This window comes from Pseudopodoces humilis, chromosome 3 (genome assembly GCF_049639895.1).
Source record: "Pseudopodoces humilis isolate 2021_Gansu_Grassland_sample_001 chromosome 3, ASM4963989v1, whole genome shotgun sequence".
NCBI classification, from domain to species: Eukaryota; Metazoa; Chordata; class Aves; order Passeriformes; family Paridae; genus Pseudopodoces; species Pseudopodoces humilis.
In genome coordinates this window covers 23,054,469-23,126,557 of record NC_142202.1, presented here as the reverse complement: position 1 = coordinate 23,126,557, position 72,089 = coordinate 23,054,469, and the positions used below count along the sequence as shown (strand labels likewise).

At 43.8% G+C, this 72,089-nt stretch overlaps 1 protein-coding gene across 1 annotated transcript; it reads right to left on the bottom strand.

Moving 5' to 3' along the window:
* Positions 1–17,658: 17,658 nt before the first annotated feature.
* PKDCC (protein kinase domain containing, cytoplasmic) lies at positions 17,659–53,885 on the bottom strand. The gene is made up of 7 exons (XM_005523431.3): positions 52,929–53,885; positions 38,447–38,569; positions 35,150–35,421; positions 31,204–31,283; positions 30,278–30,385; positions 20,499–20,672; positions 17,659–18,914 (listed from the first exon to the last, which is right to left on the bottom strand). Exons 1-7 carry the CDS (start codon positions 53,595–53,597, stop codon positions 18,829–18,831), a joined length of 1,512 nt encoding a protein of 503 aa, XP_005523488.2. The 5' UTR covers positions 53,598–53,885; the 3' UTR covers positions 17,659–18,828.
* Between the last annotated feature and the right edge of the window lie 18,204 nt (positions 53,886–72,089).

Below are 72,089 nucleotides of genomic sequence, written 5' to 3'. Positions count from 1 at the left end.
AGCAAACCTTCACATAACTTTGACTGGGTTTGTCATTCTTCTCCACAGGCTTTCTCTGCATAGCATCTCCATTTAAATTAAGGCATCCAAAACTGAACTGTGGTGCAACAGGGAATGTATTATTTGTCATTTTCTATTAAATCATTATTACAGTGAGGTATTACTTTTGAAAAGTATTTCTCTAATCCGTCTCTTTGTTAGCTTATTTTGGAAAGGCATATTCATTAAGCTGTAATATTCTCAGTGATTCATATCTGGTTCCTCAGGGAACCATGTTATATTAAAGTCCATAACGATAAAGAGAATTTTATTATATTTTCTAACACACAGTACTTTTCAGCTGCCAGAATGCTGATAGATGGATAGAAGAATGAATGTTTTGGGCAAATACAAGTATTTTTAGGAGTGTCTAATAGTCCTCTTTAGTTGTTACTGATCCAGAATAATTTGTTAACAAATTGCATTAAAACTCTTTTTTCAAAGTAATTTAAATATTTGATATTTCAACAGTAATTCAAATTTCTCATTACTCTTCTAATTTAAAATTGGCTATTTGTGATGAATTCCAAACATCCTAAAGGCTGGCAACACAGCTTGCTATTTATTTTATTTCAAAACCTCTCACAAAGGGTCCTGTCAGAAGCCTGTTGAAATTCCACGTAAATTATGTTCGAAAGATACATTTCATCTCTTACTTCATGCACTTTTTGAATGGAATTCTTGAAAGATAGAGCAGCACAGTTTGCCCTTACAGAAGCTGTGTCAGTTGGTCCTTATCGTTCTATGCTTATCTTAATGTGTAATCTAGTCTTGAAGTAGATTCCATTTGAGGTCTTATCTTTCCCAACTAGAGCAGATTAAAGAGGAAAGTCTTTGTTCATTGAAGTGCTGTGACTTACTTGCTCTCAAATCCTTGGAATTCAGAGACAGACCTTGCAGTCTAGCAAAAGGTTTTATGCACTTGCTTAAGCCCAGCACAAACAATGTCCCTGCAGCCAGCAGCTCTTTCTCTCGCTTAAAACTACACATGTGACTAAACACCTTCCAAGCTGTGTTGAGAAAGTAAAAAACCTTGTGTGAAGAAAATAGCTGCAGAATGCAACTATCTCAGGCTATTAGCACTTTTTTCCCCTTTCAATGCAGTTTCCATAAATCATATGCAATGCTTGGATCATTCAGAGGCTTTCTCTTTCAAATACCCAGTTTCATTAGTTCTAACTTCCTCAAACACATTTTCTGTCATACCTAAGGAGCTGCCAAATGTTTCCAAAAGAAGCACATGATGAGAACACTTCTTGATGAGAAAAATTAAAAGAAAACATGTGCCTGACTTTTCCAAAGCCTGTTAGGAGTTCTGTCTAAATTTCTGTTTTCCTCTCATGTATGGCTTTCAAATGAACCTTACACCTAACACCAAATGGACAGAATTAGCCTTTTCCACATTTCTCCAGTGACTAGGGGAAATATGCCCCCCTCCACCCTACCTTCTGCTCTATCTCTTACTGTGAGGTTGTTTAGTTTCGCTGTGTTAGCATCCAATGCAAGTCATTTTTGCTGCGTGTAACTGGGTCTTTTAACTCTTGTAAAGCCTTTGAAGTTTCCTCTTTCTGCAAAGAGGTCAACACGGTCTTTCTTTTGCCCTTTCAAAAGGACCTTTCATTCATTCCTGTGTTTGGTCAAGTTGTTGTGGGTTCTGCTCTGGCCTGGCACCATGAGTCCCCTCTACACAAGCAATTGCTGCTTTCGTGGCTACTGCTGTTTGTAGTCCTTATTGCTTCTTTCATTTATCTTCGCTGACACACCAAAGGAAAGAGGGGGCTGAAAGGGGAGAATTTGGCTGTAAGCTAAATTGATTGCATGTTATATTTCATGGAAGTCTGGCAGGAAGAGTCGAGTGATCTCTAGAGTTTCGGGAATATTTTCGTTCCTATTGTGCAAATCAATCAAAGTGCACCCGGCCCCGGCTGCCCGCCCCCCCTGGCAGCCCGGAGCAGAGCTCGCTGCATTGTCAACAAAGGTTTGAATAGAACAAAAGTCTCCCAAGTGGACACTGCATTCACTTGATGGGGTCACATATTACCCAACATTTAATAAAACTCACATGAATTTGAAAAGGATTCCCAGATAGATCAATGACCAGAAAAGTAGTAAATTTAGCAGGTTGGAGGAATGTCCTAAAATCAAGGTGATGGTATTACACGTGACAGTAACTCTTCTGTTTGGATTTTTAGTATCATGGGTGCCTTGGGATTATTGGAAGGAATTCTTGCCAAATAAACATAGCCACCACCTTCCTGGGATGCTCCCACCCACCCTGCATCTGTCATGGAGGAATTTGTTTAAACTGGGATGCTTTTTCCCAAGCCTTCATCCATAACCCCAGCTGACCAGGCTGGTTTGGATGCAGCTTTACACACTTCCCTATGACACCAGCATAAACATGGCAGAGCCAGCAGAAATGGGGAGGCTCAGGCAACACCTAAGGAATTGCCCCGCTAAGTGCTTGGGCAAAGCTGTCTCCAGGAGACCGTGCTCCATCTCTTTGTGCCAGAGCAATGTCTTAACCCTCTCTAAAAAGCAGAACCACAATCCTGATGCTCTCATCCTGCCTTTTCCTTTAAAATCCAGGAGATCCCTGGCCATTCTGCTCACCTAGTATTCCACCAGGTCCTGAAAAAAAGGTGATCTTGGTAATCATGATTCCTGCTGCAGCAACACTTAAATGCTGGCACAACATGGGAGTTTTTAATTTCATGCTTGAAAGCAGAGTGAGAAATTATGACTCTGCATTCTCCCTAAGCAGAGGCACAGCCTTAGGCTATCTAAGGAACACAAGGCCATATGATGCGTCACTGTTCAAAAATTCAAAAGGAATCCAAGGGAGTATTTGGTGCTTGTTCCTCCGCCCTTATCTGGTTACCCACTAGCTTTGGCAATCCCTGTCACAAGTGAGAGCTGAGGGAATGCTGAGTCTGGAGTCATCACTCAGCCAACAAGTTAGTGCTTCTGCAAGATACACAGAACTTGCTGACTGCTGGCACCTTATTTTGGACACAAGTCAGACTAGAAAGGGAGAATGGGTGCAAGAGCTTGCAAAAACCTGTGGTTCTGGGCAGGCCTTCATTCTGCAAAAAAAACTTCAGTGCACCCAGTTTGGATTTTGTAACCCTATTTGCCAAAACCTCTTGCATTTCAGGGCCAAATTAATTACCCCTCTCTGCAGGAAGACACAAACCAGACCATTCATTTGGAGTGTTTGTTCTTTGGTAACTCAGTACAAATTTACATCCAATCAACATATTTTTGAGAGGAGGAATATGCAAGTAAAATTTTAAATCAATATGAATATGGAATATAAAGAATGTAAAAATCAGAAGAAAATCCCTGAAAAGGGGCATAGAGGGACATACTTTCAATAGAAGAATTATTTTCATACTGTTTCAATCTAAGTCTCTAAAGAACAAACATTTATTTTTAGAAAAATATACAGGATTAAATTTTCCAGCTGGCTGCCCAAATTCTTTGCACCAATGCCACGCTTCTTCAGCCAGAAGACCAACAGCGCACAAAATGTACATAGACTTTCCCTTTATACATTGTCATGCACAGTTACTCTGTAAAATAATTTCAGCTGGATGGTTCAGAAACCCAAATGTCAACTTCATTGGAAAGGCTGAGATTTTCAGAAGAGTTTAGGGATTGACTTTTGCTAAATATAGGTGACAGTTATTGTCTGGCTACAATAATCTCTTCAAAAAATTACAGCCCAAAAAATCCCATGTGATAGCTATCAGTTGAAGAATCTAGCAGAAAAATTGTATCCTTGCTGGAACTTTGCAGAGGCAGCCAGAAAACCACAGTTAAGGAACATTTAAAAACAGAACAAAACATTGCTCTGATGAAAGTGAGTACTCTGATGTCCAGCCAGTTTATTTCATAAATTTTTAAAACATAAAGCTCACACAGAACCACAGAGCAGCCCAGTTTGAAGCCACCTGATCCATCCCAGCTTGTACATTACCACTGTACAAGGAAAGATTATCTGGCATAATTCTGCATTTCAGCAAGGATGCTAACTGTTGAATCCATGCATGCTAAGATAAATACTGTTTCTAATCAAAAGTAAATAGTCTGCTTAAAGCCCACAGTTGTTTTCAAGCTCTCAGATTTATAGATAGAATAGGTATGTGGGATATACTTCTATTATTAACCTTAAGAGTTAATAGTTTTCTACCTTTCTACCTTTTCTACCTTAAGAGTTCAGTTTTCTACCCACACGATCAGTTATCAAACCAATTTTGTTGACTAGTACTGGATGGGCTGTTATGTACCAGAGCTCAAAAGAGAGGTATGCTGATAAAAGAAAATGTGTGTTTTAGACTCATCTGCTGTTGAAAACCCTCAGAGCATGAGGTGAATCCCCTCATGCTGCTGCCCACGCTGCATGCATTTGTTGTGGCCCCAAACACAGTCGACTTTCTGGGCTGCAAGTGCACATTGCTGGGTTGTGTTGAGCTTCATATCAACCAACACAATCAACAACCTTCTCCTCAGGGATTGTTCTTAATCCATTCTCTGCCCAGCCTCTATCTGTGCTTGGGATTGTTGCCCACCCAGGGGCAGGACCTTGCTGAACTTGATGTTGTTCTCATGGGCACACCTCTCAAGCCTGTCCAGGTCTTTCTCGATGGCACCCCTTTCCTCCAGCATGCTGACCACACCACAGATCTTGGTGGTGTTGGACAATCCAACCCCACTCTCCATGCTCCCAACAAGGATGTTAAACAAGATAAGCTACAACTAAAGAATTCCTGTTTCCACCAAATGCTATTCTGATTTGCATTGGTTTGTTCCTTGGTTGGCTTGGTAAAGGAGGTTGGTGAACAGTTTTAAATCTATTCTCACCACACACTGGCACATCCCACCAGGGGCAATAGCAACATGAGGGAGCACAGGAAGAGGGGGACAGAGACAGAAGAAGGCATGGGATGCACACATATCTTGGAGTGCAAAATCCCACAGGAAAAATTACCTGTAGCCTCAGTCAGGATTGCAAGAATCCTGTAAGACTTGGATGAAATTTGCGTCTTTTCTCATCGTGTGCATTTCAATCACAGCTCAATCCACTCTCTCAGATACACTTTTAACTTTTGACTGGAGCCACTGACAAGTGCATTTGGGCTGTGCTGCATAGAGACTGGTGAAAAGGCCTAGGGTTGATTTGGCTCTGCTTCAGCACTGAATCTGTGAACCAATACATCCAGAAGGTATCATTTAAAGTATAAGTTGAAATATGTTTCCTTAAGTTTTCCAGTAATCCGCTTTCTGCAGATATTTCAGATGGTCAAGTCTGATCATACAAACATTATGGAAAGCAAACACCAAACAGCTGTGAGCCAAATAAATCAATTTCAAATCCAGGGAGGACATTTGCAGAATTCAATAGGAACTATTATCCTTAGCTCCCAAGGAACAGCAATCTCAGTTCCTCTTGCTGAATGTGTGTTATTTGGTGCAGTTAACTAAGAAGATGATGGATCAAGGATTCGAGGCCCAAATCTGGGATGTACTGTAAGAGGTGAATAGTGAAGAATATTTCTATCTACTTAAGCTTAGGCTTAGCCTGCGGTGCAGTGCAGTCACGTGAAGCATTTGCTGTATGGGTGCTGTGCTGGATCTAGAATTGTTATACAATTATGAAATATCATACAATCATTTAAATGCGGGGAATTTCAACCAGACCTCCCCTGTTGGGTACTTCAAATATTTTCCCTTTCTTTTTTATTCTTTTTAACTTTATCAATTTATTTGTTTTCTCTTTGGCTTCTAGAATGTAATCAGCTGGAAAACCAGGCTCAGAGAAAACAGTATTGTGAGGCTTCCAGCCAGGTCCAGCAGTGCCCCAGGAAACACCAGGGCACTGTGACTTTGCCTGGTATCAGGAGGCACTCAGCACCTACATGGCTGGCCAGTGTAAATGAATGCTGGCAGCAAACCTGTACTCTGGGAGTAAAGGTGACATATAATTAGTCCATATGACTTCTGTTGATAATAATTGCAGGTAACTGGCTGCATTCTGCTAGTCCAAATGACTGTCACCCTGCGCCAAGGGCACATGTTATCTGCAAAGGTTTCATATTTCATTTCAAGCAAGGAGTTATCCATTAATAAAAACAGAAGTAGATTACACAAATGTGCTCTCTGCCAAGACTGCCTAGCAGAGCACATGCAGAGCTTTTTTGGCCGTGCCTCCCCGCTGAGCAGCACTGCCCCTGCATCTCCCTCTGCAGCACAGCCAGGCACGGGAGGGGCTTCCAGGGAATGCTAGAAACGCCTGAGTAATTCACTGTGGGGAAATGCAACAAGTAAATACTTGAACTGTGTTGTCCAGTCAAAAGGAAACAAGACCATCTTGCGGTGGGAGAAGGGGCATGAAAAGATGTTAATCGCATGAGCAGTAATCTCTTTGGCTGCTCAGTGTGCCACACTTGGGCTTTGTTTGCCTTTACTTATCTGGCTTACTTACCCCAATCCGTGTGATCTTGGAGGTGCTGGAGGGCCTCTTTAAGTGTGCACGAGATCAGCTACCGGAGAAGGGCAATGAAACCTTAAGGAGGAAAGGTGGTACCATTAAAAAAGTAGCCTTCAAGGCCACCTATCTTGACAAAAGGGCTCTGACAGGTAATAAATGCAGAAAATCATTGCGACAGCAATGAATTATGAAGGCTATTAAAACCCACAACCGAATTTACAGAATCAGTTTCCCCATATGTATTATAAAAATGCTTTTCCCCAGGAACTGGAGATATCCAAATTTGTATTGCAGATTAATTACAGCTTTATTTAGCAGAACTGCAGAGGGAGAGTTCAGTTCAGTCAAAACAGCATGGGTGTTAATAGTGTTAAACTTTCTGAATCTCATATACTGCCAGGAAATCATTAACATTACATTTAACAATTTCAGGTACTTCTGGTTTTGAACTCCAATTTTATTATTTATGGAATTTTGATTGCAGAAAAAACATACCCAGCACTTGTATTTAGATTCTGTTTACAAAGGAGCTCTGTCTTCTCCCTGGAACTTGCATAAGAACAGAAAAGTAGATTATGTGGTTTCTTAATAGTTCTTCACAAAGAGTCTTCTGTTTCTGACAAATGGTTTATGCAAATGCATTCTCTGAACTGCTTTAAGCTGTACTCATGGAAAAATGACATTTTGCAAGAGGGAACAATGAATATTCAATGCATCATTTCTTAGGTGAGCTGACGGACAGCTTGTATTCTGCAGCCAGTGCCATTCTCTAATTTTGAAATTTTGACAGAGGGCAGAGAAGTATCAACAGGCAGTGGGAAGTGAAAAGCACTGGCTCTCAGGCCTTCCATCAGAATTCCAATAAAGGCAATTCAGGACTTTAAATTACAGGCTAGAAGCAAATTTTCAGTTTCCCAAAGTTCAACAACCAGGCTGTTTTACAAAGGGCAATACAGAGAAAAAGAATCCATCTGCATCCTTGAAATCACGGCTACTGCTGGGCTGTGGAAGGGCAAGAGGATGACGGCTTCACAAAAGCCTCCCATAGATATTAATCCCTGGTGTGAATGGAAGAAAAAAAGGAGGCAATTTGGAATGTACAGGCTGCATCTTACAGGCCTTATTCATAAGAGCAGGCACGCTGAAGTCAAAAGCTTTGTTTGTATTTTGCTGGGACTTGCCTGAGAGCAAAGGAGCCTACGTTTTGCAGTCCTGTTCAGAAAGGATGGGCTGCAGGAGGAATTTGACCTTTCTATGACAAAACCAATTTAAGTCATCAATTCACATGCAACTCCAATTTACGTCATGAATTCACATACAACTGCAGTATAAAAATAATAGTGTTGCTTTGATAGAGATTAAGAAACCAAAAAGAGGAAGAAAGGCAAGTTGAAGAAGCTGGAATGTTAATGTCTTACACCTCCTTTGCCTCTCATGCACATCACATGTAAGAGGTAAGATTTTTGAGTTGAGTTCCACAAGTGAACACAACAGTTTAGGGAAAGTAGGCAGGCTTTGCTCTCTCCTCCTCATCTCTTTTCTGCACTCCTGCAGTTTTTCACAAGTCTTTTCTGGTTTGGAGATAACATGCAAGTTATTCTCAAGGGTTGCTTTCAAGAAAGAGTAAGGGTGTCTCATGTCATCCAATTCCTTTGTATTTAGTTCTTAGTAGTCTTCTACATTTACCAGAAAGCTGGATAAATACATCTGTGAAACTTAGACATTTAGAGATAAAGAATTGTTTAGAAAATCTTCACCCAGATTGAAAAGAGGATCAGATCTCTTATGTTCATTTACAGCACAGGTATTCAGCATATGAAGCAGGGTAACTAATGCCTTTGATTGCTGAGCTTCTTGAGCTTATCACATTAAGTGCAACTAGAGATTCGAAAGCAATTTCCTGCATATAAATGTCTTCTAGTTAGTACATTTAAATAACAGGTAACCTCAAAAGAGAAACTTTTGGACATGCTTTAAAACTTGGCCTTTCAAACAGCATTATTTTAAAAAACATATACTCAGTAGACATCTAATTTCCACACAATGATCTGAAGTTAATAGTCCAAATTCAGAGTTCAGTTACCTAACCATAATTCCTGAATTAGTTCAACCTATGAGCCATGCATTCAACAAGGTAATTGTGGACAAGAACTCAAAAACTGAGGTTGGAGATCCTGCACTACAGTGTTGGATCACACCGAATCTCAGTTGTTTTTACAAACTATGCCTAGAAAAATAAGAAACTCACTGCTTAGTCCAGGTCTATGCAATAGTGATATATGCCAAAAAGATTGCAGTATTGTACCCTCTTTTAGTTCCATTAGCCGAAGTGCTTTCAGAAACTTTCTGAACTAACTGTTGAGGAGAGAAATGAGTGATTCTGATCTGTGTGTAGAAATATCCACTGCTAGACATTAAAATTAACCTTCCAAGGTGGTGAAAAACCCTACCTTCTTTGGGGGGGGGGTGTGGTTGGCTAAACAAATGTTTTAAATGGCCTTGTGTGGACTGTACCTGCTAGTATCAAGATTCTAAGCTGAGCAGAGTTTCCAATTTCCCTTGGACAGCACTTCTGGCTGACAAACAAACAAATTTTGAAAGTGATTCACAGAGAAAAAAAAATGCTGAAAACACCAAAGACATGCTCCATTTGTAGATTTAATTAAGATACCGTACCAGTGCAAAAGCACTTAGTTGCAGAGCAACAATTTTCTGCTGCTGCATATGCACCAAGACTAAGCTGAAGAGCTTATTTTCAAAGCAGGAGGTACTGGTCCTGCCACAGCTGCCAAGAGAAGCGATATAACACTCTTACAGACAATGTCTGGAGATGGTTTAATAATTTAAGCTCGTAGACATCCTGATCGGCTGCCTGACAGAGAGGAGGAGGCTGTGAGAGGAAAGGTCAGGTCTGTACTTACTCTTCCCCTCGAGGTCAATTGCTGGACACCGTCAGACACCACAGCTGGGGTTACTGGCTGATTAGTCAGCCCCAGCAAGGCCATTTTGGAGCAGATGAAAGTTACCTGCATGACAGACTCTCAGTGTCACCACAGCTTTGGATCCCAAACTTCACGTGACCTTTCGAAATCCAGCTGCTGCTTAGTGCATGATGGTAAGGAATTGGAGTTTGTGTCATCTGCCCAGTTTGCTACCTGGCACTATTCAGGACAAGTCTACACACCCACATGTAATCCATGAGGCAAAGCTGGGCTGTTCTCACAGGGTGAAGCCATGGTCAAGAAGCTGCACTGTTCTCTCTGGGTCACAGCTGGAAAAGGGACAGAAATTAGAGAGAACAGAGTAGGTGGAGCACTGTGACAACTCCCTGGGGGACCGTGGTCCTCTGTGATCTATATGGAACCTAAGTGGGTAAGAAAAGCCTTTTGTGTAGGGCCAGAGGGAAAGTGGGATTTGGGATGCTGTATCCAGTGCTGATCACTCCCTCGCTGATGCATTCAGTTCAGGCTTTACACTGCAGAAGCTTTAGGCCAATTTACATATTTTTAGCAAGTAAAAGGCCAGCTAGGTTATTTTCAGCAAATAAAAATTAATCATCAGTTTGATTTGCAATTTTCAGGGGCTATTCCTTCTGACAAATAAATAAACAGGAATGAATGCATCTAAAACAGTAAATTAATGACCTCAGTTTGCCCAAATAATTGCATGCCAAAATGCAGCTAAAACATCTCCCATCTCTCCATCAGGCTGCTTTGTTTGTTATAGATAAAACCTTGATGCACACAAAGCCAGAAAACACCATGTCCCAGTAAATCTCCCACAGGCACAGATAGGTCCTAATATGTTTGCAAATCACATTCTGACATTGAGCCTATTGTGAAGAGAAAACGGTTTAAAACTTGACCAGAATCAATACTGAGACTGCAACAGAAACTGGAGTGTAAACACAGGCTCCTAATATTGTAACCTCAAAGTTTCTCTCAAATTCCTTCTTGGAAGTCATGCTTGCACTACTTAGAAAGATGCTAAAATACTTCTTATATAACTTCTCAGGAAAAGCTGTACGTGGGGAATAAACTACTGAGCTGGCATTAATTTAATTTTACTCTAGTGTTCTGCAATATGGCATATTTCACATCATCTCCACTGTGTAAGGTTCTTCTATCTATCAACTTGAAGAGACAAGTTTGACATTAAATTTATTTCTTGGATAAATTACTGGATGCTTCTGAAGTCTATACTGAAGCATGAAGTGATAGTGTCTGCTGAAGCCATCAGTTCTTATTGACAAGTCTGGTTAAATTATCAGGTTGTATGTAATTTTATTTGAGTGTAGGAAAATGAAGGTTATAGCCAAGAACTTGGTGGGGTTTTCTTTCCTGAGATGATGATTTATTCATTTTGGCTTCAATAGCTACAGTGTCAGGCGTATTTTATATTTTTCCAACTTTGACACTTCAAACATTTGATTTCCCTTTGCAACTTCCAGCCTAAAACATGTTTCCCATTATATATATTCAAGTGACTGCCTTGCACACACTGACTCATGAGGCTGGTTTTTATTTTCACAAAATATATAACCCTATTTGAATAAAATACAGATGGTGTCCAATACATTAAACACAGCAAATTTGCCATTCCTTTCTCCATCCTCTCTCTGTGTTCCCTTCTCCAGATTTTCTGTGGCTGTATGAAATCTTATCAGCCTCAACCGCTTGGAAAGGACAGAGCAACAGAAATTTTATGCCATTGGTTTGCTGCAATAAACAATGTGCATTTTTAAAAATTATTAGCATTTTTTAGTAGGATTCTGCATTTGGCACTGTGCTTTAAAGTGAGCTTTGTGCCCCTTGGAAGGTACTGAACAGACAGCTTCACATTGCCCTGTGGTAGATTTTGAATAAAGGGCAATGAACATGGCATATGGCACCAAAGTCCCAGGTAACAGATGGAGCAGATTCAGCTGCCTCACCAAGCAATTTATAAGGAAAAAAGAAGGCCATATACAAGTGTATAGGAAATTACCTAAGTAAATTTGTAAAAACTGCTGAAATTAATTGAAGAAAAACCTGTTCTAGGTTTGCTCTGAAAAATATATAACTATACTTCATGGTAACACGTAACATTTACTTGGAATGCACAAGGTTTGGGCTTTTAAATAAGATTCTATCAGCATCACTAGATGGCATTGGAGGGTGCTTTATCTCATCATAAGGAAACAGTCTGTAGTATTTTTTATTAGGAACACTAAGTTTACATACTGAATTTATCCCAGACAAGCTGAAGGCATGTTCTATGGTGAGGGAATCGCAACATAAGGCAAGAACCAAGGCTGGCTGAGCAGTCACAGCATTGCTGCAGTCTCCTTCTGCCACACACAAGGAGCCCACCACGTCAGAGCTAGAATGGGAGAACTGAAATCTGGAGAGAAATAAATGCAAAGGGTGCTGAAGAAACTGTGAACTGGCATTACATGGGCTGGTGACTTCAGAGAGGTACGAGTTAATCTCCCCCTGAGACATAGGGTGGAGTTTTTTGACTGCATATTTGGTTTTCCCCCACAGCAAATGATACAATTTTTATAAAAATGGTATTTCTAGTTTTGTTTCGCCTTTTTTACCATATAGTTCTCATGTCCCTTTCCTATTACTTTTAGAATGAGACATGTTTGCCATCCAGTGATATTTGTGGTTAGCTTCATCGTCCAGCTTGGAATTACTGCTAACTTTAGCCACCAATTCTTGTCCATTGATTGTTATCGCCCAGAAGCCAGGCAGAACCAACTGCACCACAGCTACCCTGGTTTCTGAATTACAAGAGTATTATTATACCCATAGAGCTCTCTTTCACTCCTACTCTTTAGTAGCTGGTAAAAAGAGGCAAAGAGGAATTTGTTCACCTATGAATACAAAATTTCTCTAAGAAATGGACTGTATATCAAAATAATTATAGGCCATGGAACATATGTTGCAATGTAAGGCAGCAAAATGGTGACTTCTTTTCACATCTGCCACTTTGACCCATAATCTAAGTCATTAAACTTTTCAGTTCTCCAGGGAAACAGTGCAGAGTCTATTCACAAATTCACTGCGTGAATGTGCATTTCTTTTTGCCTCTGTAATATTCTTTCTACTTAAGAGCTGTCATTGACCAAAGTTCTATAATGAATCACAAATCAGAGCCATGTACAAATCAAAACCTGACATTTAATTGAAGCGTTCTTGTTCTTTAAACAGGCTTTAGGTTTGTATCTCATGGTGGTTAAAGGACAGGATGGCAAAATATGTAGAAATAGTAGCATGCATGCTGATCAACAACTTGTGCCCAAGAACGAGGCAGTACCTGCCAGTAAGTCATATGAGGTTTTTCATAGGTCATGAACTCACACAAACCCAAGGTCTTGTATAAAACATTAAATACACCCAGTTCTAAAAGTGCCATTGTGCCCCTGGTCATCTATTTGTCTGACTGGCTACTCTGCATTCTTTCTGCTCTATTTATGGAAAGCTGTAATTCATAAATACCAATTTGTACCATTATCGTCATACATGCCAGGTACTTGTAGTATTGAAAACTGGAACTTGTTCTTAGGGCATACTTTAAGCTGGCATAAAGAAATAGCATTATACCTATTAAATACTATTAAATATGTGTAGAATTCATATTCTCTTCCTGGTGTTACTTATTAAATAATATGTCTTTAATTTTCTGTATCTTGTTAAAGCTTCCATCTAAAAGAAAGATAAATCTTCGTGTTATTGTTTAAATTTCACAGAAACCTACACATGCTCACATGGTCATCTACATATGAGAAAATCAGTGTATTTTTCCTCACTTATATGGCTCAAACATTTAGGTCCAAGGGGTAGGTTTTACTGAGTTCCTTCTCCATAGATATTTGGAAATCTAACAGTCTGATACTGTTTTACGTGAACATAAATCAAGATTAACTGATCTATACTGGTAAAATCAAGCTAAGTAAGATCAGGTTCTGATTTTATCATTTCAAGTAGCCACTGGATAGTTTAGTCTTCCTTCTCAGCCTCCCAGTCATTTGCTGAAAAACTGTGGTTAGCAGGGATTTTTTGTTTAAAAGCCACAATTCCCAATAAATGTGTTGTTTTCCCTCTGGCTTGACATCAAAGACAGTTTCATAATGAGAGTGGCTCCTACTGAATTATATTTCCCATCAGTTTGCAGAGAAGTGGGGCACCTATTACACAAAGGCAATTGTTGACTGTACGCAGCCACAAAGGGAAGCAACACAACATCTTGTTTCCTTCACATTTTTTAAATGCACCTCTTAAAAGCATCCATTCCAATTAAGAAAAAAATCCCTTGTACTTACTTGCAAGAAACTTGTTAGAGTTCAAATGTAGAGGCCCATGTCTGTGTTGATGGAAGGACAGGGACTCTGCATGCTCTGGGAGCTCTAGAGGAGGGCAGCCCAACATGTTTCACTCCTGCTTAAAACACAGAGAAAGGAAAAAAATATATTTTCATGACCAAAAAATAAAAGGATTCAACGATCACATCTCAAAAAACATTAAGCAAAGTATGACTATGAAGTCACAGAATCACAGAATGACCAGGTTGGAAGAGATTTTCAAGATCATCAAGTCCAACTGATGCCCTAATATCTCAACTAAACCATGGCACCAAGTGCCACATCCAGTCTGTTTTTAAACACATCCAGGGATGGTGACTCCACCACCTCCCTGGACTGACCATTCCAATACTTCATTACCCTTTCTGTAAAAAAACTTTTCCTAATATCCAACCTATATTTCCTTTGGTGCAGCTTGAGACCGTATCCTCTCGTTCTGTCAGTTGCTGCCTGGAGAAAGAGACCAAACCCCACCTGACTACAGCCACCTTTCAGGGAGTTGTAGAGTGTGATAAGGTCACCTCTGAGTCTCCTTTTCTCCAGGCTAAACAGCCCCAGCCCCCTCAGTCGTTCCTCACAGGGTTTGTGTTCCAAGCCCCTCACCAGCCTCGTTGCCTCCTCTGGATGTGCTCAAGCATCTCAACGTCCTTACTGAACTGTGGGGCCAGAACCAGACACAGCACTCAAGGTGCAGCCTCACCAGTGCAATATATAAAGTCTTTGTATACTGCCTGCTTTCCACCAATGTTCCTCTTCTTCTTCGAGTCCTTTTTTTTTTTTCTGCAGTCAATTGGTGAAAACTTCAGGTGAGTCTTTCAACCCAAATCTGTCTGATTTCTTTCAACACCATTTCACATTTTGACCAAAAGGTTAAGGATATGTTTTCATCAAAAAAACTTGTGAACAGTCTTGCCACTCCATTTTTTCTCTCCCCACCCCCAGTAGTACGTAGTAGTTAAGCTTTCATAGAATTTAGTGCTAAAGAATAAAATATAAGGCTCTCCCTACCAAATCTGAACATCACTGTTCACATCATCACTGTTCATATTATTACTTCCTGACAGGCAACATAATATGATCTCTGGATATTCACTACCACCTTCCACATGCTTTGAATTACATATCCTCTTAGTACAAGTTGATAAGGTGGATTTCAGAGGTAGGGACAAGGTCTTCACTGTGCACCTACCATGGTCAGGTCCTGCTCCAGGTGAATGTCCTTGTGGTTGCCACACCGCAGACAGTAACTGCAACAGGAAGAGCTGCCTTCGTGCAAAGTTGCTGTCCTCCCTGCCCCCTACTCTGCCGTTCCCACAAATCTCATGGGAAACTTGATCATGGCTGGCAGAAGAGCTAAGCAAAATGCCTCAGTGAAGCAGTGAGAGGCTGGGCAAGTAACAAATAGTTGTACTACACTGAACTCCTTTATCTCATGGTGAAAGAGTACCTCCCTGACATTCTTTGCCAGCATCTCACTGCCCATCCAACCTCCTGCACTCCTTATACAAACTTACCTGAACTTCTCAGCTGGAAACAGGACCTGCTTGTTTTCAGGCTTTGTCACACAGCAATGAATGCTCATGGCAGTATTACTAATTCCACCACAGATTTCTCCCAGATGTGATGTGAGTTGTGACCACCTGTTTGAAGCCGATTGCAGGGGACCTCAGCTTTCTACTTAAAAAGACACATTGAAGTTGGAGAGAAAGCTCTGAAAAATGAGCTGGGATAAAGCAGTAGGCTCAGATAAGACAGAATAAAATAGAACACAATTTTATTTTGGACTAAGTGAAGATGAAAGCTCTTGGCATGTCTCCCTGCAACCCTCAGGACATCAGGCTGAAGTTGCTTCTGCTCAGTGCTTGTTTCATTGCCTGGAGCCTGTTCCCAGTGGTGGGGCTAGAATCACCTCCTCATCAAACCATCACAAGACAGTGGGCAGCTCCTGGAGATGCTCTGAGCCTCAGACCAGCCAGGGCAACGTGGTGCTGGACTGGGCCAAACACTCAGCGCAGCCCCTTGCAGAGCTGCAGCACCCATTGCCTCACGCAGCTCTCACTTCTCCAGATGAACTCAACATCCTGTTTAGCACTTCATTTTGTGCACAGGCAATTGGTTTTTCACTGAGGAAATAAGCTCTCCCTGTTCAGCACGACACGTACATAAATACGTATACACATACACACACGTGCATGTGCACACACAGACAGCAGTCATTTAAAGCCCTGTGGGTGTCTTCTTTCATATTTCTACCTTGTGGCTTGAGGAAGCCAGGAAATGTAAAAAGCAGTCAAAAAGTTAGGGGAAAAAAACAGATAGAAATGCCTTTTCCACAGAAAACATGAAGCAGGTCCCAGGCTGACTGGTCCAGACCTGCCAACTCACTCTGTGCCTTGCTTCCTCCTCTTCCTCCTACTCTGTTGCTTCTCAAGGGTTTCCATGCCACATGTGCCAGCCAGGCACTGCTGAATCAGATCCACTGCTGCAAAAATCACGTTCTCCACATAAATTCAGAATTTTACCAGTGCTTATTACAGCTGTTAAATTTTCTTACTGTAGTATCACACCTCTGTTACTAAGATTTTAATCAGCATTTCCACTGGAAAGCCTTACTCTCAGAGTTATAAAACCTGCCTGTATAAAGTTGATTACCACTGAAATTTAAAATCCAGCTTCTTGGCTCACAGCTATGTTTCTTTCTTGCTTACATGATCTCTGTTTGCAAAAGCTGATATAAATTGGTTTGGCAACTTTGTTTAATTCTAAGGATAAACAATTCCTGACTTAAGAGGCATTTTTTTCCAGTGTGCAGAAAGTGATGGAATGAAATTATAGAAGTTGCCTGCTACGACTTAGAAGTATTACCCTGGATGCCTTTTTTTTTTTTTTTTTCTTTTATATATTGGCATTTTTTACATAGGAGTGCAACTGAAGAATTTAAATTTAAAGAATATTTTTAAATGCTGAGTATTTTTGGAACTGTGCAATGCTTAATGGGAAGGAAATCACAGGAGGTTAAAGACTTTCAAAATACATACCAGCACCTCAGTGCCAACAGCCCATATCACTTCAATGAACTGTGCAGTACGTGTCGGCATGATTTATGCAGCAATTTTAAAAGAATACATAGTGTTTGTTTATTACCAGTGTGATTGATGGGTTCCTAAGTGCATGGTGACACAATCAGCTGAGCTATTACGGCTGGGAGTTTGATAATTTGTGAGTTACAGGCATTTCAGGACGTCACTTCAGCCAATTGCCAGAGCCACTGGGGCATCAGTGACCTCAGAGAAACTGCAGTGAGGTGAGACCTGCTGCCGGTGGTGTTACTGTCAGACCCTCTCCCCTGCACAGCCACACTGCTGCCCGACTTCCCCGACTCTCCTGCTCTCCTGCCCTGCCCCTCCCTGCCAGGGGCTGCTGCCCAGCTTCCCTTTTGGCCCAACGAGAAATTTCATCAAGTCCTGCTCTCACCATTGCCCCTTTCAAGTATAAGGGAAATATGTAAAGCTGATACCAGCATAAGGCAAAGCACAGAGCAGAAAAGGCTGCTCAGGCACTGTCTGCTAACCATGCTAACCTGCTAACCATGACTCACTTTGTGACAGGCAACCACATAGAAAAAGCCACCAAGCACTCCAGGCACCAACAGACCCTTCCCTTGGAGATGCTGGAACAACCTCAGTCCTTTATGGAAAAAATATCCCAATTTTGAGTTTGCATAGAATACACTGGACTCAGGCATTTATTTGAAATACAAACACACAAAAAACAAGAATCAAAGAAATTATATTTATCTTTTATTTTTATTTTTTTACAAAAATAAACAATTTGAGAAACAAAAGCACATTTTTCCTGACTGTACAAACTACAAAACAGTATGACATTGGTCACTTCAGCATTTACTTCATTGCTTTCACTGAAAGCAAATTCTCTAGACACACCCTGCCTTTAAGATGCATTTTATATAGAATTAAGGCTAGCATTCATTTGACATCATTAAGGTCATTCACTTCATTCACTCTAAGAATCAGCAAGCGATGCCTTAGAAAACCAAGGACCTGATGATAAAAGGTACAAATAACTGCAAGATAGTCATTAAATTAGTACAGTTCAACCAGCTGGACTGCTTTGCCAGTCTGTCAAAGATGTGGCTTCCTGAACAATTCAAACTGATTCAACTAAAGTCTTAAGCACAGGCTTAATTGTAAGCATATGCTTAGGCCTATCCAGCAAAGCACACGGCACTTGGGTAAGTCCCTGCCCTTTCAGCAGGACTATTCATATGCTTATGTGATTTGCTAGAGTACAAAATGACTCTTTCAAATTAAAAATGAAACTTTATGATAACATTGGAAGCAAAAATGAAAATTAGTTGCAGTCTTGCAATTCTAAACATAAGCAATTCCTTCCGTTTGACAAATACGCCGGCACTGCATATTCCATAGCTTTAACACAAATGCTGATTGTCCTCAGTAACGTTTGCTATTCAGCAGACAAACTGATACGCTTCAGTTCCTCTGTTGTGATTGTACGTGCCCAAATAAATATCAGTGTGGAGGATACAGGTTTCCCAGAGAAATGATCAGCTTTCATCCCTGGACACACACGTATAGGTCAGAAATGTTATGCTAACCTTGGTTAGAAAAGCCAGAGCTGCCAGCTGATTTATAACTAAAATTATACTCTAACAGTGTATCATCTCTTGTACTTCGCTTTGGGTTGTTTTGTTTTCTTTTTAAATCACATTTTCAAAATCTTGTTTTATTGCACATTCATCCTGGTCATGCAGGTTATTTCTTTAAAGTTTCCTTTAGCACTCTATAGATTAGAATGAGTAATAGTGCAATTATTTCCCCGGCCACAGCTGCCTTCTACCTAACAGCTGCCTATATTTATACACAAACAGCTCTTATCACTCACGTGTCAGACTGAGCCATTTTAGGTGTCAGTCTGTCACCTTCACATATGTTATCTTGTCAGGATCAGGCACAATATGATTTGAGGCCATCTTGAAGAAGACAAGCTGCCGACCTGCATTGAATAGGAAAGGAGGGGAAGGAGAAAATATTTAGAAGTGATGAGCAAAAGGTTGCCTACCTTAATATACTGACATTTCAAATTCTTCACACTTCAACCTATGCATTCTTCAGGCCATGCAAGACTCTCTTAACTTCAGCTGGTATAAGCCTGAACTGTTTTTGTCTAAAATGACACCAAAGTTCCCCCGGTTTTGGTATCTTTACTCTTACCTAATTATGGTCAAGATACAGGTGTGCACAGCTAACACAGTAAATGAAGGAAAGGTCTGAAGATTTTAATACAAATTCCATGTGGTCTTTAAAAAAGTATTTTGAGACTCCCACTGATAAGAAAAGTCTTGAGTTCAGGGCTTAAATGAAGGACATTTGTTTGATTGTACAGAAGCAGAATCATATTTGCACGCTTGATCTTTACAAAACTGATCAGTGCAATGTATATTAAACATGACTTTCTCTGAAACGGCTCTTGTTGATTGCTTTGTAGCTCTGGGCTTTAAACAAGCTGTAACGATGTTTCTGGTCCTCAGACAAAAAGCAGCAGCAAGTGACAACAGCCTGGGTAGCATAAGGCACTTGCTGAATGTATATCGAAGGCCAGTGGGGGCTGAATTTGGCAAGGTTTCTTTGTTTGGTATCTGTGGGAGCCACAGCACAGCTCTTCTATCTCCCCACACTCACTGACCTGGCACCTTATTCACATTCCTGACTCCCAATGAGCTCCTGCTGCCCCACAGACCTTCAAAATCACTGCCTTTCCTTGCAGCAAAGACCACAGAGATACACTCCATTATCTGCTGTATTTCTGCCTTCCCTCTCTAAACCTGAGAAAATCAAATGCTATTTGCTCCCAGCCTGCCTCTCTAGGGGGCTCCCAGAACACTACTCTCTTTAAAAGTATCACATGGCAAATAGGATGCCTCAACTGCTGAGCAAAGGTTTCTGAGGTTCTGAGCTGCAGGTTTCAGGGACTCAGGTGCTCGTGCATTAGGAATGATATGGCAAAGGGAATGACAAATCAGACTACAAATATTGCTGCTAAGTCCCATTTGCTTTTAATATTGCAACCTGAGATAGGAGCTGCTATAAGCTTCCTATGAATTCCCCTGAGCCAGAATAAATACTTTTTTAGTGTACTTATTAACTTCAATATTCCAGCTACAGATAGTCTGACATGATGACCTAGTAGTCACTGGTGAGCCATAGGCAAGGTTAACAGAAATTAGTTTTTTCTTGGTTCCATGGAAGTCCCTGTTAACACCTCCCAGAAGCACAAAAATGCAAAAGAATAACATTTCAGATCCTGTGGTTTGGTAACCTGGAGTCCGCATGCTTAGCCCTCTAGTGTCAGCTCTTGTGAGCCTGTCTGTACTTTCTGCTCCCCTGACAGCTGGCAAAGAGAAGCCTCACCAAAAAGAAGCTGCCTCAGCTGAACATTCAGAAACGACCTCACTTCTAGATGCTGCTGGTGGCTCCCACAACCCAGCACAACACACTCCCCAAGCTGTATTAAAACACTTAGAGCAGCCAAAATAGGTGACTCAACTGCTGCTTCTGCTCCACAGCATCCAGGACCTACCTGTCCAAGTAGTCTGGTTAGTTAGGACAAAAGCTTTGCACTGGGAGTAGCTGTCACAGATCTCAATGGCTTCGCTGACATCAAACACGGAGAGGAGACAGCCCTTGTGATGGTAGGATGGCCAGCATCTGTAGTTCTCATCAGGAATAAAGGCTTCAGGCACCCGTCTGTACTCTGCAAATCAGAGCAATGCAGTCATTTGAAAGCTCCAGTAAACTGGTTGTTTTTAACAGGCAAAGTTTATTAGAACAGCTTAGGAGTAGGATATATGACGGAAAAGCTGACAGTTTAGACTGTACCAGCTCTGGTTTATTCCCAAATGTGTTTATAGCTCTGCACCTTACTTTCCTTTTCCTTTCCTCCTTTCTTCTTCTCACCTTTTTTCCACAAAGCGTCTGTAAATAAACAGTCTGTGCACAAAACCCCTTCCCCTTCCCCACTGCGGAGGCAAGGCTTTGGTTTTATTAGGAGTTTTACAGGAAGAATGTCCCATTGAATAAACAGCATCCACTTGAATGAACTGACTCACTGTCCTACTTCTCAACAGTGAGCAGGATTGTCGGGGTGAGACCTGACCAGGCGTTTCCAGCCCTCCCTCTCCCTCAGAAGAGCATGCTATTTTTCTCTGGCTCCTTTAGAGAAGGAAGAAAAGACAGGCTTTTAATTAAGCAAACTTTTTTTGCTTGCTCAGATTAGGACAAAAGAGGAGTCGCTTGATGGGCCTCTGAAGAGAAGGGGGAGGAAAAGTAGCGGGAGCATGTCAGCGTGGTCCTCGCCCAGCGCCTCCGCGCTGCCCCACCGACTGCTCCTCTCCCTTGGCTGCCGTTCAGTCTCACTTGCCTTTATGAGCTGCCTCTTGTTCTCTGTTCACAGCGCCTCTCACTTTCCCAGCCACTAACGGGGCTTTCTCTAATGAATGCATCAGCAAATTCAACTGATCATTTATAAACATTTCTATTTAGCCTCCAGACGCACAAATTAATGGTTCCCTCCTGTCTCTCCTCCCCATGTCCTATTCAAAAAACTAAATACATTCTATATTTCTTCTAATTGTATCTATTATGGAAACCAGAGCTGCCTGCCCCGACTCACAGCCTATTCTTAAGTCACTTTGGTTCAGGCATTTTCTGCCTGGGTCTGCTGATTCAGCCTGCTAATATTTCATACAGCACATTGTACGAACACCACCAAGTCAAAGGCAAGTGTATCTGCTAGTCCAAACTGTCAGTATTTCAACTGGGAAAAGAAGTGCACATTCACAAATGCTCATTCTCACCACACAGTCTGAAACAGTGGGAAACAAATGTAGTAAATACACTCTATTTTAAGTCTTAGCTCATTAAAAGTATCATAAGAAACATTCCCAAACAAGAAGCAAAATCAGAGCTGATCATGCTCCAGTTAAATCAAAAGCAAGAAAGTTTTCTTAATTCAGAAAATGCAGATTCATGCACAAGAAGAAAAAAAATTCAAAACATAGTTCCACATTATGACCAGGCATTTCTCCATGAGAAATATTTATGCATTTCTTCTGAAGAGAAGTCAGAGCATAAATCAAACCGATGGTGAGGTAAAAGTTCCTTTTTTCCCAGTTTCTGTATCAACTGTAGTGCAATAATAACTGAATGTAACAGTATATTGTCTTATGTCCACACGGCAACTGCTGAGTATTGATATGTACCTCACAGCCTAGGACAGTAAAATGATGTGCACAAATTAAAAGCATAAGAAAAATCAATTCCCTGGAGTTAGCACCATATATAACCACTTGTATCAGCATACATGCTACGTTGACTGGATATAAAATGTTATTATCCACAGCTCCTTTTTGCAAGCCACAGAATTGTCACCTCACACTGCACTGTGCCGAGCCCCACGCCACAGAGGACATTCACAGAAGGGTGGTCCTTGCTGTGGCAGCAGGAGATGAAGCATCTGCCTGATTTTCAGTGACAGCAGGGAGCTTGTCCCAGCCCTTGCTGAGGGCACTTTGGGAGTCTGACGGGCTCCATGCTGGGGCTGGAAGTTGCAGCATCCCTCAGCACACCATCACAGCACTAAGACAGCAGTCCTGCATCATATCACCTATTTTGCTTCACACAAAGGAGAAGCCCACCTTGAGAAATTTAATATTTAAATTATTTCAATATTTCAATTCCTCTGAGCACAGATATGTTTTGTAATAGCACTTAATATAGCACTTAATATAGCACTTCCCTTCTCCTCAGCACTGTTCCCAGTACAGCTCTTAGGGGTTAGACTTTCAGCTGACATACACAGACTTCAAAAGAGCAGCAGCGATTTACATGACCTGAGGATAAAGTTCTCCCTTTCCACTGCCTTTTTCAAGGTGACCAAGCCTGGTAAATCATCTGGGCAGCTCAGACACATTAATCAACAGAGCTGGGCCAGCAGTAACTGCGATGGCAAGGTCCTGGTTTGAGTGTTCAAGTGAGGACGGAATCAGTCATGCCAGGATGGTCCCACCATGCAGCAGAGCTCTGTGGCTGTCCTTTCTCTCCTTGCTGCTCCCTGCCAGTTCCTGGACAAGGGAAAGCCACCACTTCTCCAGTGACTCATGGGAACATACAGGAACGTGTGTGACACAGATCCAAAGAGCATTTTCCTTTGGCTGTGAGATCACCAAGCACCACAGTGGAAACACAGCCACTGAAATCTAAGGGAAAGCATACAGTCACACAGGTTCCACAAGGGCAAACTCTCAAACTCTGGCAGGGCCTCCAACTGGCACAGGCCACTGGATACCTGCAGTCTGGAGACTGAACCTATGCTGCCTGCAGGGAGGAGAGTGGGATGCAGTGAGAGGGAAAGGCAGGAAGGCAACCCCTCTCTCCCCTTGCATGGCAAGCAGCAGCACTGGCTGCCTGGAAGTGCCTCCCCTTAGGAGCATCCCAATGGGAAGGCAGCCACAAGGAGTAGACAGCAAGATACACAACGGCCCTGCGCCCTGGTTCCTGCTCTCACACCAGCCAGGCACTCCTGCTTCCCTGGAAAGCCAACACGGGACCTCCTCTCAAACTGTTACAGTCAGCACTGATCAGAAACTCATTGCAACACCAACCAGGTGGTGGTCTAAGCAAACCGCACTTCTCTTCAAAACTCATTCAACTCCAGCAGAGCAAAGCAGCTGCCTTGCCCATTTGCATGGCAAAGGCAAGTATCCCTGGAATCTCTTACTTTCATGGCGTCAAAATAGGAGCTTACCATTTAGCTCCTATTTGTATGAGTTGTGAAGAAACACACTCCTCTCCTATGAACTAGAAGAACCTCCTGAAGGATGCTCCTCCACTGAGATGTGTCCCAGCCATGACATTAGGTCCAGCCCTCAGGAGAGCAGGGCTTCCCCTACACCTTTAAATTGAACACCACAGTGCAGTTACTCAATTAAGCAGTACTCCAGTGGTTAAAAGACAGCTCCAGCTCAAGTTTTTGTCCTGCCAAGACCTGAAACTTTCTTAAATGGAGTCCTTGGAATTTGAAGGCTCACAGCAGTAAATCACATCATAAAAAGGTCAAAGTTCTGGTCAATTTCCAGACTAATGGTGTTTAAAAGCAATAAATGCTTGCCTAATACTATAAATGCAGCCATAAATTTACACTTTTGCATACATACACATAGCTTGACAGAGAGTACATAAAGTCTATCAAGGTAATGGCAAGGAACAGATCAGAGAAATGCAAGGCATCCCTACTGGTATCAGCAGAAAAAGAATCCTCTCCTCTATCTACTAATTTTGTGAGGATTGAAGCAAATAAATGCCAAGCAGTAAGCCTGATCTTGATGTCACTTACAATGCATTTAGTCCAGAGTTTAACACAGAGGAGGTAATAGATGAGCTCACAATTAGATAGATTCTACTCCATTTTTTCTTGTAAACATTTTGGAACTTCAAGATACCTTGCTATGCTGAATGCAGACAATCTCCAAAAGTCTTATTTTGTGATGATTTTTATAGTTTAAAATATTTTTACAAGGTTGTTCTGATCAATCAAAACATGCTGCTTTGATCAGGCCAAAATCTTATAAGTTTCTTAGCATGTTAGCCACATCCCCATGACGGCCGCAGTGATCCTCAAACCAAGATCACTCACTTGTTATGACAAGTAAGAGAGGCATCTTTAAAAGCAATCTGCAGCATCACTGACCAGTGCAAGAGCTATATAAAAAAGCCAATGCTTTAAATTCTTATTCTTTTTTTTTCCATCAAAAACCACCTGCATTGCCCCAAAGCCGACTACAATCTATAAACATACTCATTTTCACTGTACTAGACTGAATCACATAAAGAGCTCCACAAGTATATAATAAACTATGTGAAACCGCCTGTGGTTTCCCCCCTTTTAGCCTGTCTGAATCACCCTAAATCTGACTTTAATCAGCCCTAATGACCGTTTATTTCAGCCACAGCAGCCAGACTGCATTTTTACTACCAACTCCAGCTACTTACTGGAGATTTGCCCAGTTGTCTTATCACCTGCCAATACACTGTGGGTCAATGACAGAGACACAACCACGTTCATCCTTGAGAGAAAAGTCATGTTGCCCCTCTTTCTCCCTCCTTTTTTCCTCCAGTGTCAGGAAGAACACTGGCAGTCAACTCTGGAATTGCTTTTGATTGCTTTCCTCACAAGTAAGCAGAAAGAGCCGGATCTTGCCAATATCAGCAAAAGTGGTATTGAGCAGTGTTTTGCTCTACAAACAGTCCCCTCTGATTCCAAGGGAGCTTTTGGAGAACAGTGTTGGATCCAAAATAGACAATAATACACTGATGTTTTCAGTACGCTTCATTTTACGCTGAACTTTTCCTCATGTTCCAATAGCTCACATTTAAACACACTTCTGACAACAGGCCCTGCAAAGCACCCTGCACAGTTTGCTACAAAGAGCGACTTTCTGGTGTGTCTGAGGAAACGAGAGGGCAGGCCTGTCCCGCAGGCCTCTGCTTTCAATCAACCCTGACGCATCCCAACTGTGTGGAAAGACAGGCTGGCCTGGCAGGACACAGCTTTGCAGTCAGACAGGAGCTAGCCCTGATCTTTTGGGGAGCGTTTCCGTCCTCTGGCAGTTTCCTGCACACGGGCTGGGAGTGAGGCCTTGCCGCTTTTTATGCGCTTCCATTGTGCTCGCAGTAGAGCCATATTTAAATCGGTATGCAGGCTGTCACTGAAACACAAATAAATTTTGAGAGGAACGACATGTTCCCTTGCATTTTATTCCTGTTAACATGACACAGCTGGAACATTTTTCCTGCCTCATGCCCAACATCCCAGGGAGCTATTCCATACCCACAGCCACCTCTGTGGTACACACCAATTTACCAAAGGCAACGAACCCAAAATGTCCTACAGACGCTTAAACATTGCATGTGATCCACTCGATTGTAAAAACAATGATGCTGGTGATGGACAAGGCAGAAGTTGCCTAGGGCTACATGTTGGGGGCATTTAAGCTTGAAGATAGGTGCCCGCAGGATTTATAAAAGACACCGTTTAGTGTTCTGGCAGGGAATTGAGGACCTCAGCAGAAAGTATTTTGCTGTGCAGTGCCAAATTGGACAGGGAGAAGTTTAGCAACAGCAGAACACATTGCTCAGGGAGCAGGGAAATGGTTTGCACAGTGGTGGAGATACAGGTGAGTGGTGACTGCACAGCTGCACAGACCCACTGAGCTGCCAGTGCCACACAGGTGCAAAGGAACCTGCTCCTCTATTCCTGTGCGCTGGGATTGCCTGGCTCCTGGTGTGAGAACCCTCCAAGCAAGGCAGGCTGTAAAGGGAGACTTTCTGCCCTGTGCACCTTTCCCCCTCAGCCCTGAGGGCTCTGGGAAAGGGACACCAGAGGCACACGTACAAAAATAACCAAAAAATTATAAAGCTGATAAGATTTATTATGTTATGATAGAGTAGGAATTTGGGCTCCAGTTTGTAAAGTGATTTTAATAATTCTTGGGTGGATTTACAATTTCCTAAACAGGTTGCTATAGTGACCATGCAGAATATTTTTTTCGAAACACTGCTGTACTGTAAATATTTACATACAGCATAATCCTGCCAAATTGTCTTGAGACAAAGGAAAACACAACGTGTCTTTGCTTTATGTCCAGCCTTCCAGCTTTTTTAGCTTTGAGAATGTGCTTTCAGCTAACAACAGCAGCTAATTACAGCTTTCTGTGGGCTTGCACACCTCCAGATCTAATAATGGGTCATTTATTAGCTTTAATGAATAACAAAGCTATCCGATTTATGAGCGTTAGCTGATTTCACGCATTTCTGAGTAAATTCTGAGTTAACTGAAGGGCTGGGGCTTAGCTCAAGGGCCAGATACTCAGTACAAATCACTGTCACTTGATTGAAGTAATAAAAATGTTGATACTGGGGCACGACTTTACTGATGAACATCAGTAATTTTTTTATATTCTCCTTAATCTGGATAATTAATGGAATCATTTAATCATTTTTAGATAACATATGCCAGAAGAAATACATGGTTCCTGTTTTAATTCACATTCTTCTGGATTCCAGCAAGAGAGGCCAACAGCCAATAGAATAGGAAAGCATTTGTTCCTGGTGTTGTTTTAAACGCTGCAATGTTCCCATATCAACATGAACAGCAGCGTGATTTATGACTGCAGAACACATACACGGCTATCAAATGTCTCCCACGCCTCTACTCTAGGATACTAAACCAAAGTCCAGAGCATAATATAATTTACAGCACTATAAAATCTTTACAACCGAAGCACAGTGAAAGCTTAATATCCAAGACCTTCTGTAATATGACTGCGTCATCTTGTTAAACTTTATTTATGGGAACACGATGGCTGACAAGAACTTTCATGTCACTTCCCTACTGCTTATCAATATCACCTTTCTCACTTTGTGGTGTTCATAGGAGGAGGTTGTCCTTTCAAAAACATAAGTTCACATAGATAACACACTGTTTCCTCAATGTTAATGTTTTAGTTATGGCCTTACGTGACTTGCCCAAGATCATGATCTTGTCTTTCCTAGTATGAATTTACAATGCTCTATCCAAGATAATGCATAATTCCAAGCATTTAAGACCTAAGACAAATTCTGAAGCACCATTACCTGAACATTCTGTAGTTTCTTCTCAAAAACAAATGGAAACAAAATCTTAAAATTCTTGGATATGAATTCCCTTCCCATTCTTTTAGGATTTCAAAATAGATTGTGCACCAGAAAGGCCTTATTTCTTTACAAACCTTTACATGCCAGGAGACTGGCATCACAAATTTTTGTCATTTCTACTATTTGTGAGAGCAAAAGTCCCAGGAGTGAGTCACCTTGTGAGATTCCTATCATCTGGAGCAAAAGGGGTGCAAACATGTGCCTACCCCATCTTGGCACCCATTGGGGTATGAATGAAAAACTGATTAACTCTGATCTGGCCTGAGAACCAAATGATCATCTTTAATTTTATCTTAACTTAGTACTGGGCTAAAAAACACCCTTCTTGAACTTTCTCTATGCTGCAGAGCAACACAGAAAACATTTTATAAAATCATGTAACCTTGAAATTTTTTTTCCTAACAGGCCCAAAGCAGGAGCTCAACCTACAGCTTGGAAAAATATTCCAGTTGTTCCTTTTCATCCCTGTCCACCCTCTACCAAGATCTATACAAAATATTCCACCTGCTCAGTTGTTCAGCCTTGGTTTCAGTGGCAAGGATGCAATCTTAGCTGGGAACATCCTGCCAGTAAAAGAAGCTGATTCCCTGGACACCACTCCCTTCCAGGACAGCTGTCACCCTCTCCTGCAACTCCACTGTACCACAGGAGAATTCCTCATTCCACTATCTCCAAATAAATTCTAATTAAAATTTTCTAATTCCATAATGAATTTTAAAAATTCATTCCAACACAATATTAGTATCAAATATCAGTCAAATGTAAGTTGAGGATAGCTATGGTTGGAATTAAAATTATAAAAGTGGGTATGTAGGCACATTTTAACTCTCAGGATATGACTTCTTCATATTTGTGTGGCAAGGAAATGGAGTCTTAAAATAGAAATAAATTACAACACCTTTTCTATTTTGTTAATGTGGCCTTAGAACAAACTAGAAACAGGCCTGCACATCTTAAAGGCATGGCAGCTAAGTCTGAGAACACATCTAATCTAATTTCTAGTAAGATACCAAATTCCTCAGGCTTGTCCCTGGTTGAGAACATTTTCCTATGAAGGAATTCAACATTATACTCATAGTATTTAATGTACATTATCCAATACATTACACAAAGCATCTAAACATTTTCAACATCTTTGGTCACACTGTGAAGTGCCTAAGTCCATTAGCAGTGTCCTGCAAATAAAACAAGTTCCTTGCAGAGCAGGGCATTACCAACCATGAAAATGGGTGTAGCAGATCATGTGTCATGTTATTCAGGATTCTACAGAATTTAATGAACACAAAAATGTGTAATTATTAAAGTAGCTAAATATGCACGGAGCTCTGCTTCGTATCAGTGGAAACCTGCACTGATACATTGACTACTGCTGTCCAAAGCTTCTCTCTTGTGAGTCTTTATAAACATGACAGACCTCTAAAATTCAGAAACTTCACCTCATCCTGATACAGCAATGAAATCTGGAATCAACCAGCATCACAGAACAACTTCAGCTCTCCTGGCACTTCTTCAACAACGGACATGTTTGTGCTATTGATTGTACTGCTGAAAATAATTTTGCTGTGTTGACAGGTATCACTCAGCACAGATTGTGATGAAAAGCTGAAAATTAGAAAGTTAAATGAACACCTGCAACAATTTTCCTGCCAGTTTTACAACAAAATAAATACTGAATTATTCTGGTAAGTGGGTCAAATTCATCCCTGGTATCATGGCCCTTTGAGGTTAACAGAGCTACAATCATAATGAATTTGGCTCCTGTGTCTCTTTCACTGAGCAAATGTTTCACTGAACTTTTCAAACCCCCTATGCCAACATTCATCTTCATTTAGAACCCATCTTTCCCTCTTTACTGAGCTTTTACAGCAAAGCCATAATTTTCCTATCAACTTGCAGTCATTTATGTTGACAGTTTGACATGAACATTGCACGTACACAAAAATAATTTGCAAAACAGCTTTTAGAATTGTTGGGCTTAAAAGTCATTTCCAGCACACATAATATTATTTGACATGTACAATTCCACAGTTATCCTTCTAGGAAGAACATGCACCACTTCATACCACAGCTTGAATAGACATATTATGAAAAAGATACTGTTATTTGGCCTTGTTTTCATCCTGTTCTTTTTTTCTATTTTTTTTATTCTACTGCTAGCAGAAGCTGAAGGACACACTATTTTTCCCTTGCAAAGGAAGTAAAAATTTTAGTCTTCCAATCTACAAATGCTTATGTTACAAGAAATTCCTTTTAAGTCCCAGGAAACTCATGGGGGGGTTACAGCCTCATGACTGGATTCTCCCCAATATATGTTCAGGCAGGTTTTGATATGATAAGAGCAGTGTGTGGATGTGATGAAACACATTTGCCATAAATCTGTCATGGAGAACTCCCTTTGGATTTCCTTATTCCTACTACAGCCTGCTCATACTTATAGATGTCCAGCTACATCACATAACGAGAAGAGTTACAGGAGGCTCCCAGGAAGCACGAAGCAGATAAACATGTGTAATTTCAAGGACCACTGAGCTTTGTTTTCTGTACATTAGCCTTTGCAAACCTCACAACAAAGTCTCGGATTGTAAGTTTCAAGAAAGATGACTTTACCAGCTTTCGGCACCCGGGTTGTGTTCTGTAGGTACTCCCCACTCTTATACAGATTCAAAACTCTCTCCAGCTGAGCAGCTGTCTCATCTATTCCCCAGTGAAGCTCTCCTTTAAAAGCAGAGGAAAAGAATGACTTAGATGAGGAGCATCCTGCACGGGATAAAACAAGGTTTCATTTGAATGAAGCTCTAAGCATGGGAGCCCCATGGTGCCCAGCCCAACCATGGCAGGGTTGTGACATGGGCAGGAAATCCCTGAGGATTGGTTGACCATGGCATTCCAGAGGCTGGCTTGTTCAGTTGGTAGCCCCAGGCCTGCAGGCACAAAACACTGAGAACTCCCCACAAGAGATCAACATCAGCCGGTACAGGAGCGCCAAAGCTTTGCTTGCTCATTAGCTATAGCCCAGCATCATTTATTTTCCCTTTGGATGCACACTGGAGCAAGGCACCGAAAAAGCCTCAAATCAGTGTTACAGGCAACTACTCTTGTCTCAAAGTCACTACCTTGGTGATCAGTGAAAATCTATGGAAATGTCATTTGTGCCTCTGGCTTCTGAGGAATAAAACACCACTGGTATCATTGACAATGAGAAAGTATCCTGGTGTTATCATTAAAATTTCCCTTTCCAGGGACAGAAATTCTTCCAGACCCCACAAGGAATTGCATTCTGATGCAGTTCACCCCAGTGATGAGATGTCAGGATGAAACAAATACCCCTGTGAAGACTAGGTAAAATATAAAAATGGGATTTATCTGGTGTATGGGCCCATTCTTGCCTTCTTGGTATGGGAGCAATTTTATCCTGGATAGAAAAACAATCTAGTTCTATTGCAGTGAGCACAAAAGCAGCACCCTCCCCTCCCAATCTTAATAGTTACACTAAAAAAGCAACTACTTGGCATTACCATGTTTATTGTGATTACCTGTTGCATTGACTATCTTATCCAGTAATGGTCTCAGTGAGGATGGAGCACTGTGTGGAAGAAGATAGGTAAAAAAAAACCTGCAATAGAAAAGTAACCAATATTGACTTTTTTTTTTTTTTTTTGCAAGAGTTTACAAATATCTTGGTAACTCCTGAACATCACAAGGAATAAAATTCCTATTGCTTACATGCCACTGACCTGTTCAGGAAATACAATGGTATTCTATACTCAAATAAATACATAGCTGAGACAATTCACACACAGCTGTCTGGCCTACCCAGACCACGCTGCTGCATACAAGGCTGCCTTGTACCTATGTAAATGTTCCATTAATACAGCAATTTGCTGTGAAGCCCCATGGATTGTAACCATTTGCAAAGCTGTCTGTACTTCAACAAACCAAAAGGATGCCATCAACCCCATAAATCTTGGAACTGGTTTTTTTTTTCCAAACCTTTAAAATGCATCGATTAGATTTCTGTTCATTTCTAATAAATGGAATTATTGTTTTCTTTACTACGGCTATCTTAAATTTTCAAGTTAATTGCCAGAAGAAAGCCACCTTCTATTCTTTTAATGCTGCTGGAATACGGAATGTCCTCTCCATTCCTTTTATTTATCTATAATCAAGATACATTCATGTAGGTATTCACTGATGGATGCAGAATCACAGATTCACAGAATGGGGAGGTTGGAAAGCACCACGGGAGGTCAGCTAAGACCAGCCTCCCTGCTCAAGCAGGACTCCCTAGAACGAGTTACTTAGGATTGTGTCCTTGTGACTTTTAAATATCTATAGAGAAGGAGATTCCACAACTTCACTTTAATATTTTTTATTACAAAAGAAAAAACAATGTGCCATTACCATCCCTTGAAGTACATTATACTCCTAATTATATATATATATTATATATATAATTATATATATATTATAAAATATATAGTTATATATATGTTATATTTTATATATATATATATATATATATTATATTATATTATCCCTTAAGTACATCATACTCCTCCTTTAGACTTCTACTACTCTGCCAAACTACTAATACCTATTGTAACCAACTCAATGTCACAGAAACCTAAGATGGAGACGGACAGGTCAGGACCTGACAATATAAACAGAACTACTGGACATAAGTATTGGCTAATGAAATTGGTAAGTTGCCCTACTTCACATCTAACCTACAAAGTGAGGTAAACAATTTTTCATATAAAGAGACCACATTGTCAAATGGAAACTCCCAGGGACTCATGCTCAGGAGGGAGACCAGCAGATGTTTTACATAAGCACAAACTAGAAAATTCAGTTACTGATACCAAAAATTGATCATAGAAGCAAGTATTGATGAGCTGACACTCTATTTACACAATGAATATTTCTTTGAGAATGTAACTCCCTTTTTCACCCCAAACAAAAATGATGTTTATGGTTTTCCCAAGTGGGATAATCCACTTGGGTAGGTTTTCCTGATGATAAGTATGAAACAGCCAATGTAATACATACAGAAGTCTGAAGAGCAGCACAACATTTGTAACAAATAACTTGTCTGGTAAATTTTAGCTCATTGTTTTTGCTTAGAGATTATCCCTGAAGCAGAGTCCAACTGATTGTGAATAGTTCTTCACAAAAATTCAGTAGCTGTCACTAAGCTTGCTCAGTGCTGGCTGGAAGCAAGTCACGGAGGTTATTGTTTTTCCGTAGCTACAGGGCTACAGAAACATGCGACTGTTCTGAAAACACCCACATGTGAAATCCTGACATGTACAGACATTGGAGTCTGCACAACTTAACTGCAGGAACATTTGTTATTCATCGATTCCAGGGCCAGTGGTGTCCCCTGTGATCTGCATAACACAGACTGTCAGATCCTTTTACATTCGTTCCTACAAATTCCTTCTTTTTGAGAACTATCTGATCCTAATTTAAGAATTCTCAGTGATGAAGAATTCATCTCAGCCATTGGTTAACAGTTCAAAATATTAATTATGTTTACTTTCAAAACTGTCCAGTGCTTTGGAAACTGTTCCCCCAAATATTTGGAGGAAAACACAGTGTGACACAATTGTGACAGGAGGTAACCATCTGAAAGCCAAGATGGGCCAATTCTGGTAGAGGTTTCTCCCAAATGTTTTCTCTCCTTTAATTATTTACCTCATAAAGAAACCAGTGAGATAGACTTAAGTATGCTTCCAAGGTTAGGGTGTGCTGCATTTTAAAATTACAAGGGGTTTTGACTTCTAATAGCATCAGAGGGCACCCTCTAAGCCTATAGCAACAGAGCACACCTATGAAAATAACAAATTTACCAGCCTATCCCTAATGAAGTGAGGATTCACCCTCCAAGAAAAGTGCTAGGGTTTGTTGTAATACCTTAGCACGGGTGGTCACAGCCTCCCACAGCATGAATCCACCCATCAACAAAACCCTGCTGTCTCTATGGAATTAAGGCAAAGCAGGGGCTGAGAACACTGTGCATGAAATACACACTAGAGAGCAGTTCAAAGGCAATACTAAAAACTGTATTAGAAAAAGACCACTTCCTTCAGCGTGACCAGCAACCTGCCACAAGCCCACCACAGCACAAACATGTCCCCATTTATGACTGAGATGGATGGGTGCCTATTACAGGCTTCTTACCCAGAACCAGTAAAACAGTCTTAACCAAAAGCCAGCAAGCTAAGCAAGATCTTTGAGCCAAGCAAATGGAAATGGAAAATCTTGCAGGACACACTAAATACTGCACTGCACAACTGCAGAAGGCTGTCATGTGGCACAGCCCATTTCAGTGTGGTCAGCTAATGCTACACACATGCTGGTGAGCGCTCTGTGACCAAAGCAGAAGGCTCTCTTTGGAGCAGCCTCTCCTTGCTGTGGTTTGGAAGGCAGTGAATGGCACAGTACTTGAAAGGGAAGCCTAAGAAATGAGCACACCACTATGGCACTGCTCTGAGATCTCCATCCTCCTGTGTGGATCAGCCAAAGTGGCCGCCTGTCCCAGCAGCACCCATCAGACAGAGTGGCAATGGCAAGATGAGTGTGGCACTAAGCATCCACTACTGGCTCCCTGGAAAGCAGTGACATGGCTCCCCCAGCACCCCACACAGCCCTCTGGGGGTGTGATGGCAGATGGGGAAGAGCCAAGACCACAAACGCAAAGCCATCACCCAAAAGGACCCAGCTATAAATGTGGACAAACCTTTAGAATCAAATTTGGAAGATGGCTGCACCAGTTGAACGCTTCCTCCAGCGTGGCCAACTGGTCCAGCATGGCCCATCACCTCCACTGTGGGCACGGCACTGGGAGTCACTCCCCCAGCACCTGCTCACACACACCCAGGGCTGGGAGGGAAGAGTGAAAAGACCACCCTTGCTTTAAAAGGTTTGGGCTTAGAACCCAGATTGTCAGCAACTGAGGGTGGTCCCGGCAGCTCCAGGGACACACTGGGGCTGTTATCCTACCACAGCAGGCTTCAGCAAGGCAGGGAGCACTGAGCCAGAGGGCAGGATGTGAACTGAGCTCTAAGTCTCCCTCTAAAGCCAACCCTTTGCTCAGCTGGTGGTGTAAAACATGTGAAGACCCCTCTTAACTCACACCAAAGAGCTGCTGGATCATCTCACCATAGAGCTTGTGAGCCCCTAGCTCCAAAAGTGCTTATGCTTCTCTCCTATGAAAATCTCAGCTTGAGTGAAGAATTCAGTGGGCTTCAACCAACACAGAATTAGACTGAGTGGTGAATCACACTCAGAGTATGAAAAACATTTCAAATGTTATAAATGCCATGTATTTTCACAAATGGAACAATTATTCATGGCTTCACTTACTCCTGGGCTTTGGTTCTGAGACCATATGTGCTGATTGATGTGAGTAACTCTAAAGGATGCTGGAGTTCTAGGCCCACTCCAAACTCTACATGAGTTTATCTGATCACAGACCTGTAGGCATTGTAGAGATTCCTCTTTTCATTCATGCTCTGACACCGTCCCTCAACCGAGCAGGGCAGGGTGAAGTTTCTTGCAGGGAATTCCATGAAGCAGTCACTGTTACTAGTGCAAGAACTCTCCTCAACACTGGCATCATCCAGATCTGTCACCTTCAGCTCCCCATCCACAATCACAAACTGCCGAGGCCGAAAATCCAGTAATGTCACCGAGCCAAGAGGAGAGTGAGCCAAGTAATGCAGAAGCCGAACTAAGCTGAGACATATCTGAAACACAAAAATATGGGCACCTAGCATTATTTTCTCAGTGCAGAATATACAACAAAACCACTTTACCTGAAGATATGTCCATAAATTTATGACTTAATATCAGCATTATAACTTACCCTCAAAACTAAATGTTGCAACCAAGGTATTTTTCACAGGATTAACATAGTTGAATGTAAAATCCTGAGAGACTTGAAACAAAAATAAGCTTCTTTACAAGTGCTTTCCCACACTATTCTTGAAGCAGGGTTCATTGTTGCTATTCTTACTTTTAACAGAAATAAAAACATTAACTTTTAATAACATTATGCACAGGCGCTGACCACACAGTCTGATCCTGTTCTTTACGAACTGCAGGTCTGGAAATTTTGGCTGGACTGCCCAGCACCCACGCCTGGAGCCCCAACTGCAGAGAGTGTCTATATTGCCTCTGTACCTATCCTGCCTCTTGACTGTTTTTATAATTTTTTTCCACTTTTTCCTCTGATTTTTTCCTTCTTCCTTCCTCCTCCCAGGAAGAGGAGCTCCACGGGTCCAAAGTAACTCTTCACCATGCCTCAGGGTAAGTCCGTATGTCTGTCTACCTTGACAGGTCTGCCTTGGAGGACCCTCATGCACCACTTTGAGCCTGAAGTGGGAGCTCTGTGCTGATGTTTCACTTTTCCACTGCAAGTTAGAAACTTGAGTAACTCTTACTAGACAGCAAACCTGATGAACATTGAATTCAGCCCCCTTACCAGAGTCCTGTTTTCAATTCATGCATTCCTTTAGAGTCCACTACGTAACCTATTAATCCAAATGTCGCAGTAATATGAACACAGTTAAATACTGGAATTTTTATTTTATGTATTAAATAAATAACAGGTCTTACTCAGTTTAGCAGGCTTTTTATTGTTTATATGTAATCTTTGTTTTCTATTAAAATACAATTTTAAGGGCACATGCATTGAGGTAGTCAAATCCAAATTCAGACTAGGAGCTTAGACAATACACTCAAGATTGCACCTCAATGCATCCTTGATAAAAAAGCTGAGCACAGCTGAAGTTATCCCTCACAGACACTTCACTTGTGGGGCGTTAGGACCATCTCATGCTCCTACACAATCCTTCTCCTGGTTGACCTGACAAGAACATTTTCCTCCTACTTAGAGGACACCATAGTTCATATGGAGATGTTTCTGGGTGTATACAAGCCTGGTTATGGGATGCTAAACTTGACCAATCTTACCTCCTCCTTGGAAGGACACAGAACTCATGTCTGTGTTATTCTGCAATACCCTGCAGAGAAAAAGCCCATCCAGCCCAAGCTATCCTATAACATAGGTATCTTCAAATGTCAACAAACCAAGAATTTAGTTTGAAACCCACAGGTTGTCATCCAAAATTATTGTCTTTTCTCAAATGCCCCTGCTCCTGCATCAGCAACCTCTGTGCCCAACCCCAACAGTCTCTGCCATGCAGACCTGATGCAGGATGGGACTGCAAATGGCCCCTTACAAAAAGGTTTAAGGACACAGGTGAAAGCTTTGCTCTGTGTCACACACCTCTGGCTTACTCAGCTTACTGCTGAATCTGTCCACACAAGGGAATTATCAATTGAAGGAATAACCTCATGGATTTATGCAGTCATTTTCAGGACTGGACCACAAAAAAGTCTCACATAACAAGAAGACAATTTTATTTCCTTCCTTTCTGTGTTAGTAGCATCCTAGACAAACAAATGAGCACAACATTATTTAGGACTTCATTGCAGTGGTCACAGGAATGTTTCACCAGTAATTCTACCTCTGTGAAAGTCTGCGTCTTCATCTCCTTTATCTCCTTTGCAACTGCTCACTAAGAAATATCCACTCTGGAAAGAAACTTCTCTGTTTATTACCCATAATCTCACATATCTCTTGGTCATTTATTTTGTACATAATTGCTGTCACAGTCCATTATTTGCATTCCCTAGATGAGATGAGCTAAAGGCAGATGTTCCTGTGTTGTGTGTGGAACACTGCTGAGTACCTCTGCTGCTTATTAAGACCACGCTTCTTCCAGGAAAAGAGAGCTGAAGCTTAGTGCAGGGAACACACTTGCTCCAGCTGTATGAGAAAAATAAACCCTGCCAGGGAACATTCCTGGGCACAGAAGTTTAATCCCACATGCACACTGGCTAGCATGGTCTCTGGCCGGGTCTGACCAGCACTGAGGCTGTTCTCCCGCACTGTCCTCAGGCAGGATCCAGAGCCATTTCCAGCAGGTTCCAATCCTGCTCACAGCCTTCAGAGAGTGCAGGAATGCCACAGCAAAGCCCTGGGCTGCACCTTGCTCCTTCCACTCGGAGCTCACTCAGGCACACTTTTAATTTTGTGGCACAGATGTAGTAACTGAGCAACCCAGAGTGTTTCAGATGGAGACTGCTGCTGCCTTTCCACGTCCTAGGGAGTTAACCTCAGACAGCAACACGTCCCCATATACACCAAGCGAGACAGCGCTGTCTTGATCAAAGCATTGCTGCAGTCTGGCTTCATTTTGGACAAATTAAGTGTGACCTTCGTGCTCCTGGTAAATTGCCAGTGCGGTGGACAAACTGGGATTGAGATTTGTGTACGTTTGTTTCACTCTTTCCCCAGGAAAAAATGAACAGAGCAGGAAACAGCAGAAAACAATTATAAAACAAACCTATGATAAGGATCAGGAGAGAAATGTAACATCCTTCTATTGTTTAAATCCCAGTTGTGAAGCACAATGCCAAAACTCCTGGACCTCCTTACTTCTTAACAAGTAAGAAATGTTTTGAGATATCATGTAAAAACCATATAACTAGTTACAATTAGATAACATTGACAGACAAAATAACAGTATCTTAAACACTACAGAAGCAGAGTGCTAAATACTGCTTCTTAACCAAGATGTAATCAGGTGCAAAACAAACATTTAATAAATGTGAATTGCGCTGAAGAGTACACGACCCCTGCTTCATAATATTATTTATTTCTCACTCTCCTAAAAGTCCTTGTTAAAAACAGTTGTTACTCACCCGAAATCTGTCTTCCCAGGAAGTCTGTAGAAGCTGAATCATCTCTAAAGGCGAGCCCAGCTCAGTGATGGTTGTCAGCGTGTCTGGGATGTCATTGCTGTCTTGGTAGCAATAGCCATAGAGCTGAAAAACAACACAAGCAGGCAACATCAGCGCAGTGCACCTTGGCATGTGGATTCCCAAAGGAGGCTGTGGGCTGTGTTTCTGGCACTGTCTGTGACCCTGCAGGGAACACATGCTGAAGGACTACATCCGGTGGAAGCAACCCACGCCGGACCAGTTCAGGAAGAACTGTAACCCATGGGAAGGACTCAGCACTAGAGGTGTTCATGGAGGATTGTCTCCCGTGGGAGGGACCCCATGCTGGAGCAGGGGAAGACTCTCAGGAGCCCTCTCCTGAGGAGAAAAAACAACATATGATTAACTGACCACAACATTCATTCCCACTGCACTACTCAGGAAAGGAGGCAGGGAAATCAAGAGAGAAGTAGGAGCCCAGGAAGGAGTGGGCAGAAGGTGTTTTCATGATTTGGTTTTATCTTTCATTACCCTATTATGACTTGATAAACCAAATTAATTTTTCCCCAAGTATTTTGCCCATGACATTAATTGCTGAGTGATTTCTCCCTCTCCTTAACTCAATCCACAAGCCTTTTTCAGTATTTTCTCTCCCCTCTCCAGCTGAGTGAGAGGCTTTTGTGGGTACCCTGCATCCAAATAGGGTCAATCCATGACAAATGGATAAAATTACTATTATTATTGTTATTTTTGTCTAACATATCTATGAATACAGAAACAGTAAAAAACCTGAGGAAAGGTAATTTAACCTATGCAACACCTGACTAAATAATACCGATTTTATGCTTAAAAAATAATGCAAAATAGTTTTAATGACATTTTCCACAGGATTACTGTTTGTACTTTGAGTGCCAATGTGTATTTGAATGACACAGCACCTTGAAAAGCAATTGAAAGGCCAACATTTATCTTTTCTCAGCCAAAAATTGCTTCTCACTATACCTGATGAATTTCTGTGTACAATATCATTAAAGCAAGGCAAATACTCCAAAATACTATTTGCCAGTAGCTTCTACAATTTAAAAGCATTTAAATGGCAATTTCAGCCATACTCCAGCTTCTTCTTTTATTTGCTTTCCAAGGATATTTGAATGACTTCCACTTGCACAAATAATTGCACTAGAAGAATATTTAAAGACTGTGGAGGAGAGACTGTCTTGCTTTATATGGAGTGGGACAATGTCTGACAGGCTGGGAGACAGGCTTTTAAGAACTCCCTGCCAAGCCCTGGCAGAGAGGATATTAAATGAGCCAGATAAGGATCTGATCACAACTTTCCAGCCAGAACAGCATGCACATGAAATAAAATTAAATGTATTCTCTCCCCCAGTCAAATAAAACATACAGTAAAAGGGTTGGTGTGAAAATACAGCATTAAAAAAAAAAGTCCTGTTGCTACCCTTCTACTGCCTTGCCCACAGCAATTTGATTTTTTAAATCAAAATTTTTCTTTTAGTTTTAGAAACCTCAGAGAAGATGACAAGGAAAGTTCCTTGGTGCTGAGAGCACTAAGATGTGGCCCTGCAGAGGAAGCCAGGCTCAGGCAGCCAGAACTGGGACAGTCCCAAATCATGAGGAAAGCAGAGTGCCATAGCCAGAGGGAGCGGCTGAGGCTGCACACAGCCCCTGTGAGCAGATTCCAGCATCCAGCACATTCTTACAGCTTGTGACCTCCCCAGGCAGAAAAGCAAAGACCAGGCTAAAGTCAGCAAATACGGGCTTTGTTATGAGCCATGCTGCCAGTTTTGACTCTAGCTGTCTACATTCAAAGGAAAAAAGGGTGCCAAAAAATGTAAAAGAAATAAAAAATTTTTCTTTTTGGTGTAAAAATGGCACTGTATTTCAAAATGGCTGCTTAAACATGAACATTAACCTAAACAAAAAAAAAAAAAAAAAAAAAAAAAAAAGGAAAAAAAAATCTAGATTATCTTACTTTAAAACATGCCAAAAAGAGAAATTGTGATAGATGCCAATACTAACATTTGAAATAGGAAAACAGACATTTGTCTTTACTGCCACAGCCATGACAAGGATATTAACAGCAATAATTTCTCCATCTAGAGCCATTCAGACCAGACCTGGGTTTGCTCCTTATCATCTACAACATCACTTTTGTGCAGTTTAATGCCAGGAATTAAATCTTAGAAGACCACATCAACACAACTGTTTACGCTATCTGTGCTAGCCAAAAGTTGAATCAAATGAAAATATTTATTACAATATATATTGTTTTATCAGAGAAAGTTGAATTCTGCAGTCCTTACCAGCTACTTGCCACCCCTTATGTGTGTGGGCACACTAAGGAGAAGGGATGAAGCTTGGCAGGTTTGAAAACCCTCATTTCTGAGTGTCAAAATCCAGCTGTTTCTGCTAGAAATCTAGATGATGTTTCTGTATCATCTGCAGCTCTTGTCTTTAGCACAATAATACTATCCACTGGGAAAAAAAGCCATAAAGGAAATTAGCAAGCAATCCAGATGGGAAATGACAGTATTGTAGTAGCTGCTGATTCACAGGAATACTGAATACAAAAAGGGTATCAGTCTCCATCAGACACTGTCAACATTTGTGAAAACAACTCTGGAAACAGAAACAGAGGAGACAAACCATTCCTTTTGATTATACAAACATAATGCATATATATATATATATATATATATATATATATTTACATGAAAAATATTGAAAAATTAGTCTCACTATCTATTTATGTGCATACGATCACAGGAGTAGAAATTAATTACAGTACCTATTTATGTCTATTGTATCTTGATCCATGAATGCCAACAGTAACAACAAGAAGTTAGGTTTGCTCTCAGCTGGAATTTTGCCCATAATTCTTTCATTTCAGTGTCCTGTTTGTACCTTGGCAAAAGTCTTTACTGCCCAAATATCTGACTATATCTATAAACTAACCTGAGCTCTTTATTATTTTACTGAAGTGAAACCTCTCCAGATATAGCGTTACTATATAATCATATAGAGTTATAAAAGCAGAGAAGTCTGAGATATAAAGGATTTATTGGGTCATATTTATGCTTTTCTAAATGAACTCCTGAAACTAAATGCAAAAGGGCACATGTAATTACATGGCCATATATGTATGCACAATTACCATGATTACAAACTGGGCAAGTCCCAACAGCCAGTTAAGCATCTCAAATGGTTACATTCATCCCCTCCTGATGAACCACCACCCAGCACACAGAAGTCACAAAATACAGAATATATACACATGCAAAATATTCCCAGGCAGCAATACTGAGGCCTTTCGTTTAAAAAGCTGACTTACAGAACACAAGAAACAAGGGTACTACCCAAAACATTTTTTTTTAACTTCCTTTTGTTTTTGTCCAATCCATTTTAAGGTCAGAAATGAGACAGAATGGTTTGTATTCCCAGACAGTGAAGTAAGAAACAGATAGCTGGTGCATACAATAACAAGAAAAATAACCACATGGGGAAACTGAATATAGCTGGAAGCAAAAGATGAGCCAAAATATCTCCTCTATCTGAAATTCTATTAGGTTGGACATCATTCTCAGCGTCACAAAGCTACACTTCAGACATATTGAAGAGTGATGGTTTTCATACGCTTTTTCAGTATGGTTCCAATTAAATGAATGGAAAGAAATACAATCTCACATCTTTTTGCTATCTCGAGTCACTGCATTTAAATGCCACCCCAATATATTTTTTGTGTAGAATCTAATAGCAAACAGTCACGATACTGGGATGCCTTTCTGTCTGTTTAGAAAAATGTATGCCAGATATGAAATGTTGACCTGTTCTCACATCATGTGTTGTAATTCATTTATTTCGAGTAGCCCCGTTTACCAAATTATTCCCTCACCATTTGGATTTTCTCGGTCATAAAGGCTCAGTCCTGCATTAGTCTTTCTGCACCCAAAATTCCCACTGATTCCCAAGTTTTTAGGCATGCTGAGCATACAGGGTCAGCTCCTGTGAAAATAATATTGCATTGTAGGAGCCCGTGTTCCTACAGCCAGCCAGTTCACCTCCCTTTACAATTCCCTTTTACTACAAATTATGGGGACAGAGGCGCCCCTTTCAGAAGAGCTGGGGCAGCAGGGGAGGGCAAAAGCAGAGGTCATCCTCTACACAAAAGCCAACAAGCTTACTGACAATAAAAACACAAAATAAAGAAGCTTATTAAGCTGTCATCAGCAGGATAAGTCTGTGCGAACGATGAGCCCTCATGCATTGGTGTAGACACCCTGGCTGGACTTTCATTAAAATAAATGTCAAACCAGAACCATTGCCGAAGTGTTACATTTCCTTTATGGAGGTTGCTCAGTCACAAACAGTAGGACCCACATTTTCCAAACCAGTCTCCAGCCACTTTTCCCAGCTGGGGCTCTGCTGGTTCAGCTCGGCTCTGCTGCCGGACTGAGACAGGACTGCAAAATGCCCCTGCACAGATCATACATTTCCCTAAAAATCACAACACGTTGTCAATATTCTTCTTTCTCTACAACCACAAAAACTGGCAATATTCCCCTTTTTTCTTTAATGAACACGAGATTTCTGTGAGTCCTGGAATGTGAACCTCAAGCACACTGTTACCACCTGTGATATAAGTGACAGACTCAACTGCATTACACCAGAAGCAAATTTCAGAAACCTCTCTTCTCATTCAATATGGACTGCTACTCTCTTTTAATTTTGACTACAGTAGGACCCAACTTCTGCCCACAATAGAAAAGTGCAATGAAATACTATCTCCCATGTACAAAGTGTAACAGTAGTCAACACTTCATACAGCCTTTCTTTTCAGAAATACATGGACACAGACTTGCTTAATCAAAACTGGTTGTGTCAAGATTGTATTTTTGTAGTGTTTCAGTGCCTGGGGGAAATAAAAAGCTCCTACTGGTCTTTGATGAGCCGTTTGCTTGAGCTGCTATGTCTCAAAACCAGAACAGCATATTTTAGAAGCTCCTGCTACTTTATTGATAAGTTAATGTAGTATTTTTAGGCACTCAGACAGTCCAATCCTGCAAGAGCAGAAATCCCCAGCACAGCCTGATACAGCTATGATTTACCAATACAGGATTTGATACATTTCTGCCACTTTAAGATATATTAATCCATTGTGCTTTAAAAATTTCCCTTCATTGCTGATGGTACATACATATATAAATATACATACATATACACACAAGCACATATATCTTTTGTATATATGGCATATATGTATATGCCTGTTCTGATATCTGATGTACACACATAATATTTGCATGTGCATTTCAAAACGTTTCTATATTTTTTTTAAAATACATATTAAAATATTTTTATATATTGCAAACCAGCTCAAAAGTACGTGAAAACCTGTAACATGCAGGGAACCTGGAAAATGCAGGGAACTCAATGCCTAAATTTGCTAAAGATCAATCCAGTGCCGACTTTTCTGCTATAGAATATATCAAGAAGGCGCATGAGAAAATTATTTTCTCCCATTGAAATCTAGCAATCAAGCCTTGCAAAGCGCTGAGTTTCACTGGAGAAAGACTGTACACAGAACATCCCCTGCACCATGCAGAACCTTTTGAGAGTGGGAGCCAAACTGTGTGCTGACAGCTGTGAGGCAGGATTTTGCCTGCTTCTGGATTTTGGAACCAAGAGCAAGTAGTAGGTAATTCAAATATTAAACTCTAAATTCACAGTTCTGCCTAGGCTTTATTTATAAATGTATTATCATGATTACCACTAAACTGCAGAACTAAAAGGTACAATAATCTCATTCCTGGCACTGCTACTAAACATTTTCATTAATAGAAAAATTGGACTGTAGTACTCAGAAACAGACATTATGTTTATTTACCCATATCTGTTGCTATATCCATAAAGGTCCACAGATATCTCCATATATTTTAGAGGTATGTGTGTGTATACATATCCATACATACCTGCTGCTCTGACACACATTATGTTGTCTATAATCTTATGATTTAGTAACGTTATCTCCCTTTTACTCTCCCTGCTTTCCTTATACTCTGAAGTGGAAAATTCTTCTACTAAAAACATTTACAGCACTTTGAATTTGCATTGCACTGCACAAGCTCAAGGCCCAACCCTGCAAATATTTAGTCACTCAAGCAGCCTACTCTTGTAAAGCCTTCCAGTGAAGACAAATGGATCACTCATACAACCATGATTTCAGTGGAAACAGGCTGGTATCACTGGAGACATAGTTCATTACCTTGTAAATAGCCAGATCAGAAGCCGCCCTGACCTCCATCCACAGCCACGGCATTCACTTCCAGTGCACAAGTTTAAATTAACCCTTTGTCATGATATGATTTTGCTTTAAAAAACTGTCAAATAACCTCTGTGCATCACATGTTCAGAAATGCTTGTCTTGGATTTATTATAACAAATCCATCTGTATAAATCTTCTTTCTTAGGTATGAGTCATATAATTTTGAACTTTATCATGGCAAGCTTTAAAATAAGCTTGGAGTATATATGCAGCTACATAGTCCAAGAAAAAGCCAAGTCTACACACACTAAGTTTTTTCCAAATTTGGCCTAAAACAATATAAAATACCCATGTTTGGTGTCTGTTACCTAAACTGAACAGTTCAGCTGAGTGTGATGAAAAATAACAAGTCCTTTAAAATTAGTCTAGAGTCAATATTAGTATTAGCACAGTGCCTGTGAGAACCAGTCCTTGTCCAGTTTTTCACGGCCATCACTCAAATGAAAAATGCCAACAGAAGTTAGATGTTGTGGGGCATCCACCTGAGCCATCAGACGACTGTGTTGACACAAAAATCCATTTAAAAATATCTTTTAAAAAGCCCAGCTTGCATATTTGACACAGACACTTGACAAGGCAGGCCAGCAACACTTCCAAGCACAGCCTGAGCCTGAATCCACCAACACCATGTCCATGCAGAGAGCAGAAAGACAGAGGAGCAGAGCTATGCCAGCCCTGGTGTCCCCTTCCAGGTGTCCTCTCCTCCTCCCTGGCCAAGCACCAGATCCCCGCCTGCCCTTCCCAAACATGGTCCCAACTAGAAGACAGAGCATGTGCAAAAGGCCCACAAGCATCCAATTCAGGCAGAGGATTGGACAGGATATTTCAGTGGGCCAGTTGGAAAGGACAGGAAATGATTATGTAATCCAACTTCCAGACCATTTCAGGGCTGACCAAAAGTCAAAGGATGCTATTGTTCAAATGCTTCCTTAACACTGATGGGTTTGGGGCATTGACCACCTCTTGAGCAAGCCTGTTCCAGTGTTTGACCACCCTTCTTAATGTCAGGTCTCAACCTCCCCAGTGCGGCTTTGAACAATTCCCACATGCCTTATCACTGGATACCAGGAAGGGGAGATTTACCTAGCTATCTCACACTGGGGGGCAGGGGGAATTTATCCTTGTAAGTTATAAAAACCATGTGCTTGCCTCCCCCTGCAATTCTGTCCTGGTCATAACTAATTCCAGGCCAGGATATTGATGGCCCAGAATGACCTTGTTTTTTCATTGTTGCTCCCAGGAAAAACGACAAGCAGCAAGGGAGAACTTGATCATACCCACAGCATCCTGTGGTGACCACTGATCTCTCCAAGCCACTGAGCAGAAGAAGCAGTGCTGGGCTCTCCTCAAAGAAACTGGATGTGGTTGCAAGTCATCAACTCCCATAAAGGAGGCAGAAATTCAAACCAGTCTTCTGGAATGATTTACGTGGCACATAAAACTGAGAAACAACCATAGAAATAATTCAACAAATGATTGGGATTAGTTTTATGAATGCTACTTTTAGAAGGAGGGACAATGTAGCCCTTCTAACTTATGTGATGACACGTGCCTTACGGAAAGTCATTCCTGCTAGCAGCTTTGCAAGTTGAACACCCTCTGCCATCCCAAGGAATTCAGTGGGAAAAAAAATACTATTGGGTGACTCCAGCATCAAGATGTGCAGCTTGCCTTCCAGGGAAAGGAACAGTTAAGAGTGGGTTTGCAATTGTATCAGCTCTATGCTTGCAGCAGCTCTGGAGCTCTTGTTAACAGATCCTTTCTTCACTCTTAAAAGTGCAGGATAACATCTGGGCCTTTTGGGAAGCAGTCTTACAATAAAGAAGCACTTTGTGTAATTCTTCTTTCCTCGCCAAACCGCATCTGTCTGCTCCCCCTGCCCTTCTCCACTCCATCCCGAGCTCCTTGGGGCTACGGGGACATCTGTTAGCAGCAGCGGGCTGTCTCTGCCGAGCCATCAGTAGGTGGCACTGCCTGCTTTTTTCTCTCACCACATGAATGTCCATCTGCAACACCTTGTGTGGACCACCACTAACCATCTCGAAGGGTACCCAAGAGACGAAAATGCCTCACCTCCTTCAAGATGTGCCTATGGTAATCCAAGCAATGGATTGACTGCAACATCACGGCTCACCAGGCAGTGGTGGTGGCAGCAATTTCCAGAGGAAGGAGGTGGCCAGCAAGAGGTGCCAAGCTCCCCTGCCGCTGACAAGATATGGCAGGCTCATTTGTCTGGGAGCTGAGGTTCCTCTGATCCCAGCACCAGTTAAACAGCCACTATCAGCCTGGTCTTGCACCACGTGGTGGCCTCATTCATCTTTAACAAACCTGTCCCAAGAGCAGCTCAACTGAGGCAATTTAGAAAAACATTAAAAAACCACTCCCAGTATAACATGACCTTCCTAAAGGCAGCAACCCTGTACCTGGGGAGCGTAGTGAGAGCCCAACCCCCGCCTTAAAGGTTAATTCTCCCTAGACACTTGATTTTGAAATGTTTGCTCTCCAAGAGCTGGGAACCTCTGCTGCCCCATCCAAAAATTAAGAATGACAAATTCTCCATATAGACTCCCACCAGTTGCTATCAGCAATTGCAGCACTTTTCTCAGGTCAGTAGCTCCCTGCGTTCTGATGGCCAAACTCCAGCCAGACACAGCTAAGACTTGTTGCTGGGAATCCTACACCACTGCCATCACAAAAAGCATTCAATGCTCACCTGCTGGCAACAGGGAAGAGGTCCCTGGGTAGCTGTTTCCACTATAGCACAGTCTCCCCTTCCCCCCTGCCTTCTGTGAAAACAACAGTGATTCCTTTAAAAATGATGGTGAAGCACCAGACCTTCAAGAGTCCATACAACCCCTATGCAAAATAAATTTGCACTGGAAATTAATTGTATATTGGCCTTATTCAGACTTGGAAAGATTGTCTACTTCCACCTGGAATAAGCAAACCGTATACAAAGCTTTACTATTTTAATTCTCACATTAAAATTAAAACTGCCATATCCTGTTGGCTATGCATATGTATAGGGAAACCATCGGTAAGAAAATCCCTTCATTATCACATGTAAAGAAAAGAAAATCCTGTTTAAAAACGGGTATTTAAAAATACTGTGATCGGCTAGCACATCTTAAATCTACTTGTCAGCAGTAAGTGATGCATTATTTGCACTCCATTTTAATCAATTAATTTTGCAAGAGACAAATATTCTCCCAGTAATGACGACCATCTTTAAAAAAAAAAATCAGCTACAAATACAATAGAGCTAAATGACCCAATTCATACTGAAACCACTTTGATATTTGGATTGGATGCCATCTAGATATTTCATCTAAATCATTCAGATTTTAACTTCACACTAAAGCTAAATAAGCCAAATGAACCGGCCTTGTCTGGGCAGCCAGCAAGCTATTGGTGCTATTATGGTGTCTTCCATCAGCATCAGACAAAGCCAACCCTTTTCTCTGAGCTTTTGTGTGTGTTTTTTAAAAAGAGAGTGGTAGCTCCTTCTTAAATGAATCATTGTGAACTCACACTGGAAGTGCTGATAAATAGCTGTCACAGAATTAAGCTTGCGCTTTTCCAAACCTCTGCAGTTTCAGACATTCCCTCCCTTCTCTTCAGCAATGCAAATGAAAAAAGAATGGCACCAACCTTAATTCTGATACTCCAGGGCTATAATTACATTATTACAGTAAATCAAACATTGCCTTTGTGTCACGACAATTGTGCTCGTTGTTTGAAATTAACTGCAAATGGTTTGATTTTCTTTTCTTTCCTCAAATATGGGCAGGGAATTAAAGCACACTAAATCATCTTAAAATGCACAGAAAGCCAGGATTCAGACAGCAGCATTTGAACTCTGCAAGAAAAGAAATTACAGCACGGAGTGAAAGGAAGAGATCGGGCACCGCATTTGACACGGAGCGACTGCAAAGCAATTAGTGGGCTTCTAAATCCTCTGTTACAATAAATCAGTGACCCAGTTCCCCCTCTTCCCCGGTGCCCTTCATTATAAAATCAACTTTAATGAACTAGCCCTCTCTTCGCCACTCCAAAGCAAATATATTTCCACTGCAGCCTGCACCTGCCCTTCCCAGCGGCCGGCGCCCCAGGGAGCCTCGGGCAGCCCCAGACGGCGGGGGCCGGGGGGGAGATGGCCCAGCGCTGGACCTTCGTGCAAGTGACGGGAAAGCATCGAAATGAAAACAGGAAGGCAAGCTGCCTTCGCTTCAGCATTGCCTAATGTGAATCCACTCTCCCTCTTGCTGGATTTCCATGTTTCTTTTGCTAGACTTGATTCAGCACATCTGCCAGAGCTGACACATCTGGCTCCTTCCCCGGGGCGGAGGGCACAGCGGATATGTCAGCATGTTGTCTAACGGCACTGGTACTTTCTGGAAAGAGCTCTTTTCCCCTCTATCATATATTGTACAACAATCAAGTCTTTTTAAAAGGATGACAAAAAAAAAAAAAAAAGCTGATTTTGACAAGAGACAGGCCAGAATGAGAACTGCTGAGACAGTAAAGAACAAGCCTGTTATCTTACAAACTACACTTCAGGCTGTCAGCTGCCAGAGATTTACAGGAAAACCCCCTTTCCTAGGACTGAACCGACGCAAAACTTTATTTTCAGCAGAAGAAACTCACCGCCACCAGTCCCTGACCGGGGCCGGGGATGCCCGGGAGGGTTCGAGCTGAGGCAGAGCTGCTGCCGGCCGCCTGCATGGACGCGTCCCCGGGGTCGCTCCCTCCCACGCCCGCGGCGTGGGGAGGCGGAGGAAGAGCTCCCCCTTCGCCTCCAGCCCCGGGCGGTCCCCGAGGAGCGAGCCGGTGAGCGCCGCCGCCCTGCCCAATCCCTCCCGGCTCCCCCGCCTGCCCCAGCCGGGGCCGCTCGCCAGCCCTGGCCTCCCCCGGCACGCCAGGGCGACAGGAGGGTGGCACGTCCTTCCTGCTATTTATAGCAGCCGGCTCGTATTTGGGTACGCCGGGAGCCGCCGGGCAGGGGGGAAAAGGAGCAAAACCGAGGTAAGAAGCAAAGGCAGGGAAGCTCTCGGCCCTCGCTGGCCCAGCAGATGTGGTGGTATCGTGGCTTGTGCGTGTGTAGCTCTAATTGGAGCAGGAGCGCCTGTCAAAAGCTGGCTCTTGAACTAAGGCTTTTGCCTCGGCAGCAAACCCTGGACAGTGAAAACAAGTTAACAATCATGAAGTCAGCCGATCCTGTCCTGTGTGAGATTTTAACCGAGGCACAACCAATATATTTCATGTTGTTCCCTAGTGCCCATTTTCCTCATCGGTTCTGCAACTCCTGCACCACACACCGGAGACTTGCTCCTGGCCAACAGCGCTGTCCCGACAGTGTCCAAACAGCGCCTGGCAGCTCGATATTTACCGTCTCCTTTCAAGGTAATGCCTTATCACACGTTTGGTCCTCACTCAGGCCGCAGCACCCCGGCCCCGTGCGCCCCCACAACGCGATGCATTACACAACAAAGGGGCACGGGGCTCTCCTCCCGGCCTGGCAGCACCGCAGCGGCTCTTGCAGCAGGAGGGCAGGCAAAAGGAAACACCGTGACAAAATCGGAACGACTCTGAAAACATGTTTCTGATTTAAGTGTAATCTATTTTTAAATGGGGTGGCATGTAAATACGAAGCCCTAACTACGAGACGGGATTTTCCCCCATGAGAGCATTTTCCCAGCACGGAGGCTGGGCGTGTTTCTTCTGGCGCTGGTGGAAAGTGCCTGCTCATCCTCCAGCTGCTCCTGCCCCGCTCCCCCCGCCATGGGACACCCCGCATGTCGCCTGCGCTTCCCCTTTCAGAGTCCACCTGACATCCCGGACCGGAGAATTACTCTGGTTCCTCCACATCACCCCGAACCGGAGAAGTGAATTCCTGCGGCTCATCCAAGGTTTGCTGCGGGGGGGGGAAAGCGGGGCGCCGGGCAACTCCGGCAGCGCTGCCAGAGGACCCCTCGCCCGCACCTGCGGGGACGGACACCGAGCAGCCTCCTTCCTTTTTATGAGAGGGACGGCCAAATTAATCCTTCCAGATAAGAAAACTACACACGAGTAACACGGGAAAGCTTGCTAGTGCCTACCAAAATGACTCAAGTTTAAAAAACGCACGCTGGCCAACTCGCTTACAACAAAAAAAAAAAAAAAAAAAGAAAAAGCAAACCAAACCCAGTCTTGCGGAGGGGAACAAAATCCTCTCAGAGCAACCAGTAACGATGGCTTTTCCAAACAGAAATCGTCACAGCTAAGAGGAGCAATACCCTTCCTAGGAGCACAGGGTTTTGTGGTTTGCAAGACATTATTTTTCCTATGAGTGAGGAAGTGGCGGAAGTGGCGGAAGTGGCGGAAGTGGCGGAAGTGGCGGAAGTGGCGGAAGGAAGGAAGTGGCGGAAGGAAGGAAGTGGCGGAAGGAAGGAAGTGGCGGAAGGAAGTGGCGGAAGGAAGTGGCGGAAGTGGCGGAAGGAAGTGGCGGAAGGAAGTGGCGGAAGGAAGTGGCGGAAGGAAGGAAGGAAGTGGCGGAAGGAAGGAAGTGGCGGAAGGAAGTGGCGGAAGGAAGTGGCGGAAGGAAGGAAGTGGCGGAAGGAAGGAAGGAAGGAAGGAAGGAAGGAAGGAAGAAGGAAGGAAGGAAGGAAGGAAGGAAGGAAGGAAGGAAGGAAGGAAGGAAGGAAGGAAGGAAGGAAGGAAGGAAGGAAGGAAGGAAGGAAGGAAGGAAGGAAGGAAGGAAGGAAGGAAGTGGCGGAAGGAAGGAAGTGGCGGAAGGAAGTGGCGGAAGGAAGGAAGGAAGGAAGTGGCGGAAGGAAGTGGCGGAAGGAAGTGGCGGAAGGAAGGAAGTGGCGGAAGGAAGGAAGTGGCGGAAGGAAGTGGCGGAAGGAAGGAAGGAAGTGGCGGAAGGAAGGAAGGAAGTGGCGGAAGGAAGGAAGGAAGGAAGGAAGGAAGGAAGGAAGGAAGGAAGGAAGGAAGGAAGTGGCGGAAGGAAGGAAGGAAGGAATCTATTTTCTTGTCGTGGATAAATCATGACTAGGCTTTCTTTGAACAGTATATGAAACTCGAGAGCTTTGATCCCTGGGATCTGAAGTTCTCATGGGGGAGCTGGTACTCCTGCTGCAGCTGCTGAAGAAGAAACACAAAACTCCTTTACCAGGTTCAGTTCAAAAAGCACCTACTGTGAGACCGTCTGGTCTAACGTTCATTTTTTATTCTACTGCAACGCTCATGCTATGCGAAACGCAATAGGAATTTCCATACCAGCATTTACATCCAAATGGACCCGCTGAGATTCATGCTGATGTGTAACAGCCCTACAATGCAGCCCCTTCTGGCAAGTGCCGCGGTGCCGCGCACCGGCCGGCAGGACTCCCACCCGGCCTGCCTGGGTGAGCCCCCCGAGCTGACCCCTGTGCCGGGGCTGTGCGGATCCAGCTCTGCCCGCCGGGAGTCCCAGCAGAGGCAGCCGTGGGGGGGAACTCCACCGCTGCCTTCTCTCCGGGGGTACCGGAGCCAGCGGCGCTTGCATTCAAGCCGGCCTTTATTTTCCGCAGGGTAGTGTTTTTGTATTTCCGAGTCCTTCCTCAGCCTGCCCCTCGCCCCCTTCCTCACCTCAGTATTCATTTTGTTTACGAGGAAGCGGGATCAGAGCGCAAGTCGCAGGGCCGGTCGCCGCGGGGGATGCGAGGCAGGAGGGGGAACGCGCCGCATCTCACACCGCTCCCGGCCTCGTGGCGGGCCCGGCCGGGGCGATTCACTTGTCGCCGGGGTGCGAGCACCGCCGCTGCCAGCGGAAAGCGCCCATCGATGGACGCGCCTTCCCGCGGACACGCGATGGGGACGGGAGGTACGGGACCCCCGTGCCGGGGACAGGGACATCTGCCCCGGCGACCGCGACCCCCACCGAGCCTGCCGAAGGAGGTGCGGCTGCCCACGGAACGGGGGACGGGGCTGTGTGTGCGAACTCTCGGGGGCACCCCGGCACGGTCCCGGCCCGCTCCCCGCGCACGCCGGGACCGGCGGCGGGAGCTCCGACAGGTTGTCCGCGGCGGGACTGAGAGCCGGGGAAAAGGCAGCGCGACCCACCCGCCCCGGCGGGGCTCCGCGGCCGGACCCGCGTACCTGCAGGACGTTGGCGTGGCGCAGCCGCTGCAGCAGGATCATCTCTTTGACGATCTTGTAGGCGGCCAGGCGATAGCAGTCCCCCAGGGCGGAGAATTGCCGCACGCAGTGGGCGATGTCGTGCCCGCCGAAGTCCACCGCCTTCAGGGCCACGGCCAGCGTGCGGTTGAGGACCGCCTTATAGACCGCCTTGGTGTACCCCGAGCCCAGGTACTGCACGCCGCTGACATCGCGGATGTCGCGGCAGCCCAGCAGCGGCGGCTCCAGCGAGAGTTCGGCCGAGGCTCCGGCCCCCGGCCCCGCCGCCGCTCGGCCCCGCGGTCCCGGCGGCCGCGGCTGCTCCGCCGAGGTGCGCGGCGGGGCCAGGTCCATCAGGCGCCGCTCCCGCGGCCGCAGCGGCCGCCGCCCCGCCGCCGCCGCCGCCGCCCGGTGCTGCCGGTAGCGCAGCACCTCCTCGTAGCGCTCGCGGATCTGCCGCGCCAGAGCGGCCTGGCCGCCGCCGATCTCCTCCTCCGGCGGGTAGAGGGGGGCGCCGGGCGGGGAGGGGGGCAGCTCCTCGCGGGGCGGCGGCGGGTGCTCGGAGCCGGGGATGAAGAGGAGGTTGAGCAGGGTGCCCAGGAGGAAGGCGAGGCAGCAGCCGGCCGCCACCGCCGTCTTCCTGCGCCTCATCGCCACTTCGCTGACTGCTTGTCCAGCCTTTCGGGCTTCTCTCCTCTCGCCCGTTCCCCGAGAACCAGCTCCGAGGCTTCTTTTTTTTTTTTCCTCCTTTTTTTTTTCCTCCCCTCCCGGCTATGCCGGCTGCAAAACAGCCCTGGGCGCTCAGCCGGAGCTCAGCCCCTTACGACGCGCCCGCATGACACTTGCCTCCCTGCTTTTAAGGTTCTGAAGCACTTATTATTAGCGGGACACGGGGCGGGCGGGGGGATCCCCGTCCCGCTGCCCCCGCCGACGCGCGCTGATTGACAGCCCGGCCCTTCCCGCGGCCCGGCCGAGCAGCAGGGGGGCCTGGGAAACGTAGTCCCCCGCAAAAGCCCCGCCGGCCGCCGGCGAGCCCGGGAGCCGGGACTACATCTCCCAGGCTCGGCCGGGCCCCCCGGCGGGGAAGGCGCGGAGAGGGGCGGGACGGGCGGGCGGACCCCCCCGGCGGGCGCTACCGGGCAGGGCGGGCCCTGGGCGCTGCCGCCGGGCGGGGAGGGAGCTGCGTGGATGTGGTTCTTCCCACGCGTGGCCGCGCAGCCCGGGGAAAGTCGCGCCGGCAGCGGTTTGGCCGGGATGCCCTTATTCCCCTCCCCGGCAGGCAAGGGGTTTGGGGGGGATGTACGAGCACCCGCGTGACACTACAGAGCCACACAAAGGAGAGGGGTTCGATGTCTTTGCCACACGAAAATAAAGCGAAAGGAGGCGGCTGCAGCCCGGAGCTGTGGGTTCGTCAGTCGGAGTGAAAATCGCAGCGGTCGCGCCCCCTCCAGCCGCGGCACAGCGCGGGCGCGGAGAGCAGAGAAGGGATGGGGCTGCGTGTCACCCACGGGAAAGAACAGCCACAAATCACGGGCTCGGCAGGGGGTAGCCCCTGCCCTGTTGGAAATGTGAATTGCAGGGGTGAGCGCTAATGACATGGTTATCCATCAAGCCCACATTACGATGCTGTTAGCAACTAATTAACAAATACAATCAGCCCGCGAAACTTCCACAAAGGAGAGACCATCAACAAGAGAAAAGCCGTAAAGAGTCAGGCGAGGCAAAGTTCACCACAAAAGAAGTGGGAAATCATTTCCAATAAGGGAAAGAGACGAGACATTTCGGTAATACACATCGGACAGACCGTAGGGGAAAAAAAAAAAAAAAAACAAAAAAAAACCAACAAAACAAGCAGCAGCCGGGGTTCCCGGGAACTAGCGATCAGCAGTTTCCTCCAGCACTGACAAAAAACGAAGCTCGGGAAAATTCAGCCCCCGGACCCCGCCCGTCCGGTGCCGGCGCCCAGACCCGCGGGGAAGCGCCCGGGGACCGGAGGCAGCGGCGAGACCGGGAGGAGGCAGCCCTGGCAGAGGATGTGGAGACGGACCGTCTCTCCCAGCAGCCTCGGAGTCTTTCTGTCGCCGCTTCCCGAGAGCCCTCCGCAGGCACCGGGAGCACGGCCCACCCGCGGCCCCGCACACGGGGCGGGCAGAAGCTCGGAGTGCTGCCGGACCAGGCGCCCCAGCCCCGCGGGACTCCCGAGCCTGGCATCAACCACCGCAGAAAAGTGACGGGAGGGAGCATAATCACCAATTAAAATAAAAATAACAACTGTAGGAAGGGGGGAGCTGTCTGCCCCCGAAGGGACAGCAGGCTCCCGGGCGCCCAGCCCAGCCTCCGCGGGCGCGCCGCTCTCGCATCCCGCTGCGCGCCTACCCGCGGTACTCGCTCCGCCCGCCGGGGCGGTGCCACCTGCCCTCCCCACGGGGGACCACGGCTCGGGGAGAAGCTTCTATGGATGGGGTGGGGTTTTTGGTTGGTTCGGGGTTCGGGTCTTCTTTTGTTTCTTTTTGGAGCTTGGATTTTTTTTCCTTTCCTTCATCGTTTCTGTTCTTACCTATCGGGAGCAGCGTTTTATCCTCCTGAGGCAGCCCATTCCCGCTGCGATAAGTTGGATTTTCACGGGTGTAGAGGACGGGTAGCAGCCGTTTGGGAGTTTTTTGGTTGTGGTTTTATGTTTTTTGTTTTGTTTTTTTTTCCAAAGTAAAGGCGCTCATAACGGTAGGAAATGCATTTCCAAAGATGTTGTGACACCTGCAGCGCACCCTGTGTTGAGCGGGATCCCCCTAGGCCCCGCAGGCGGCGGGAGGCTCGGGTTGCCCTCCCGCGGGAGACCTGAACGCAGCGGAGCTCCCCCGCTGCCGAGCCCTTCCTCCGCCGGCCCCTGGCAGGGCAGAGGGCTCTTGGAGAGGCACATTACCCACCTTGGAGGTACATCATTACCCAGCCGGTCATCCCATACCCAGCGCTGCAGGCCGAGCCAGCGCCGAGGGACCAGCGTGCGCTCTTGGCGCTGCCCGCCGTCCTGCGCGTCCTCCGGGAAAATCATGGCCATTTGGCCGTGCCTTTTGAAACGTGCGCGCTCGGCTGAATTTATGGCTTGGTTGATACGAGCAAACAGTTTTTATTATTGCACAGATAAGAGTCAGAATATAGCCGCGCTCAGTCGGAGCGGGGCGGCCCGGGAATCGTTACCAGCGAGCGCTATGAGCTCAGCGGAATATTGTTTACAGGCCAGACCTGTAAACAATACCTCGGGGGGTGAAGCGAGGCCAGCGGGCTCATGGAGCGGGGAGCCGGCTTCTGCGAGGGGCCGCGCCCGCCACGAGAGCGGAGCGTGGCCCTGGGAATGCTGCAGGGCCGTGGGGGCGGCTGAAGGCCCCGGCAGGGCCGGTGCGGAGAGAAGAGAGATCTTGCATTGCCGTGTACCTCGCGTGGTACCCGCAGCCCTGGCGGTTTGGAGGAGGTGCACATCTCCCCGAGGCGGGGCAGTGCCCGCTTTTCCTGTAGGCCGGAAAGAAGAGGGTCCGAAGCACACGGCGGTTCTCCTGTGAGCATCCCCGGGCGCCCCGGAGGTTGCGCACCCACCATGTTTGCGCAGTTTACAGGAACACAACCGGGCTGCAAAACAGATGCTCTGCAACAGCGGGCCACCTGTTTTTCACATCATGCTCCGTCTCAAAGCCGGTTTTCTTCATTATATCCTTCCCGACAGATACCTTGAAATACATCACTCATTTAGATATGGAAGCCGGCCTCTGGAGGACGACTCGCGCGGAGCGCTTTGATGCTGAGAGACAGATTTCAAAAGATAGAAAGCCCCTTCCATGTTTCTAATTACCCCGCGCCCTGGGCCTGCCACTGATTAGGGCGGCGGTGCCGGGGTGATGCCGAGGCGGGCTGGCCGCGGGGGCACAGCCCGGCTCGGCCCGGCTGCGCGAGGAGGGGCGATCCGCCTCCTCCATCCGCCTCCATCCTCCGGCCAGGGAGAGCGACACGGCTGCATCAACACAGCTGCCCTGAAGCCAGCAGCGAGCCGCGGCCACCAGCCCGTGCTGGCGTGAGAAGGGGGCAGCAGCCTCTGCTGCATCCCCAGCGCCTCCCCGCCGCCGGAGGAGGTTTGGGAGCAGGCGGGATCTGCTCCCGCAGCCAAGGCCCTTTTGCAAGAGGTTGCGCTGAAAGCATTACAGCCCTTGCTAACACTTCTGCTCATATGCGAGCCTTTCATCTCGGCAACGCTGTTGGAAAAGCTGAATCACTGCGGAGAAAGTGAGGACTGAGGGGTATTTTTTCATATGCAACAAGCTGCTCTTTATTTAATCCTTACAGCCCCTATTTCTATCAATATTCCTAAAGCTGAGAGATCAAACACGGAAAAATTAAAACCATGCTACCACACTAAATAAGATTAAGATCATGGCAATACATTGGCTGCTCCTTGGGGAAATAATTTTGTTGCTGCAGGAGCCATGGCCATCCTGGAGGCAAAGCTTGTGTTTTGGGAATGGGTGATGGAAAAGACAGTTGGGAGTTGGCCTCCAAACCCAACCAGGAGTCACCTCAAGTGCCCATGCTCCTGTGTCCTTCTGCTCCCAGCCCAGCTGCTTGGCCATCACTTCTCAATGGAGTTGATGAAATTTGCTATGTTGAGCTCCATTATCCCTGTTTTAGTCTCACCAGCAGGTATCTTCAAGTGAGTCCCACTGTTGATCTCAAGGGATTTTGACTCCATGCCCCAAAAAAGAAGTGCCTCATTTTCAAGCATAGGTAGCTTCAAGATCTCACTTAAAAACCACAAATGAAAGTTTGCAGCTGGAATAATTCAGAGTTTCTGCTGAGAGAGTTTGTTGTTCCAGAATTGTCCTCTGCTCACATGGCTCTCCTTTGACACTTAAGGAATTAATTTTATTTTAAATTTTGGATTACATAATAACCTTTTGATTTCCTGGCCACCTGTTCTGGCTGCTTATGTGGAAGAAGAGCTTTCTTGGAAAGTCCATCCTCAGATGTGAGGTCAGAAGTCTCTTGAAAACAGAGTATACGGACTGCATGCCTTTTTGCTGAGGAATCTTCCATGGCCAACCTCTCCATCATTCCCTGCTTTGCCAAGGACTTGTCAGCTTTCAGGACAGGGTGGAAAGCCTCTCTTTCCTCAGGGATGCCGGGCCAGCAGTGGACCCTTGCACATGTACATTTTGTAGCCTTTTCTAAATTTTCTTACAATCTCTACAGTGTTTTTTCCTTTAAACAAGATCTCTCTTTCTGATGTTCTTTATTTTCTCTGAGGAAACCCACTCCCTTGTATATTTGAAGCAAGCTGAGATGCAGCCAATTGTATTAGTTCTGGCTGGAGCAACAATGCATAATGAAACACTGAATGTGTGGTATGAGTCCAAAATAAATGGTCACTAGCAGAGCCAGCAAAAACCTATGAGCTCAGATAGCCAGCAAAAAAAGAAAAGCTTGAATTTTACCTGCAGTGCTCTGCACTCTTCCAAAGGGAAAAATTAACTTTGGAGTTCAGAGAGCTTGGGAAGGGACACTGGGGCACTGAGCCTTTTGCATTACACTTATGAATTGTGATGATTCTAGCATTTTTTGTGAGTACAGCATCTGTAAGTGGGAGAAAGTGTTTTATCTCCTAACCTGTTATTCTCAAAGCACAGCAGTTTGGGTTTATGTGCCAGATGTCAGTGTGTCCTGATTCTTCAGGCAGCTGGGATTAAAGCTTCCCTGTATCAGAGAGGTGTTATAAGGATAACTCCGTTAATGTATGTGGAAATCTGGTACTGCAGCGATAAAGACCCTGTAAATATTTACACAGACAGACGAGCTCATGGAAATTTTACATTATTAGCTTAACTTCATTACAAGGAAGTAGTTGAGAAAGTCAGCAGTATATTACCTTCACTTTTTTTTTTAATTAAACATTGACAACACATCTGGTGCTGCTTCAAGCCCCTAGATTCAGAGGGTCACTCTTTTAAATATTTTACAATCTGCAGGGAAATATCAAGTCTCAGGCAAAAGAGAAAAAGAAACATAGCTGCTATAAGAATAAATCTAGCCAGTCAGACCTTTTACACTTTTAAGAGTTAATAAAATAGTGAGTCAAGAACAACCAGAGAAAATAATTTATTTGGACATTCAAAAGCCTTTTGATAAACACCCATACAAGAAACTGCTAAAGAAACTTGGTAACCACAAAGTGAGAGGTAAAGTCCTGTCATGGATTAAAATCTAGTTATAAATGGGTGTGGAATAAATGGCCAATTCTAGTAGGGAAAGAGATTAATAATGAGGTGCCCTAGAGAGCGAGACTCAGACCAATATTGTTTAATGCTTTATTAATAACCTGGGGGTGAATACTGAAGTGGCAAAAGTTGATGTCAATAGAAAAGTACTTAGCTTAGGTCAGGAGCAACTGCAGAAGAATTTAATAAAATGGCAGGACCATATGCAGAAGTATGAGGGCAGCTTGGGAAGTGCCTTCAAAACCTACAGCGACTCTCTTGCTCCTTCTGGCACATAGGCCTGTCTCAACAGAGCTGGGGGTAGGTAGCCAGAGGACAGGCAGATATTTCCAAGAATCTCAGGTACTTTTTTGACTCCTCTCAGTTGCTGTTCAGCTCCCTTAGTTAGTTATGCCAGGAGGAAAGAGTTCCCACATGGCCTCTCTACCAATCTCTGAGTAGTATCTCCACAAACTCCTCCAGTAATTGTTTAAAAAAGCCATTGTGAGTTTCCATGGCTGATCATTCCCTAAGGACATGCCAACAACCCTGGAGGTCACCTCTCACAGATATTTTAAGAATTATGTCTTTGGTCTGATGAGTTGGACATGGTAACAAACCTCAAGCCCACTTAGTCTGAGGGTGCAAGCTCCTGAGTGGTGCCTGGCACGTGGAAAAACAAAACCTGCTAGCACAGCTGGGGTGCAAATATCCGTGTGAACATAGTGGTCATATTATCTAGTGCATAAAATAAAGGCACAAGCAGCTACCTGGACAGCTGGGTAAGTCGTTTAGAGGCATTGTTTGCTCTGCGGCTGCTGTTTCTCGCTGATTTGACTTTTGTGGTGTGGCTGTCTTAATTGAGCTGTGCTGAACTGTAGCACCTTGAGCTGGCACAGGCCTGGGCTCACACTGCAAGGTCTGTGTTTGAGCCTGCCACACCGACAAATGTACCCACCTGCACTCTGCATGACAATCCATGGCACCTTCTCTAATCTCAGTGCTGCCAGTCCTCAGTCACAGCTGTTCTGTCTCCACAGTGCCACCCAAACGCAGGGCAGGCCTTTGAAGGTAAGAACATTCATGGAAATACAAAAGGCTGGTTTTCACAGGGATTTGGTATTTTGTTTTTACCCAGTGGGTCATTTCCAAGGATACTATTCTGGAAAAGAAAGCAACTCATAAAGAAAGATTTTTTTAAATCCTCTTGATATGGCTTGTAAAGTATTTTGAAGTACCAGCAACAAAAGAAATTGTTTTTAAATCCCCTCTTTCATTTGATGACTTATATTATATTAGAAATGCCCTGCATCCCCAGTTTTGGAACCCAGAGGAGCAGGTGGGGCTCTATACCCAAGGGGAAGGCGTCACACCCCAGGTGGGAAGTGGGAAGTTCACATGCACGCAGGAAGTGGCTTACCTCTGATCCTGCAGCACCCAGGAGACAGCCCAAGGCTCTCCCCTCTCAGTGAGTCACACTGCCTTGCCTTATCCCCATGTTTTGTAGCTCAACCCAAGCTCTCCATAGCTTGTAGGCACTCTTGGGATTCTTACCTTTGCTTCCTACTTTTCATAGTCTGAAATGGAAAACCACACACACATGCACACAACATCTGGTCAGCCTAATAAACAATAAGCTAACACTTTAATGCAGGGGGAGGGCTCCCAGTGTGAATGGGCTTCATTTGTGGGGCATTATGAATTGACATCAGATGAGGACCTGTCAGAAGTGAAGAAACGCCTTCAGAAGAGCTGGTCTAATCACTCAGCTTGTGGAACCAGGGGTTCTGCTGAGCATCACACTGGAAAGGAGCAATTTTAAAGGCCAGGGATGGGTGCTGTCTGTGCTCCTAAGCCTCTGGCTCCTAAGCTACAATTCTCTGTGGCCATGGCTCACAGAGTTATGGGTGGCAAAATGTTCATGCATGGTGATATTTGCAGTAATTATGATACTACACCACCATAGTGCGCAGTCATGCAAACAAGAAGGTCACTAAATGTCTTGGGATTTATGGCTTAAAATTGGTACATTTCACGATTAGCACTGACACTTTTCTCCGTGTAAAGATAAGCTTTGGGAGCTTGGTCTGGGAATTGGGATAGGCCAGAGTCTAGGGCAGCCTGTGGCCTTGGGCAGCTGCAGAATTAAAGCAAGAAAGACTAAAACTCAAGTATGTGACTTCAAACCACTAGGCAGAGCCCTAGCATTCCTTGGAAGTGGCTGCCCTCTGCCTCGCTGCCCTGATGTGGGGGGAGTTATGGCTGCCTCCACTGTGTCTTTACCACTCTTCAGGCTCTGCTTGAGATCTTGTCTTTCCCATCTTCACCTCTGAGCCTGCTTCTCCCAGCACACTCCCCTTTTCCTTCATGAAGCGCCTCCAGACATCCCTTCTGATTCTTCCTCCTCTCAACAGAGAAAATGGCAGTTTGTCAGCCTCCTCCTCCTCCTGTGCCCTTTTGCAGACTGCAATGACTGCATGCAGTGACTGAGGCACTTCTAGCAGGGCAGTGCTGGTTCCTCTCTTCCTTACTCCCAGAACAATAAGCAAAGGCTGGCATTTTGTTAATCCAGCCATAATTAATGACCACCAATGTTTTTATTTTAATTCATCTGTTTACATAGCATTGAAGAGGTTTAGGAGCTGTGAGCTTTTATGCATGATTCTAGAAGATAGAGATGCAGATATTTTGCCAGGCCATAAAATCCTTTGCAGCAGTAGTAGTTTTTTAGGGGGCTTAAACAATTTTGGATTAAAATCAGTACAGAAATAGAAGGGTCAGACTGGAGAGATACAGAAGGAGGCTGCCTGAATTTCAGTTATTCCAGCAGCAGAGAACAATGGAAAGGAACAGAAGCAGAGTGTTTTTTACTCAGGAGATTATTTCTTGCTATCTACCAGTTCTCAAAGACACGGGAAAGAGGAAGACCTAGATCTGTAATTTATTCCTTTGCCTTTGGTATCTATCTCCAAGTATGCTGGCAGGCAGGATGATGGCAGTAGTGGTTTCTAGAGATGGGAATGAGGTACTTTCTGTGAGAGAAAAGGAAAGATGTCAGGTCCCTTTACAGCCTTTCCTTTGAATAGACAAGATGTTTGAATTGTTTCTCAGAGTCACTTAAAAAAAAAGGCATGTGAAAATGTCAGAGAATTTCCTTTTTCCCTTTCCCACCCAAATACAAAATCAAATAAAAGCAAACACATGGGACACAAATACTAGAGCAACCCCCTCTGCACATATTTGCTGTGATACACAGGCTGTTTCCAGATGTATGGATTAGATTTCATCCAACTACCGCTTAAAGCTCAGCCTGAGAGTATTCATTGACCAAGTTGGAAACTTCTGGGAAAACTAAAACACTCAGTGGCCAGGCTCCTGCCTTGGGATATGATATTGGTCAGTGCATCTGCTTCGTGACCCTTTTGTCATCTCTTCATTCCAATTAGACCATTTTCAAGCCTGCTAAAGTATAATTTTAAGTCCTTGGTGTGTAAGTTAAAATGGGAAATAAATTATGTGTGGCTTTTTTGTCTTTTGCCTGAATACATTTAAATCAACTGTTGGCTTAGTTTAGAGAACATATAGCCCTGTTAGCATGAGCAGTGAACGTACACTCACATGAACACTGCATCATTGATAAAAACCTATTGCATCATGTTAAACAATCTCACAAAGAGTTTGGGATTTTCATACATCATGTGGATGAATATCCCACAAAACTGCTTTTACTAATTGAATATTTGTGTGTGTGGTTGGACCATGGTTGGAAATCTCTCAGACATAAGTATTCCTTCAGTAATAGTGAGTTTATGGGTAAAAGGGATTGCCTGTGCAGACCTGATGCCTGAGGCTGTAGTTATTACTGCCTAACTTGGTGCTTAGTATTTTTGGTCCTGATTCCCATCCTGGTAGATGGTAGATTGGTCTGCAGTCTGCAGGAGAACTACATATTTGAATCCCAGAGGGACCAGAGTTATTCCATGTCTCTCATCTGGCAGGAGAATACATGGTGGGTTTCCCTCCACCATGAATACTCATAATGGGCTGCGTATTAAAAACTACTACAGAAATTATTCTGTACTGCAGTGCTTTTTATCAGCTGCTGCATAAAAGCATTCGGTCAGTCCCTGATTCAAATATGAATTAAAGAAACAGACACACAGCACACACAGAAGCTGGGGCAGGTTTAACATCACAGAAGGTGGATTTAAAGTCCATTTTGCTGGTGTTGACCTTAGGTCAGTTAATGGACTGACTCATAGATGGGGGAAGATGTCCAGTGGGTTTCTGCCAGGCCAGCCAAGCCCTGAATTGTCTGCAGAGTCAGGATGCTCACACCTGCATGGCTCAGAAATGGCCAAAGGAACAGGAGCACCCTGCCTTGGAGACTGACCTGCCAACAGGGATTGGGTACCACTGGGTAAAGGGCTAATGGGATTTCTGAGGATTCTTCAGGTTACAGACCTGTACTTTATTCAGGAGATAATACCTTTATTCAGGAGAAAAATAAAACAGCACACCCCCCCAACATTTTTTTAAATTATTTTAATCCTCAAATCTAGGTTAATTCTGGAGCCACCTCTGAATCTAGTAAAATCACACTGATCTCAACTGCTTTGACAGAGATGTTGAGAATTTTGTATTCATTGAGCACCCCAATGGGTTGAAAATATTCCTGAGAGATTATTAGGCTCTCAGCTACTGCTCCAATTCACAGAAATTAAACCTTCCATCATCTGGTTTTTATATTTGGAAAATGTCAGCTTTACTTCCTATCACGTATTTTGTTGCTTCAATGCACTGAGCCTTCTGTGAATTTCAAAACACATAACTCAGCTCTCAAGCATTTCTTTTGTAAATATTGATAATGGTTTCAAGTTCTTTATTAAATAACTTTTTAATGAGTTTGAGGACAAAGAACTATTTTTTCACAGTCTCACAAAGATAAGAATCATAACATATCTTTCTGTACCATGGAACACATGGTTCTCAATACTTCATTGTACAGCATAGGCTTTCCTCACTTTAAAAAAAAAAAGTTTACTTAAACAAAAAAAGACCCATGATTATGAGAAATAAAACCTAAGCAGTTTGTACCAAAATGTCCAAAGTTCCATGCAAGTGCTATGTGACAGCTTTGCAGGAAAGTGTGGGCTGACATTGTAGTAGCCCTAGAAAGCTACATTTAATTCAACAGCAAGAAGAGCTACAAAATGCCACCATCACTGCTTAATAAGGTTCAATGTACAGACCTCTACCTGCTCAGCATTATTTATTGCCTGTGTTTTTGCCAGAAAGGGTCCCTGTGTATATGCTTAAGATCGAAGACAATAAAATATTATGATGAGGTTCACTAGGGAAATTTTCCAGGGGAAAGGTTTTTATCAGTTTAGGGTTTTTATCAGTTTACAGACATGGTCAAAGTTCTGCAGGAGAGCTCCTCTTTGGAGCTGGCTGTAAACAATTTATATGTGAAGGTAATAGGAAGCCTTTAGGGTGCCTTGGAAAATATTAAGTTATAGAAGTTCTGACCTCTGTCTTCTAGACCTGGCCCAGAGGACCAATGTTTACTAGCAAGTATGCAGCTCTCTAGGAAGCTGCACACTGTCAGTGAAAGAAGGGTTATTTTTTTTAAATACACTTCAATTAAAAGTTGGACTGGGTACCAGTATACTAAATCAAATATGTTGTACAACTAATTTTCTCTATAAAAAGCCAAATGTTTACCTTTGAACTTAAAAATGTTGCCTTCAGGCAAATCGTGTTCCAGCCAGCTGTAGTTTAAATGCCTGGTGCAGGTTCTGTAGCTTGCTTCTTCATTCAACACTCAAAATCATTCATGTTTGCTAAGTGGAATTAAAAGCCAGCTAGGAACAGATAACTGGTCCCCTGATATTAGCCTTTCTTCTCACACATTCCCTCGAAGACTTTTGGGTCTAATAATAGCATTTTCCTGTGCTGGTCCTATTGACAGCTTGAAACCTTAATGACAATCCACTTCAAATGTAAATACCTGGTTTTACTTGCATGTTTATTCAAGGGAATTTGTATTGAATCACTTGACTCTGACTGAAAACAGGTCAAGAGACAAACAAGAAAGTTTAGGTGATTTTAGATGTTGTTTTAGGCCCAGCCCATGGCTGGACATGTTACCAAAGTTCTGCTTTCCCAGCAGACTAAGAAAAAGATCTCAGGCTTTCCAGTCTCCACCTGATCAATTGTTCCTGTTAAAATTAGATACAAAGACATGCATTGGCACTGGTAGTTGGGGTTTTGGGGTTTGTTTCTTTTTTTTTCCTGCAGTCAGGATGACAACAAAGCCACAGAACATCTTTATTAAGCATGAAACCAAATAATAAGGACTGGGAGAGGAGCTGTTGTTGATTACCAGCTAACAGGTTCTTATTTGCTGCTATTATTTTAATGATGTTTAGATGTGCCCTAAGTGTTTAGGATGTGTTAGGGCACCAAGAGCATTCCATGGGTATCTTTTCAGCCGTTTCCAGTTAAGAGGTCTGTTTAACTGAGTTGTGAATCAGAAGAACCATTCAATCTCCCATCTTTGTCAATGTGCCAACACACAGGAAATGACCTCTTCCTAAAAGCTGAGCACCTGCAACTCTCATTAAGATCGGTCTAATGTCACCCATTGCTTTTCAGACTCCAAAAAGGGCCTCTTACAATCTACCTGTTTCAAATTCCCTGAGGATTTATTGGCTCAGAACATAGATTACTTGTCTTGGTATCAAGGATTTCCTTTCTTTTGAACAGGAACATAAAAACACAAAGAAAGCCTAAACTCAAGTAACATGAAAATATTGTGTTTGATTCCAACCCATATATTCAAAGTTACAGATGAATGCCTGACTTTAACTTGAAATGTGATGCCTTGAGTCTGCACATGATCTTGCGGCATATAAAACGTTTGGAAGCCTTTGAAAAAACGGAAATATTCTTGGCTTTGGTTGCACTCCTATTATTATGTTTTCTTTAATGTATTCGTATTTGGCTAAATAGATCTTTATGTATATCAAGCTTGGGTAGCAAGTTTCAGGACTCATGAAATCTGTGCTGTTCCTGGTTGTAATGGCAGCACACAGTAGAGTCTCTTGTGCACTTTACACATGTTGTGTCTTTAGGTGAGAGGGTGCCCACACGTAGGTGATATAGTCCAAAAGTTTGATCCAAGTCTTCCTGAAGTATACACCATGGAACTTTATTTCACTGATATGCAGGACTAAAAGTTTGAAACACTGAGCTCTCCTTTCTTAAGAGGTGAGCAGTAAATTACAGGCACCTGCAACTTTACATTGACCTGAAATTGCCCTACTTTTGCCCTCTTAAATTCAGACAAAGCAATAAAATTTAATGTATACATGCACTTACTGCATTTAAATTAATGGTTTCATTTCCAGACTGGTTACTGACCATGAGCTTAAACGAAAATAGTTTTCCTAAAAGATGACTAAGTACCCTTAGCAGTGAATACTGGTTTTTAGACATACTTAAAATGCACCATAGAGGGCAATGAAAATTTCATGCTCAACGTGCTCAAATGCCTCAGTGATCTCAGGGTCTTTTGATAGGTTCTGACAAGAAATAATCTCTGAGCTCCATTCAACATCTCACTCAAATCAGAGTTAAAAGGGAAAATACATCAGCCATCTTGAAAGGTTTAAATGTAATCCCTTCCAATGAATTTTTTCTTTCCATTGCTATATGTTCACTTATAATCCTATCAGAAGTCTTCTGTAAGAACACCTGAGCAACTTCATACATGGTTTCCTTTAAAGAAGAGATTGTACATTCATCAGGCCTGTTCAGCAATGTTCTCCCAGGGGTGACGTTCATGTTAGGAGAGTAAAACTTGAATTAATCAGCAGTCAGAGCTAGCTGAATGTGAATGGACATGAAGAGCTTGCAATCAGAACAAATTAACAGTCACATAGTAGAATTTACAGTTCCATTCAGCCAGATGCTGGGTGACTCCAGGAAGGATACAGTCCCTATCCCACAAGTATTGGAAGGAAACCCTTCGCCATTTTGTGAAGTGATCTTCAAGGATTTTAAGCAATCCAAAAGCTGATGTTTTTACCTGCACAAAGACTGATCAGTGTTTCACTCTTCAATTAGTTGTATTGAAAGGCATTTAATTGCTCCAAGGCTGGAGTATGAGCGTGCATCAAGAGGAATTAGTGTGTTCTCAGATAATAGATGAGAAATGGTGTCTGAACTAGGAGATGACCAGAAAACATAGTGCAAAATAACCTTGGACTGTGATTTCACTGGGACCCCTTAAGCTCTGAAGCCAAGGCTGGTTCCACTGAATGTTGTGTGCTCTCACAAGTCCTATGCAAAATCTGGCAAAGTATTATCTACACAGCTGGTCATGGTGGGAAGCTAAAGGATGATGGTTTTTATGTGGGGACTGTTGCACTTGCAGCACTTTCTAGTACAGTAATCTTTGCTCAGTGTTGCAGACATTACATGTGCTTTTAACAGAGGAGCAAAGTTGTGAGTTGTGTATCCAGCTTTGGAGATATATCCAAAATACAGGGGCTCTCCCCAAGTGTCTTCTGTCTACCATGTTGACAGGCATACATGCAGGCTACATAATTAGTAATCAACATCCAGCAGCTTTTGCAAGTTTAACTATCAACATCTGGAAAGTTGGCAGAACCAAGTTTGGGATTTGGATTAGTTTTTTTCACAAAGTGTGCAATTGTCCTGGCAAATAAAGCCCTTAAGCCCCATAAGGAGCTTTAGAGTATGCAATTACTTTAAAGGAAGACCATTTAAAGGACACTGAAAGCCTCACAAAGTTTTATAGCTTTTGTGGCAAGACCTTCTGACTCTCAACTGCCAAACTCAATCCAATGGTAACCATTTCCCTTCTGAGGGGAAAAATGCCCTGGTGGGTGTTTCTAATCCTACACATGGTTCACCAGCTGTGGATCTATGGATGAAATGGTACAGGTATTTCTTTAGTTCCTTCTATTAGGAACTAAAAATTTTTTCCTCTATTAGGGAAAAAAAAATTAGTTGTGTAGGTAACCAAACATTCCCCTTTTCTCCCTGGCTATGAGCTCTGCAGTGCTACCAGGGAACAGAAATATCTTTATGTTATATTGCAGCAATGGACCAAAGGACATATACCTGAATCTGATCACCATATGTGAGAAAGGCAGCCTGGTGTCTAGGAACCAGAAGGAAGAAGCCCTTTTGTAAGTTGTTTTCTTATGCAAACAATTTTTTAAATGCTGTTGAGCAGCTAATGTTATGTTTACTTTCAAATTTACATTTTTGTTTTAGCACAGACTGTCTTACGTAAGAGGAGACACCAACACAGCCACCCGGCACTTCTGCCTGAGGCAGTGAACATAGCAATTCCATCTATCAGTTACACCAAACCACAGCACGCTTTTCTAAGCTTAGCTTGTTATTGTCTCTCAGTCTGCAGAATAACTCAGGGCAATGGAACAGTTACTGGCACTGTAAATGTTTTCAGACACTGAAGCTAGTAATACGCAACCTTATTTGAATTAAATTACCTCTTTAAGAGAGCCTGAAACCGGATGACTTCATATAATTCATTATGTTTAAGAAGGCAGTTTAGTGTGGCAAGTTAAAACCCATTAAATTGCCCTGTAGTTTTCTTGGCTGTGGTTGTTTTTCTTAAGTGAAAGTAATTAAACATAAATATTTACTAATATCCCAGGCTGTGAAACTCTATAGCAGGAGGAACAAGGACAACCAACCCAGCACTGGCTTCCTGCATTAGTACCCCACGCTGGCTGAAACATGCTTGCTGGCTTTTGCACAAATAGGGCTGCCTGATGTGGAGCTCTGATGGGGAAATGGAAGCTGAGCAGTTCAATTCATTTAAACAAGAGGAGGAAATCTCTACTCGGATGTTATCTCTTTTTTATATGCAGGATTCATGCAATGGGCAGTAAGACATCACAAGTAAATTGGCATTTTCCCTGCTGATCCTGGACAAAGACCTGCTCCAAAAATCTGCTGTCAATGGAAAAAACTTCACTGAGTAGCTTCAAGGCAGCATCTTTGTAAGCTCTCTGAATGAGCACAGGTGAGCCCAGCCACTGAGGCAGCGATTCCTTTCCCTGCCCCAGCCGCCCAGGGCCACACAGAGAACCAACACCAGCAAATGCCAACCATGGCTGGTGGCCCCAGCTTGGCCTAAAGTTTCTGCAAGTCAAGAGCTTCCTCTTGCTAGGCTACTGTAAAGATGGTGAGATGTCAGACACTAGTAGAAGCAGCAAACTCTTGTTAGTCTGGAGAGGATAAACCCCTAATGTGGATGTTCTTGGGGGGCCTGTAAAGACACCAGTAAATGGGTCCAAACTGGCCCAGTGTACTCAAGGTTAATACTCCATCTGAGATGTCTTCAGATCTGATTTTTCAGAGAGAGGCATAGAGGATTTATCCTTGAAATAGCACTTTGTACTCTCTCTTTATACCCCATCTGAAACCAAGGCCTCTTGCAACTTTTTAGAACTCCAAGGTAACACAATTAAGCAGACTTATATTAGTTCCATTACTTACTGAAAGTTGATTTATGGACAGATTTTTGTCCTTTCTACACAGACTGGGTCCATTTCATATTTATGTTATGACCTCTCTTCTCCAGCATCTGACAAAATAATTCTTGTAAAAGACCCAAGACCTCCACTGTCAGAAAAGTATGAACCTTCTTAGCTTGAAGAAGATATCAATTGCTGACCCATGGGCACTACTACCAAAGTGAGGCACCATGTCCTGGGAAAAAGAGCCACAAACCCCTAAAGCAGATGGTGATTAGGGTCAGCCTTACGCCCCATCCTCCACCCTCTCTGTCCACGCTGCTTTCTCTCATGTGCGCATGGTGGGACACGAGAGCAGTCAGTGCCTTGCAGCATCAGGCTGGGCCAGCACAGCCTTTGCAGTCCTGAGGGTGGGTACTGACCCCTCTTGGCCCCAACACACCACTTCCATCACACAATTTGTGCTGAGACACCCCAGGACCACAGTGGCACCCATTAACTAAGGGCTAATCAAGCAATGTTATTAAAAATACCATGGAGCCTTAAACCCAGCAGCTCAGCTGAAACAGGTGTCAGGCAGAGGAAAGCTTGAATTCCATGACTGGGGAGGTCTATTAGCACACTCTTAGACTGAGCATTTACCTGGAGATCTTGTTGCTTCATGTTTAATACCGCTGATGCAGCTGTGCCTTTTAAGGTGAGTGAGGAACATGGAGTTGTTGCACTCATGTTTGCCATCCACATCCACCCAGAAGGGACTGTGGAAGGTTTGCTTGGCAGGGTGTTCCTCTTCTCAGGCAGAGAGGAGGATTAGACCAAGGATTATTAATTTGTGGCATGATTTTTTTTGTCCTGTGGAGTAACAGCCCCGTAAACTATCTCCCCTGCCCAGCATGCAGATGTCCCATGAAGAGTGATGCAGCACTCTTTTACTCCTCCCTGCTGACCTCTCAGAAGGCACACTACGAGGGTTCAGGTCACCCCAGAACCAGTGTTTCTTTACATCCCCTGCCAAGCAGGGTGGCAGTTCACACAAAGTATGCTCTTAAGGCACATGATGTATTTCAGTCATGGTTAAGTCCAAAACCTTCTGCCAAGAACAAACTTGTTAAAAGCTGCTTTAGTCAAAAAGATGAAATACTAAGCTGCCTGCCTTTACAAGACAATCGCTCATAGGAGCTGAAATTCAGACATTTTCCTTTGGAATAAGCTGGCTGGATCATTTCAGTCTTTTGGGGGTATAAAGCACAAAGAAACTGCCAAAACAATTTTAAAAAATGAGTTCTATACATGGCTGGGAAGCAATCTGTATGTTCTGCTGGAAGAGGCTGCCCCACACGTGCTGGGTGCCTGCAGATCCAAGCCTTCCTTGCCCATGTGCTGGAGGCTGTGGCCTTGGCTGCTGACGGGCACAGCACCATCTGACACGGGGCTCCTGTGCTCCGTGGCACCACTGTAGCAGTGGGCTGGTTTTCCTGCCAATAAGGGCCAATGGTAAAAGGCAATATCTCACATTTGCTTAGGCTGTTGGGTATATAGGAAGAAAAGCAGTTTAAACTGTATTTAGCGGAAAAAAAAACAAGCCCTTACCTAATTTATAAATCAGTCAAGCAGAGCATCCTCCAGCCATATTACGCCACGCTGAATTTTTGTCAGATTTTTGTCATCAATTCAGTAGCATTTGATCAAAGATGCACATGCAAGTTTGACATGCAAGTCAAACTGCAAAAATAATTCAGGTCCAAAAGTGATAGTTCAGTAGATAGCATGTTTCTATCCAAGTAATACAACTAAATAAACATCAAGAGAAGGCTTAGTGCTTCTATTTGAAATCTGGAAGGCAGCTTTCAATAGTCTGAGAACACAAACTTCTCCTTTTAGCCTTTGGCACACAAAGGACTCCTGGAGTCCGAGATGCTTCATGGAGCCATGGAATTGTTAAGGTTGGAAAAGACCTCTAAGACAGAGTCCAACCATTAATCCAGCACTGCTAAGTCCACCACCAAACCATGTCCCTAAGTGCAACATCTACATCCCTGTGACTCCACCACTTCCCTGGGCAGCCAGTTCCAATCATTGAAAACCTGTTTGGTGAAGAAAATTTCCCTAATATCCAGACTAAACCTCCTTGTAACAACCATTTCCTCTTGTTCTATCACTTTTTACCTGGGAGGGGAGTCTGACCCCACCTCACTATAGCAGTGTGGTATTGCTGAGCCAGTCCTGGCTGGCTGCATGCTGGTGGCCCTGGCAGTGCTGGACAGAACAGAGATAAAATCTCTGCTAGGTCTGAGAAAGCATTCATGCTTTTATGTCCCAGGCAAATCTGGTTCCCAGTGCAGCCTAACAGAGAGTGAACTGCCTTT

Bases quoted from the DNA above. Each gene is read 5' to 3' on its own strand.
- PKDCC (XM_005523431.3), bottom strand. From the start codon at position 53,597: ATGAGGCGCAGGAAGACGGCGGTGGCGGCCGGCTGCTGCCTCGCCTTC. The intron at 38,570-52,928 runs GTACGCGGGTCC...GTTGTTTTTCAG, and splicing joins GCCACGCCAACGTCCTGCAG to CTCTATGGCTATTGCTACCA. The intron at 18,915-20,498 runs GTAGGTCCTGGA...TATTCAATGCAG, and splicing joins TAACCAGACTACTTGGACAG to GTCGGCAGCTTGTCTTCTTC.